This window comes from Gambusia affinis, linkage group LG23, assembly GCF_019740435.1.
Source record: "Gambusia affinis linkage group LG23, SWU_Gaff_1.0, whole genome shotgun sequence".
NCBI classification, from domain to species: Eukaryota; Metazoa; Chordata; class Actinopteri; order Cyprinodontiformes; family Poeciliidae; genus Gambusia; species Gambusia affinis.
This window is the reverse complement of record NC_057890.1, coordinates 7,426,504-7,487,451: the sequence shown is the minus strand read 5'-3', so window position 1 is coordinate 7,487,451 and position 60,948 is coordinate 7,426,504. Positions and strand designations below refer to the sequence as shown.

General features: G+C 39.0%; 1 long non-coding RNA gene across 1 annotated transcript; it reads left to right on the top strand.

Annotated features, from left to right (window-relative positions):
• Nucleotides 1-1,598: 1,598 nt before the first annotated feature.
• On the top strand, nucleotides 1,599-55,085 carry LOC122826552. Its single transcript, XR_006369814.1, has 4 exons — nucleotides 1,599-1,996; nucleotides 15,740-15,813; nucleotides 50,749-50,863; nucleotides 54,629-55,085. It is a non-coding gene; the product is annotated as an uncharacterized LOC122826552 (long non-coding RNA).
• Nucleotides 55,086-60,948: the final 5,863 nt, after the last annotated feature.

The following is a 60,948-nucleotide window of genomic DNA, read 5'->3' as shown; positions in this document are numbered from 1 at the left end:
GGGGTTGGAGTACAACATGCACCGGCATCAACTCTCTGCGCCTTGTCTTGATGCCCTTGAGCGGTAATTGGTCGAATCCCCACAGAATCTGACTTGAGGGCACAGAAATCCACAGCTTCCCAATCAGCCAGCTGTCAGTCATTCTGCCAACTAAACTAAAGCCGGGGATAACTAACGGGCTGAGATTGGAATTTAGAGTTAGTGAGACATAAATCTTCCCGACAAGTTTGTGCTCGGAGAGAAAATGCTCTTTTAGGCAGGGATATCACCAAGTTGGATGACAGGGATGCTGCCAACATGGTGGTTTCTGCGAAAGCCCAACATCTAATTTGCCTTTCACAGAATGAGAGAATGTGTTGTTGATTTTTTTTTTTTTTCCTTTTCTGTGCTGCATGTCTAAAAGTGACACAAGGAAGCGAATAAAAGCCCTGAGTAGCAAGATGTGAGCAAATAAACTTAAAAAAAACATCACATTAGGATGAAAATATATCTTATTAGCGCATTGGAGATACATACATCCTGAATAATTTCATTTCTTTTCTCTGTGTTCAAAGTTTTCCTTGAGCACAACAACACAAGAAGAGCCCTGTGGAAAAGAATTGGTCCCCTGCGACTCCACACTGGATCCCCATAACCCTCAGCCTCCTCCCTGAAGTTTCATTTTAATCATGGCTCTAAATCTGCGCCGGGTCCAGGGGCAGCCGACCCCGCTTCCTGACCTTCCTGCTGGGGGAAGGGCAGGCTGCATCCCAGCTGCCGGGGAAATCGATAGAGAATTAGATGATTCACACGTCATTCCGCCGCCGCTCGTTGATCACGCTGGAAGCAAGGCGGCTGACTGTAATCCCATTCAGTGGTGATTAATGCCGCAAAATGATGATCTGTAACAACCCAATTCGTCACCCTCCTCTGGGGTACATTCCCCGCTTCTTCAAAAATAATACAATTGTATCTGCAGAATATACTGGATGGTTTGTAGAGTTATGTCTCGGAAACAAGCAGAATCGGGGAGGAGAACACAAACACACAAAATCAGAAAATAACAGATTAAGCTTGAGGTTTTAATGGTCCTGTTTTGAGCACAAAATATTCACGGCCTGGTACACTGCCTTGGAAAAATATCCATTTCTTTATTGGTTAGGATTTCATGTTTTGTCTAAATAAGATCAAGTTTAACCAGTTGCTTCAGAAGCAGCCAGGAGGTCTGTGGATACTCTGGAGCAGCTGCAGAGATCAGAAACTCAGGTGAGAGAGTCTAGAGAAGCTACTGAAAGTAAACTTTTTGAACTATAAATGCAATTTGACTTACAGGTTGATGCCCAGGCTTGTCATTATCAGCATACTTGTTACAGTACCGCCATGAGGAAGTATATTGTGAAGAGAAAAAAAGAACAATGAAACATAAATAAATAAGAAAATTATTTTTTAAAATTTGTTGTACTTAGTAAGCTTATTTTTACTTTACTTTATTTGCTAGTGTTTATTATTTGTTGTTTCCTCTTTTCTATTCTCGGTATCATGTAGGTTTTTTTTCTTAAAAGGACTAATGACTACTGATTGGTATTGAGTTGTTTCTTCAGTCAGACGTTTTTGTTTATATTGTGCCTTTAAATGTTTTTATGATCACTTACTTGTTTTTTCTCTACTGACTGCCTGGAAGCAAGAAGCCTAGTGGATAAGAAGTCCGTATTGTTAAGTGCAAAGATAAAAAAATAAATCCTCAAGGCTGAGATACAACGTATGCTCTTACGGAGCTCGAATTTCCTGAAGCAGTAAATGCACCGCGTGAGAAGTGCGACGCCTTCAGCTTCACCTGTGGAGTTTGTTTGGCGCAGAAACACGGAATATGACTTCGGAAGGAATACAGGAAACTAAGATTTGAAGAATTTTGTTTTTTATTTATTTAAAAAATGTAACTAATTTCAAAATGGACACCAGCTGGAGCGGTTTGGGACAACAGATGATTCGCGCCGTTTCCAGGAGTTTTGAAGCTCAGGTAAGCCGTGTCATTGTTAGCTCTTGTTTGCTAAAACTGCTCGACTGTTTCCAAACAAAATTAACAAACTTTAAAGTTCACCTTTACTTTAAAGCCGATATATACTCCGTAAGAGGATGAATTAGTAATAGAAATAGGAGGTGTGTCAGTTCTTGACTTTTGCTTTCCTTTTGCTAGCTCTCAACTATATCTCTGAAGCAGCAAAAATGAACCATTGTGATGTAACAAGAACCTACAAAGTTCTCTCTTTTTTTTGTCTTTTTAGAGTCTTTTCTGTCTGTTTTCAAGCCAGAGTGGAGTGTTTCATGTCTTTGAATAGGCCATTCCTATCTCTACTGGCCTGTTTACAACTAATGGCCAGAGTCTCTTCAGGATTTTATGTTGGGCAGCAGAGTTTATGGTTACAACAATAGCAAGTCGTTGTGGTAGCAAAGCAGCCAGAAACCATTTTGGGCTTCATGTCTGTCTAGCTTTGTGATGATAACCCTAAATTGTGCTACACATTTTGGAAAAACATCTACTTCTGTCCACAGAATCCATTTTTTTCTTCTGTTTTGCAAGTTGTCTTGGGGGGGGAAAAAAACCAATAAATGATCTTCTATGGTCAGAGAATATGTAGCTAGACAATACAAACTCATTAAAATGCATTTGATCTTGAACACTCAAATACATTTGTAATGTTTCAAATACTTTTGGATGAACCTTTTCACCCTCTAAAAGAAGGGTTATTTTGCTGCTGCTGAATTGGCACTGTGGGCTCAAGGTTTAGTTAATTGATGGCTCTAAATGCTTGAGCCTCAGAGTGAAAGCGGTAAAATCTGAAGCAGTTGGACGTTTTGGAGATATAAACTGCATACTCCTGGGTGAAAGTTTGCTAACTTCTTTAGTGCTTCAGCTTGTTGATATGAACTCCCTGGTTGTAGTAATCAGTGATGATTATGAGCTAATAAGGTGGTTGAGAAGGACGCTGATTACATGTATCTACAGAGGCGATAACGGCTGATAACAGCCTTTTAATGAGATTATTTCAGTGTCAAGGTGACTTTTATGAAGTTACTATGAGGATGGACAAGACATACAAATATGACCACCACCTGCTAATTATAAGCAGCTACTTATACAGCAATAATTTCATATTTTAGACTTTAAGAAAAACAAAAAAAGTTGCCTTTGGAGTTGTGCGATGCTTTACAGCACCATTATTGTCTGTTTCGAAATATTTAAAGTGAACTGATGATTGTGAATAAGCTGTATGTGGTGTCTCATGCTTCTGTTTTGACCATAAATCAAATTAAAATGGTCTGATGCATACAAAGTTTATGCAACTTGCTTACAACTTGGAGTTTGTAAAATAAATTAAAATAACTTTTCTTTTCCATTGCTGTTCCAGTCACAACAAATCTGGATTAATTCTGCACTAAAGATGTTGAGAGTTATCCACTGCAGGTAAGATATTAACTGCTTAACGCCTTTTTACCAGAATCCCACCTCATAAAATGAGGATTATCTCTTTAAGCTTGACTTCTAGATTGCTTTCCAACAGAAGGCTGGTTTTACATTTTACATGAGATATTGGATGTCCAGCTGGCATAATATTTTTCCTCTTTGTGTTTGCTGACGAATTTGATATTTTATTAATTTGGGTTGTTGAATAGAATAGGCAGTGTTCCCATAGGATGGAGTGTATGAGAATAAAAGCATTTATGAGGACAGTATAAATAGTTTTTTAGAACTTGTACTGAAGACAGTCTCGTTACCTTATTGCCCAATCTGAACATTTTAAAGATATTAACTTTGTACTTTGATTCCCTTTTATACACTTTCATTAATAGTCTGTGTTCCAGTAGACCAGATGTGTCATACATTTCCTTTCAGTGACGTCGTAACAAGAAAAGTTAGTGATTCAAAGTTGTTTAGATTAATGATCGAGTGATAAATTTGGAAAACATTTATTAAACATCCATCAATAAGACTGATGGCCTAACCGACAGAAAGACCCACACTGCATAGTCTTACTGATGGGTTAGTTAAAACACTAAAGGAGAGTTGCTTATAATGCCCCCTGAATGTTGTGCATAATGTTATCGCGGCATTCAACGAGGTTTATCCCGTCTTCCCAGCTTCATGCAGCAAACCCATGCTGAGCACCGCTCGCATTAAAATTCAGCTTGATCAACTCTCCGATAATTCATTTCTGCTCTGGTGGGAGCATCGTCACAGAGCACAAGTGGCCGTCTAGTTATTTGATGAGCACCATAATTATTTTAGCCATATGCCAAGGCTTTCCACAGCACCTGATCCAGCGCAGACACCAGCCAGGGATGGACCTGAGCCCAGCGCGCTGTTTGCTGCTGACAAACCGTCCTTATTGACATTTTCTGTATTCGCTGTTTGCTTCTTTATCTCTCACTGTTTTCTTTAATCCTTCTCAACTTGGCTCTTCCATCCGCGCCCACCCCACAGACCCCCACCCTAACTTGCGATTTTTTTATTTTTTTTCTCACCCTCAACCCCCACCCCGCTCACTTGATTATGTCGAGCCAGACGGGGAAAGTGTCACTATGGAAACAGGGGCAGAGGCAGTGTCTGTGGAAGCAAAGGAGGGGGAGAAAGAAATGAAGGAGAAAGAATGGGAGCTGGCCGGTGCAGAGGAATCCAGGGGTGGTCATCTGCTGCAGAGCTGCTTTTCTCTATTATTTAAAGAAAATAATAGCAACAAATTTGTTATTCAGGAGGAAGTGGAAACTACAGGTGCCCCACTGGGTGGTGTGTTATTATGCACTGCGCCTTGCTGTGCTATAAGTGCTTCTTTTGTTTCTGTAGGTGAAGCTGCACCCTCTCCAGCAGTTGTTTGCACAATCGACACACTGTCTTCTAGATCTTTACAGACTCTGAAATTCCTTAAACCCTGGAAGTTTAGTTATTTAAATCTTGCTTTGTTTGAGATCCTTTAAAACAGAATTTCTACATAAACATTACAATGATATTTGCCTAACTTCATTTAGGCACAAAATCTCAGTTTTCTTACCTTGGAGGGGAAGAACTTGGATTTAAGAGAATCTGGTAACAATCAACACACTTTAAATCAGAGGTTGTGTTTGACTTTTACACAGTTTATCATTTTGACAGGCATGGGCAAAAATATCCCACAATTTTTAAAATGATGATAATGCATTCAATACTCAACAGAGAATCCTCTGTCCACAGATGAATACATGTAATATTTTTACACTGTGGTCAAAACCACTGACTGTGGTCACAATAACTAAATGTAAACAATAAAATTAAGCAGTTGAATAATTCACCTGCTGTGCACTGAGTGCAGAGTCTCACAACTTCCTCCTGGCCCACATGCTCCTGAATTTTGCACCTGGTTATGCATAATGAAATGTCTCAGGGAGGCTTGCTTCACAAGCTGGTGTCATGAGGTTTTGGACTTTCTTCAACATTTCTTCAAGTTGTCAGATGTCTGCAGGACTCTCTGAATGAGGGATTTCCTGATCTTCCAAACACCTGATTCAGTTGGAAGAAAATCCTTCAGCATGCGCTCCTGTACATCCATCTGTGACCCTTAAGGCCCAAAACACACCGGATCCAATTTTAGTGTGTTTTGAGCCTAACCCTTCGATGCTCTGTCAGCTCCCGGTTAGTGATATGTTTTGAGTTTTTGTTGTTGTTGATTGATTTTAGATACCTCCGCAATGTACTCTGTTCTTTAAAGATGAAAATCTGCATCAAGTGGTTAAGGGTTTACATTGTTATCTGCCAAAATTACGGATGGCCTTCATATTTTTCTGCCACAGTTTTTAAAAAACGGTCAAAGATGGAAATTATTTGGTGCTTTAGACTGCAGAGATGGCTTAGTGAAACTTTTTGGCGTTATCTCCATCCGTGGAATTTAATATTCATTCTTTGATTTTTCTGTGTTGACTTGTAAGATTTTGTGTTTTCTTCTTTAACTGAAGTTCATGATTCATTTTAGGTCGGTAACCTCTCATTGAATGTTTTTTTTTATTATTATTATTTACCAAAGATATTTCCAAAACTGCTAAAATCATCTTTGCTATAAGTGACAGAAACGTGCAATCTTCTTTCAACCAGCTGAATAGCAGTGTGCAGCAACAGGTTTGGGAAGCGTCTCTCAGAAAAAAGGACTTTAAACTGTAGGCGTGTCGTACCGACAAACGTTAGTGATTTTGAAACTGCAGTGTTGGACAACAAAGGAGAAAATTAAAATCACTAATTATATTCTTTAGAAATACCCAGAGTGAGGAAAATCATCAAAATCTCACATTTTGGTGAAGTATCTTTGATCAGTGTGCTTTGAAACCACTGAAATAAAAGATCAAATATACTTACATTAGCAGCAGTAGAAGAAGGAGCGGTAATTCCAGACTATTTTGTCACAATCAAGTTTGAGGAGAGAGAAAAGAGATTGGAGGGAGCAGGTTAGAAAAAAGGGGAGGAGTAGAAGAGGAGGGCAGACGAGGGGGAGGGAAGGAGTGAGGTATGATAGTGAGAGGGGCTGAGACAGTAGCAGAACGAGCCAGAGAAGAGAAGGAGCAACTCTCCTCCCAACTCTTCCTGCCGGGGAAGACGCAGAGAGAAGGTGGCAGTCCCGCTTCAGCTGTCCTGAAGTGAAACCCAGTCACTACGAGGTATGTTACCTCTTCAATTATGTTCTAGTGCCTCCTGTTACCTCCCCCTGCCCTCCTTTATGAAGGCTGTGGTGCTGAGTGTTAAACGGCGTGTTTGCAAAGATCCTGCCGAGTTTAAAGCTTTTCCAGTAGCAGGTGTCTCTCTCTTTCTCTCTTTCTGTGTGCATGAGTGAATAGATGGATAAAAATGGGTTCCCATTTGTTCTGCTGAGAAACTCTTTCCTTGACATTTACGGAAAGGTAACATTGCCTGCAGTCAAAGTCCTTGTCATCACACTGTGACTTGTTGTGACAAGAGTTGATCTGTTCACAAACTTGCGCTATAGGTTTTTGGGGGTTTTTTCATCATTTTTTTCCCCCCACATTTGTACTGTCAAATAACTAACATAGAACTCCAACTATACTAGAAAAGCACAATTAACGTTCACCTTTTTCTAAATTAATGTTTTCGATACGTCATTTTTATATTTTTGCTAAAGGAGAGTGTCCAGAAAAACCAGGCTTTGTCTAATGAACTCTTTGCTAACAGGCTGCTTCTCCGACCCTGGCGTCAGAGTATCTGTCAGCAGCTCTCTTCATTAGTGCCATTAAGGGCAGTTTAATGTTATAACACACACACTGGTCGTATTGATCGGGAAACCTGTTCCCAAGGGGGCCGTAGCCGAGACAAGCTCGCACTCCATTTCTAACTGTTTTACTCTCAGTAGATCCCAATTCAGAGAGAGAGTAGCGAGTGTTAAAGTGCAGGGATTGTCTTTGTGCACATGTCATGATGTCATACTAACTGGACTGTTTGCTTTCTAGCTGCACTGCAGACAATTATTTAACAATGCAGCGCGGACGAGTTTGGCAAAAACTAAGTTGAGACAAATTTGGTGCTTTGAGCTGCACCGTATGTTGAGCTGCAAAAGGCTACTTGGATGAAAATGTCAGTTGTTAAATATTTCCACATGCGGTCACATCCTACATCGCAGCAATGTGTTTGACCAGTTGCGTGGTATTTCCTTGCCATGGATTTCAGTGCCTGAGAAGTTCAGGGATGGTGGGGTTTGGTGTTGTTTGTTTTCCCCATTGATGATTAAAGAGAAATGTGTTGAGCCCAGACATGCTCATTGCAATATTCCTCAGATATTTCCTCGCATGTTTTCCTAATGTGATGCAGCCCTTTGTTTTTGCGATGCGACTGATTCTTTGAAAGGCAGCAGGTATTGTACCAAAACTGTTTGTTTTCTATGTTATTTCTGTAATGGTCGACGTGTTGAAGGACATTTTACAGACCAAATCAGGGTTAGTGCTTCAAAAAATCTCATTACTCAAATTTATTCCATTATTTCGACTAATGTGGGTTTGTTTGTAGTCTCGGCAAATAAGTATGTAAATTAGCAGAATTCTAAGTCCCACTACTGAAAACACCAGTTTCTTGTTTATGCTTTCTGCATAATGTAGTGACTTGGCATCGCCACCTGTTAGGGGGGAAAGGATTTCATTTGTAATTTCCATCCAGTAACATTTTCCTCACACTAATCGGTTTTGGGTTGCTTTGCACCTGGGCAGGATAATGCAGAGATCATTCTACTGCCAGTAGTAAATACATTATTGAAATTAACTGCACAAAAGTGACAAAAGATATTGTTTCTGGCACGGCGGGTTCTTGCATGAATGCTGCTCTGGTCAGCTCAACCATTTATGATACAAGAATCCAGATTTTGTGCCATCTCACAAAGCAAATCCATAATCTATCTAGAATCATTCATTCTGGGTTTTACTTGTCCATATGTTGAGATAAAGTTTGCCTTGCATTAAAGTTGTCCCAATTCCAGAAAAGTATTTTTTAAAAAGGCCCTTGGTTTGGATTTTTAAAGAACAAAAGTTTCATAAATCTCTCAAACTGTAAAAAAAAAAAAAAAAATGTTGTGTGAAATAATCCAGTTCAGATTTGGTCAGCCCACACTTTAAATTAGGGAGAATAAAATCTACAGGATTCTTGTAAGAACTTGTTAAATGGCTCTCAAGTTCAGATCAGACCTTGGCAGCATAATCAGTTGGCGGTGTTGTCGACTCATAAAAATTTATGAAAAACTTTCCTTCCTATTCATGATTTTGTGCTGCCCCCTGTAGAAAAGCATCCTGGACGCAGAGCCAATTTGCTCAAATCAAAAACAGCTTAATGATAAACCAAAGCCTAATAAAATTAAATGTAGTTCCCAGTTTGAGGCAAGCACCTAGCAGATTCATTGCACATTAACTACCCTCAGCTAAGCTAATGAATTCCCTCCCTGTAAACTGTTTATTGCATTACATGCCACAAACTGGCAGAGTGGGACGACCCAGGCTGAAGCGAAGTACAGTAGATGCATGTATTCATGTGCCTGCAGCTGTGTATGTGTGGATCTGCGTATGGAACGGCAGAGAAAGTATATGGAGATCAATGCAAGCAGATGTTCTCTCTGCACTTCAAACGCTCGCTCTGTTGTTGGCGCCGCAACGCTCCGACAGGCCTTGCGCAAGGGGGATCAAAGGCTAATGAGACAGCCATCGCACAAACGCACCCGGCAGACCCATGAATATTGATACGGCACTGGAGAAAGAGAGATGGAGGCGAGAGGATTTCTTCGCTCGCTGAGCTGCAGATTAAAGAAGGCAAGGGCAGGAGGGGGTGCAACTGCGTGTCAGAAGGACTTTGGGGTTGAAAGAGCAGCAGGGTATATGGTCAAATGGCGCACAGGTTCATGACAGGGCTCAGACTGGTAAAAGCTGAATTTAAAATGTCAGCTTGACTCCATTTTATCTTTAATTTATTAGTCAGTCGGAGATAGAACTGATCCCGACAACAAGAACTCACTATTTTTGAGTTAAAAAAATGTAGAAAGAAATCTCAATTTACTCAGAATTAATGCTCTATTAATAAACCTGCAACATGATTTTTCTCACATGAAAAGGAAAAAAACGGAATAGATGAGTGAAATGTAAGACATTTATTTTAAAAAATGTGGAAATTGGTATCTTTTGAATATGAAACTCTCTATGCTGTTAAGGCAAAAAGAAAATCACACATTAAAACAGAAATGTTAAACCAGGAAAATGTCATGGATCCAGCAGGGATGTTCTGATTCCTTAACCACCAGACTGCAGACATCCATTTTGTTTTTATACATTGTTCTGTATGATTGTCTTAAGTTGACATGTCCCTTCACAAAACACTGCATTATCTCATCCTGCAGGTTGTTATTTTGTCTGCTGTTGCAGTTAACCTCCTCGGTGTCCCTCACTGTTTGCCTCAGTGGGCCACAAGAACATGAAATGTTAAATTTAGCTCCATCCCCTGCATTAAATCTGTCAGACTCAGACAAGCTGCTTCCCCCTCTGGCTAAGTTTGTAAAAAAAAAAAAAAAAAGACTAAAATCAGCTAACGGTGACATCCAGGATTTCACCATCCACAAAACTAAAGGTAAAGATATGAAGGGATTGTGTGTGTGTGCATTTTTTTAAAGGGGAAGAGTGTCATTTCAGCCCTTTCCTGCTTGTCGGCATGCAAGCAAAGAGACATTGGAAGGAGGACAAGTAAGTGAGGCAGGCAGACAGATAGGGCGAGGGAGACTGATTTTGCTAGAGGGCCGTCTGAAGCTTGTGGGCGATGCTGCTTCCATTTCGACTTGGGGTTGTAAATCAAGCCTCCCCTCGGGGGCCTATCTTCCATTCTCAGACCTTCACAACAGCTTGTTCTCCAGCCTGTGACGAGAGGGACTGTTGTCACAGCAGCCATCGATCGTGCAGGATGAGTTTGTCGGACCGGGGGATTTTACCATCCGAGCGTGGTCACTGAAGTGTCCCATCTTGTCTCTGTCTGTCTGTGGGTTGCATACTCTGTCGAATGCCAAGTCACCACGAGCTATTGTCAGCTGTGTCTCGCATCGTTTCAGACTAGAAAAACATTCACTCGCCAAGAAGAAAACACAGATTACAGATTTTAGGTGAATAAATACTTGGTACAAGCCAGACGTAAATTGTTGGACATAAATTTGGTAAGACAGTTAATTTTAGAAAAATAGAAAATCATTTTGCCGTTTAAACCACATAGAAAGTAAAATCTGGTTTGAAAAATGCATTTTTTTATTTTTATTTTTTATTTCGTCCTCGTAAAAGTCAGTGCAACCTCTGGGCTGTTCAGTGCAATAAAAGCCTAAAATAAGAAAACCGCTGCATTCTGTAACTGCTCAAGTCAAGCCGGACAAGAAAAACAATTGAAGCAACTGTTGGTCACTGATTGGCACAGTTGTAAAGGGAAAAACTGTAAAGCAAAGGAGCAGAGTTTAACTTCTCTCTGGCTCTGGTGAAGTGGATGCAGAAAACCTAATCTTGTCTCAATAATTTAATCAGAAATCACCCAATTCAATCAGGATTTTATATCCATATTCTGATAGATTGGTCGTCTCGCTGGGGTTGATTGTCTACCACAAACAGCTTCCATGAGCTCAAGATTTTTCTCTGTTATTGGCAGTGAGCAGAAGTATTGCTGAACTTTTCTGCCTTTTTGTTTTGTTTTCATCGAGGCAACGTCTCAGAACTTGTTTTGACTTGCATTTAAACTGTAGCATCTACTTTCTCCCAGAAGGGTGATACAGATGCTGTGCAAATAAGACTATGTTGAAACACCAAACCTAAAGGCATACTAATCTGAACAGCAGAATGGTTTAATATTAAACGCAAGTCATTATGAGTTTTATGGTATTCTTGGAGGATGGGGACCACAGCTGCCTGTGAATAGCTAAAATCCACAAATACTTGAGATCTTCTCTAAAAACTGTGTTCAAACACCATATATACCCCAATGTGCATTAGTACGTTTAGCAGAAATATTCTTTGCATTACCGCAGAACCTGATTTCTACAGTCTTTCTTATTTTGAGTCTTGAGGGTAAAGCCAGTCAGTGCCAATGAAAATGAAGGCCACTCCCAGATTAGCTGTTTTGCTTTTGCGTTTCCTTTTTGGAGATGTCTGGTTACAAACTGAACCAGTATGATTCCCACCTGTTTTCAAAAGAAAGTTGATTGATTTACTGGTGCATCTCTGACTTGGACTGGCAATTTCATCTGAATTCAAACGTACAAACATGGATATTTAAGTTTTAGTGTTTTTACAGCATCTACATCAGACTAATCATGTATTTAATTAATGACGTCAAAGAACAACTTTCTTTTATTTTAATGTCTTTGACTACTTAAACGTTTCCAGGAAGTATTGGTTAAAACATTCCTACTTTGTAAATATCTAATGACAAGCACATTAGTTGTTAGTTATCTAAGAAGATAAACACAGCTGCTACTTCTTTTTTTACCCCCCCCCAAGTCTTTCTGTAGATCTAGATATTTTTGGGCACAGTACTGCTTGTTGTGAAAATGTTTCAGCTTGACATGATTTCTTACTAAAATGTCTGAGGATTTCACTGAAATGCAGCTTAGTTACAGCACCAAAGCTCTCTTATGTAACATCTCTTTTGAATCACTGTTGATGTTTACATGCTCTCTATGAAAAGAAAATTATTTTTCTTTTCTCATTGTCAGACATTGTATTAATTAAACCAGTAAGAATCACCTAAAATAATTAGATTGAACTACTTCTCATAGAAACTTGACTACTTTTATTTCGAATTCAGAATTCTTTGCAAAGCTCACATGATGTCAATTTTTTTTTAACGTTCTGATAAGATAGTTTATAATATTTTTAGGTTCAGTAGAACCACATCAAGCACACTGCATCCTTGTGTGATGACATGATATTCAACAAACAAAACATAGGCCCCCCACAAATGTTAAAGCTAGTTAAAGTGGCCACAGACGATGGCGAAACACTTAGAACACCAAGTTGTTTCTCCGCCATTAGCACATTGATCAGGATTGATTGACAGTGATAAGACGCTCCTCCTGGCTCTGACTGGTTGGTTTTGACTGGGAACGTTTCTTTAGATGGCAATGATGGAGCTCCATGTTTTCACAGACTATCTGTCCCATACTGTCACGACATGGTGGCAGTTCTAACAAAATGCTGTAAAAGTTACATGCTGCGGATTTGTAGTTTAATAAAAGTGAAATTAAGTTTGGCTCTTTATAGTACATTGTTACATTTGCAAACATGAGAGCGTTTTACAAACCGTAAAGTAACCAGATGCAAGCATCGTGTTGTGTGTGTGTGGCTGCAGAAAGGACTGATATGTTTGACAAAATTGATGCCATAATGAAGGAAGTGCACTGTGTGGAAACAATAAAGCAACACCTCAAGACATCAGCCAGGTTTAACTCAGTCATGTAGTTTGAAAATCAGTTTGACCAAATATTCAATACTAAAAAAAACTCAGCATTTTTTCATTATGTTGACATTTACCAAAAAAAACAAATGATTGTGATCCCAATCTAAAACAGTAACATTTTAATCTGTCTGGGAGGAATAAAAGATTATCTCTTAAACAATTTAGAGTTTTAGCTCTCCGTCTTTTTGATTTCCCTTCAATTTAGAATCTCAAGCGCATCTAACTTGGTGCACAAGTAAAAGTAAAACTTGGTCTTGTTGAGCAAATAGAGCTGCATCAAAGTAAAGCAGATTTCTAAAAATAAAAATGTTAACTTTAAGAAAATCTTAAAACCCAGACAGGTGATGCAAAATTCATATTGGGCCATTCCAGAGGCAGTGACAATGGGTTTTTAATGAGCACTGGGGCCTGAAAATATATTCAAATCAAATCAAAAGCAAATTAAATTTGAGTACTAGAGCAAAAAGTTTTCCCTCTTGCCATGATGGATTCTCTCCAAAATTGCGCTACTTTAAAACCAAAGGGATGAATTATTCCATTTTTAAAAAGCCAATTAGCTGATGCTTTCATGGAAATTAGAAAGTATTTGATTTTCTGATGTCAGTTTGAATTAAAACCAGAATAAATTACTCACATTTGACAGTATTAAGAAAAAAGACAGATTCCTTTGACATTTGTCAGGTGAATACTTAAAAAGGTAAAATCGACACATAAATTATATTCTTTCCTTATCCATTTGTATATTGCCAAAGGAAAAGAAGAGAAATTAGATTTGATCTAATATTTGGCCCAAAAAGCTGCCATGTAGATATGAAAGTTGAATTTCAAGCTTTCCAACGAAAACATCACAAGTATATTTAAACACAAAGAAGTTGAAGCTTGCTTTGAGTGGACATTATACAAAAATATACTTAATCTGATAAAAATGACTGATATTGCACCACAGTGTCGCCAGCACTTTTACGTTTAGTTTTTTTTTTTCCCTCCTCTGGCAATTTCAAAGCATTTCTTCATCTTGTTTCCTCACCCTGAAACCCACAAGAGCACACCCACTCAACCTCCCGGCCTGCTGAGAGCACTTGAAAGCAATTTTCTTTTAATCAAGTTTACTATAAAGGGCCCTCTGATGCCAGCCTCGGCAACACCTCCATTTGTTTTCTTTTGTTTTTTTCCCCCCCAACTCCATCGCTCTGAATTATATTGATTTCTTTATGAGAAGTCTAAAGTACTGTTTACTGGGAATTTGCTGTATTTATTCCTCACTCTCCCGTGAAGGTCTCGTTTTTCAAATGCGTATATTCAGGAATTTGAGTTCTCCTTTCTAGCATTAAATAATACAGTTTTCTGAATGATTAAATCTGTAAATGCTTTCCATGAACTTAAGAGGGCTGTACATTTTCTAATTTGCTTTAAGATATTTTGAAAACTTAAGATATTTCATTAACTGCATATGAAAGAAAAGCAGCAAGGTAAACGTTACCTTTTGCTGGATAAAGACTGGTAAGTTTTAATTATTTCCAGAGTGTCAATTATATTCCAATTTACCTTTCCTGACTGCAGTTGAGTCAATTCAGCCACTGGAAAGGAAATTGAATCGACATGCAAAGAAATAGTCCTGAAGAAAAGTTTCAGAAAGTAGAGATTACTACTCTTGGCACTTGAGACGTTCCATAGTGAGAAAATTGTGATTGCAAGTCTTAAGTATGTTAAGACTAGATTAAATGTGCTAACTAGTGGAGTTACATTGACGTTCATCCTAACTTTATGCAGCCTCTGATGGTTTAAGACTAACACATCTGAAATTTATTTCCAAAGACAAAATACTTATTTCTGTTTACACCCTTTTAAAAATCTAAAATCCACTTAGAAAATCCGTGATCTCACTGGTTTTTCGCAGCACCAGTAAACCAGTGTTAATCACTGGTACTGGGCCATTGATAACTCAGCATATCAAAACCAGTTTCCTGACTTTAAAGAGTATCTGCAAGTCTGAAATACATGATGACAAGCATTGACTAACTGAAGAGTAATAATCCTACATGAACCGAATCTCTTATTCTTAAGGGTATTACTTTTATTTTTGAAAGTCTAAAGTAATTTTTTTGTTGATCACAGGGAAGTTATGCAACCCAGAACCAGAACTGAACATGGAGAAGCAGCATTTAGCTTCTATTTATCACAAATCTGCAACAAACATCCAGATAACTGCAAAGCAACTGAATCACTGAGTGCCTTTAAATCTAGACTAAAAACTCGACTGTTTAGAGTTGCTTTTGAAACCTAATCATGAAAAATTAATCAATAATCTGATGTGCAAAATGTCATGTTGTTTGTGCGTTCTAGGACTTTGTAATTTTGTGTTTTTATGATGTGAAACACTTTGAAATGCCTTGTTGCTGATAGGTGCTAAAATTTGATTTGATGCAATCCAGCATATGAAGACTCTTATTTTAAAGCAAGTTTTGTTTTCAAAGTGTAAATTAATCTGCTAATTGCTAGCATGGGTCCATTTTTAAAACTAAAGTATTAATATTGCTAAATCTCTGGAAACTGCATCTGCTGAAAACACATCTGCAGGTCAATAATAAATTAAAAGGCCGCTTGACCTCAAAACTGATCGGCCTATTTCTGATTAAGCTTCTTTATTTGAAAAACAAACAATGCCTTGTTGTATCAAAAAAGAAAATTATAAGAAGTGATGCATGCTTAAGAACTGTAAGAAACCTGAAATGGATCAAGAAGAAGGAGAACTGAACCTTTTTTAAAATGTTCTTCTTGCAGATCACAAGAACAAGATGTACCGACAGAGCTTCCTGTGGCTGAACCTGAAGAGACTGGCTGTCCAGGACACACAGGTGAGTCTCATTGTTCTACGTTTTCTTTGAGACGTGATAACAACAATCCCAGAGATGAATCCTGTAACCAAAAATAGCCAGCTATAACGTGTCAAAATGACCAGTAATGTGATCCTGTAAATGGTTTTAACGCCGCCTGTACAGTTTATGTGCAAAACTATCAATGTTAAGATTTCACTCCCAAGTTTCTCACTTCTCAAAAGCTCTCAGTTCATTTTAATTTAGGTATCGACACAAATGAACTGAGCTACCAGGAATCTAGTTTGTGCATATTTCAATTTATTCAGTTTCTTCTTCTACTTTTGATTCCTTGAAGTGCAGCTGGCTCCACAGTTGACCTAAATGTTACACAAACAGTGACTCTTTTCTGCACCATGTTGAAATTACTGTGTAATTTTGTTGTTTCCCAATACACACACAGGAATAAGCAAACCTTTTCATATAAAGTCATTAAACAAAACTGCAGCTCTTATATTGAAAAATACTTTATTTAAATCTACAAAAACTGATTAGAGAAAAATAAATCCTTTTGTAGCAACAATGAGAAAACAGTCAGCCAAAGTTTTCTTCAGTATATGAAGCATTGAAATTGCAACCTACACAGCTGCTTGCCTAATGCGTTTTAATGAAACTCCCCCACAAAATAAAAAAACACTCGGCTGCTTTAAAGTACGTTAGCCAGGAAAAATGAAAAATGAGAACGGAATAAAACCCTTAAATATCTTTATGTGCATTATTAAGAGCACAGTGCCTGAGCAAAGCTTTTTCAGTAAGTGGAGAAAGAATAAAACCTTAGATTTTATTTATTTGTATGGCTTTTCTATTTACAGCTTCCATCCTGTGTTTGACTTTCCTTTTTCTCTGCATCCCAGTTTATTTTCAGGGGAAAATGGTTTTCAGAAAAAGGCCAGAGATATACTGATAAACTGAGCCTTCTTTATATGTTTTATGCAGACATGAACTGAAATGGTGAGTTGCATTGGAACTTGCAGCTTAAGGGAAAAGTAAACCATGACCTGATACCAAGAGAATAAAGTAGAAAGGGAATACGAGAAATACCCATGAAATCAGGGTATTGTTCACATTTCGGGAGCTTGATTTATTGTATTGAACTTTACCACATTTTGTCAATGTTTAACAGATAATTGTGGAGGTAAAATTTGCTTTATAACATGATATTCCAAACAAAATCCAGCACTGGGCGTCGTCTGATAACAGCTGATTTAAAAAAAAACAAACATACATTTTATTTAATTTCAAAATAATTTTAGTGTAAATACAGCAGATTTGAGAAGGAATATTTTTAGAGAACACTAGTGAACAAATGGCGCCATTCAATCCATCACCTGAAAATCGCAGCTGCTAACCTACCAAGACATAGCGGTCCACCTGAACATGTAGTCTGGTTAAGAAAAGCGATTCTCAGAGAAAGTCAAGCAAGCCATGATGACTCTGGAGGAGCTGCAGAGATTCACTGCTCATGTGGGAACATATTTCAGAAATACAACCATTGGACGGGCACTCCTCAAATACAAGCGTGGCCAGAAAAAGTCCTGCAGTTTGAAACATGTCCTATAGGAGATACTGGAAGACGGTGCTCTCAGAACTTCTTCCTGGCCTAAATTCAAAGTTATGTACACAACTGGATCCCTGTTATCAAGCATGGTATTGGCAGGATCATGCTGTAGAGTTGCTTTCTTCAGAGCTGACGGGTGAAGCAAAATACAGGACAAGGCTAGAAGCAAACCTGTTTGTAAGCAGCAGAGGACATCAAGATACAATGACAAGAACAGCAACCCTCTAGCTATACGTAAGAATGCCAAAATCAGCGAGGGCTCACTGATGCAGAAAGCAGCGACAGCAACACGCTCAAAGTGAACGTATTTTCTCCCGGAGATAGTTGAACAGGAGAGGATGATGTGAGCGGAGTGAAATATCAGCCTCTCAGAGCACACGCTTAAATCTGGTGTTTTGTCAGGGTTTTTAATGATGCTACGCTCGGTTAGCTCAGGACGCTTCGTGTCGGCACTGACCCTCATGGCCAAGCTCTGGTGACACCTTCCCATCTGTGTTAATGAGATGACTCCACTCCGTCTACGGGTCACGGCGATATTTACAGAATCCGTTGTTGCAGCAGAGATCCACGCCTCCCTGTGGCTCTCCCTTGTCTCATTTGCATTGCTTTCAGACTTCCCCTTCCTGGCTTTCCCTCCGTTTTATCCCTCTCGCTGAGCTCCTCCATGATCGACAGGCTCCTTCACACTTCTCTTCAGTTTGTATCGCACATGTTAATTAAAGCTTCTAATTAGCTTTCTCCACTAAAAGGCTGCATTAAATCAGAGTTGGAATGGCAAATGATTCCTGGCATTAGCATAATTGTGTTTTTGAAGTGGAAAGACTCAGGCATTAGGGATTTTTTGTTTCAGTGATTTGTTGTTTGTGGCTCGGCGCCTAAGGGGCTACTGGAGGTTGGTTGGGTGACTTGTGGGGCCGGGGGACACTACAGGGGCCCCACACACTAATGAGGCCTGCTACACTCTGATGGAGCAGAGATAGGGGAAAAAACAATGCTGCGACGCGTTGCCGTGAGGTTCTTCGAAAATTGCATCAGAGTGAAAAAGGACACCTGTGGTGTCTGTGTTTGACAGAGGAACAGAAAAGTAAAGCATCTGCAAATTTTACCCTCACCTGTGTTACCTGGTTTGCTTAGTTTTTAAGAAATTGCATCATGTAGCACTGATTCCAGCTGTCTTTTTTTCCTTGAGTACAGCACAAAACACAACTAGTCTAAAGAAGACGAGGACTCACCGTCTGAAAAATAAAATATCCAAATCTGACTTAGACTGGTGCCACAGATTCTTTTCAAGGAAAACTTTTCTCTCATTTGATGTACATCTCATTATATCCGTGACCAAGCAAGATAGTTCCCTGCAAGTAAGTGCAAAAAGCAGCAGGAGCAAAATATGTAGATTTTCTACTAAAATTTTACTGATGCTGGTGGTTGAATCATAGGTTATAAATAAAAAAAAAACAACTATCTAATTGAATCTTGTTCATGTTTAGCTACAAACTATTCACACGGTAACAAAACTAGGTGCTACAGGAATTAAGAAAAGTAGGATTTTGAAAACAATATTTGCATGTTTTCTGCCAACAGTGGGCAGATCTTTGTAAAACACATCTGCACCAGCAAATGTTTGTGGTGGACTGGTGCCCATTTTCCCTCAGACTCTGGGCGAGAGACAGGGTACACCCTGCAAAGGTCGCCCATCTGGACAATATAGAGGCGCACAGGACAGACAGCCATGCACACACATTCACACCTAAGGACTTATTCATGCACAGGGAGAATATGCAAACTACATGAAAAAGACCGCAGGCTAGGATTCGAACCCAAGTCCTTCTTGCACCAAGGCAACTGTGCAGCCAAACTCCATTCATACTAATTCAAATGTTCTTGGCTGCTTATAAACTGATTATAAGCAGCCAAGTTTGTTTGCTACCCTGTAGGAGTTTTGGATAATTATTTAGATGCTTTGAACTAAAGTTGTGACATCAGCAATATTGTCCGCAGTAAAACATGCTGCAGCGATAATTACTTTGGAGCCAGTTTGTGTGAAAAACTACAGCAATAGCGCTCTGCTGAAGGAAAATGCAGAGAAGGTAAATTATGTTTGCATTTACAGAGTACAGTGCTGTTGCTTGTTGTTTGTCCTTGTGCAGCACTTTGAACTGCTTTGTTGCTGAAATGTGCTTTTGCAAATAAAGTTGACTTTATTATATTAATAGTTCTACCCACAGGCCTTAATCATTGCCTGTCAGTGCATGTAAATAGTCCAACTCTCTCAAAATGGATCATGGTGCATTTTTGCTACCTTTTTGTGTTACATGTGGACCATATTTGTTGATTGCTGAACAATGACATGCCTATTTTGCAAATGCCAAGTCTTGACTTTTGTGCTCAGGACACCAAACAACAAAGCACTTTCAGTCAGGAACAAAGGCTAAAGAATTGGAAAAACTAAAACATGTAGAGTGTGCCAAAGAAAAAAAGGTCTGAAATTGTTCTGGAAGAATCTTTTGCTTAGCAATTCTCTGAATCTTTTTAAATTTGGCATGAATTTCTTCATCATTGCCAGCTACTGGTGAAGCATAAGTTTCACCAGAAGTTAGATTAGAAATTTAAATAATAGCCAAAAAAGTACAATCCATAGTAGTGCAGCTGGGACATAAAAAGCTTTATTTGGGAAACATAATTCTCACACGCATGCTAAAGAGCCACTGGCAACCAGCTAATTTATAAAGGATGAAATGGCAAGAAGATATGAAATTTAGTACAATAAGTATATTAACTTCAAAACTAAAGCTAAACTTATGTTTTTGCTTAACTCTATGTATGAACATAGAAATTAGAGATAAAAACATTGCAACTGTTTCAGTACTTTATTTTAAATAAGAGAAAGTTCAGCCATTTTTGCTCTATTTTCCAGCTAGAGAATCTCATAAATGGGCAACTCTTGTTGCAAACCTTTTGGGATGCTTAGTGGGCACTTTTCCCATCACATAGGGGTTTGGTAAGAGTCCTTTAAGTTTCAAGAACTCAGAAGGTCCACTATAATTGACTCCCAGTAGAAAACACAAATTTTTGTCTTATTGCTCCCCAAACATTTGACTGGGACTCCATGCACAGTGCTGCTGCAGACCAAATCAGATGGATGTGCTGTTTATTTTCCCTGAAGTCTGCATGAGGAAATGCCACGAAGTTTCTGCAAATTCCTTTTGACCTTAGTAATCTTTGCATCTGCACTGAACACTGCAAATCCTCCCTAATGCAAGAAGAAATGATCAAAAACAAGCCTCATGTGTCATTAAGCCGTAGTGAGACATCCCTGCCAAGTTGGTGAGACTTTCTGAATCCACTCACTTATTAGTGTGAAACTCTGAAAGTGGAACTCTTATATTCTTTTTTTTTTTTTTTTTTTGTAGTGTGGCACATATGGATTTACAGCTGATTGCCACTGTGCACATCCTCACCTATCAAACATGAGTGAAGCTGTCACCAACCCATGGATTGCGCCTCCAGGTAGACATAATGTACTTTTCAGAGTCTTCCTCTGGGCAAGACTAGCTCTGTGCTGCTGTGGTGAAATTATTCACGGTGAACTTGCCTTCCCAAAGGCGCGGCGGTGGAGCGGTGACAGTTTGGGGCTTGTGTGATAGCCAGGAGTGTTATATGAGTTATTATTGAGCCAGCCAGATATACGGAGCACGATGCGGCACATTTTCACTCCACGGCCTTAAATCTGCTTCAGGCATGAAAACCTATTAAGATGCATCGCAAGAAGCAGAGAAAGGGTTGAGGAAATGATGTAAGGAAGAGGAACCAGGGATGAATTCTTCTTCATAAGGATGCTTTTAATCTAAATGTTTATTATTCGATTCTCTTTCTCTGAACCAGTGCAGCCAGTTGAAGGACATTCTCCTTTGTTGCTCAGGAGACTGATGTAATTATCTGGAATATATTCTTAACAGCAAAAATGCCATGGTTAGTAATCTGTTTAGAAATGGAAATTCTTTGAGAAATTCGAAGAAAAGTGGGAGTTGGGGAGGAGGATGAAAAACCAGGAAAAACCAGCAATGTCAAACAAATATGGAGGTTTCAGTTACTGCCAGACTTATTTTGGAAACGTCTAACACTCATTATGTCCGTTTTGCTGGAGTCGATAGTCAGAACTCAGTAGGAGATCAAACCAAGGGCACCACTGGAGGCTTGAGTTATACAACAAGAAATTCACCTTCTGCGACCTGACAGCATTTTATTTGTAGTTTCTCTCGCTTTTTGTTGCCTCATTTAAGTTTAAAAAATCGAACTGAAAAAATGTGTCCACATTTATCTTTCTTCTCCATCTGCATGCATTGGATGTGCACAATCAGACCCGTGACAGTGACTTTCAAGTCCCATGTTTTAGTTGAATGCAGCTCAAGTTTGTTGGGCCAAAGTTTTGTTTTCTTTTGCTGTTTGGGTAAAGTAGGGGGGAAGATTGTGGCTGTGGGTGGAATGTTTTCTCATCTTGTTAGAAAACCTAGTTTTCTTTGTCTCCACTCTGAAAACACATTTTCCAGTTAGTGAAAGTCACAGCATTACGAGGGAAAAAAACCAGTGATATTGGTAAATCGTTTGCACAAGCATGTGTCAGTTCTACCAAGAAAACAATCACAAAACTGCATTTAAAGCACAGGCAGTGCTGTGTCTGTTTTTGAACCAATAATGGCTCATCATGACTAATTCACGATAAGTGTGGTATTTTCCTCTCAAAGTAAATTGACTAAGAGATCATTGATGAGAGACTGAAATGCCTAGTTACACACAAAATGAACTTGCAATAAAGCATGATTATTTTTGGGATCTTACTGATTAAGTTTACATGAATAAATGGTCTGAAGGCCGGAGTAAGTTCCCAGTGTCAAGACTCAATTAAATTTTACACCATTTGTCAATTTACTTTTCCTATTAACATTAAAAATCAAGTATTTAAGAATTTAAATAGTTTCATCTTTATGAGTTGCAGTTTTATGAACGTAATCTAGTCTTTCTCTATCACTTATGATTTAGTTACATCAAAACTAAGTGGATTTTTGGGGCTATTTGGTAGTAAAACATTTGATTTGGCATCGTTCAACCAACATCATTTTAATCTGAAAGACCTTAAATATTTACTTGATACCAAAGTTTCTTTAAAAGCTTCTCAAAGACCTCTGTGGCCCATTGAGATAAACCAATTCTTAGTACAAAAAAGTGAATTAAACATTACAGTCCAATTGCTACTGATCTCTGAAGTTAAGTCGCTTGTTGTAAGTGAAATGATCTGAAAGTGGAACTAATATTTTTTAATCAATATTAAGCAGTTATTGTCTTAAAAGAAGCTCTTGTATCTCATTGAAAAGTTTCTTGTAAGTTAGTTTTATCTTATTTCAAGTGTACTAATATATTTACTCTCAAAATTAGACCAAAAATACTTGGTAAGAATTTGTACTTTTGCTGTATTCGGGAGTTTAGGAATCATTAAATAAATATTGAGCATTTTATTCTTGCAAGTTAATGTCTTAACACTATAATTTAAATAAACCATGATGTTCTTACAGGTGTGTGTATGAGCACTTTTACAGCAACAAAAGTAATTTATGTGAAGTCTATTTTGTTTAAAAGGATTATATCGAATTTATCAACAAATCAAAACCTAAAATAAAAATAAAAAACACATGGAAAATTTTATCTGCCAATTTTTCTTGCAGAGAACAAGAGTTTTCTTTTCTTAACATTAAATTAAGATTAAACACCTGTCTAATATGGAGGAATATTGTGAACACATAAAAAATGAATCCATCCCCCTTTTGAGCAAAAGCATATCAACTAAATTAAACGAAGCCAGCTGAAAACCGTGAGGCATGAGAATAAACTGATATTTTCGCTTCAAAAGTCCCAGCGCCTCAGTGAATAAAGGCAGCGATCCGAATATCAAGATAGAAATACGGCAGATAAACACACTCACCAATGGCAGCCATGATTGAGTGCAAGTGTCTGTGTTGGCGGTCAAGGTCAGCTGATAATGGGAGAGATTGAGGACGGGATGATGCGGCGGGGGGTCGGCAGCAGTCTCAGGTAATGAGATTTACAACCCTGAGCTCTTGCTGCACCCCTTTCCCTCCCCCTCATCCCTCACCTAACATGATTTATAGATCTAATAGACGTCACCGCTCTCACCTAAGATAGAGGCCTCACATTATCGCTAAGGGAAAATAATCTGTTCAACAGGGCAAGATTATAGAGACAGTTTTACCATGATGTTCCTGATCATACCTGGTAAACTGATATTCCTGGGGGTTCGAGGAAGAAGTTAGTTTGGCTACTGGCTGCAGTAAAGATGAATTAATGCAAACCATCAGTTTTAATAAAACTATAAAACTGCATTGATCTTTATCACAGGGAAACCAATAAGACAGCATTTTGACCAGCACAGGTACTCTCAGAGGTTATGACTATACAGCAACATTCAACAACATCAACTTCTAGGACAAAATTGAATATATCCCATCCACCAAATGGTGTGATGACGATATTTGGTGTTGTTTACTTCACCTGTCAGAGGTCATAATGTGGTGCATTGCTGCTCTATGGTTATGTGAAAAGAGTGAACTGAAGAAAACCCAGACTTTTCTCTTACTGGTTTATTTACATTTCCTAAATGTAACCAAGCGTGTCCCTGGACCACCTTGTCATTTTAACTTAATACAGGTAGTGGTTAAATGTTCCAGGTCATCGCTTTAGAAAACTGGTGTAAAAACAACTAGCCTGAGTCCTTTAAAGGAAACGATCCAACATCAATATTCCCAAATAAGACTTTTGATATTTGTAAGTCTTTAACAGACCGTCATGGTTTAGCTTTGGTCCCTAAAACTTTACTAGAAGATCCAGGTGTATCTGCACTATTCACTCATTTAGCAAAAACATGGATACCCAAACAATTAGTCGAGTAAAACGAAACCAAATTGACTTGGAAATCTGTGTATCTCAGCCAACAGATCCAATATGTAAAACTGATGCAACACAAATAATACATTTTTTAAAAAGTAGCAGGACGTATTGTAAATTAAAATTTATCCAATAACAGAAATCTACATAATTTAGCTTCAGCCTGATATGGACGTCGTCCTTCAATCCTTTATGCAAATCAGGTGGTTGGTTCCTTCACAGATCCAGAACCGACGGTTCTGTTAACCATGTTTTTGCTGACTTTATTCTGAAGGTTTAAACTTGGATAAAGAAATGTAATGAACTCTTAAAACACTCTGAGTCACTTTATTTTGAGCTTAGGAAAACCACAGAGATGTAGTTGCAATGACAATCTTACAATTCGTTTCTCTCTTATCCTGAAGAGAGAGGATTTCTCAGGTGTCTCCTCAGCATGTAAATTATTCAAATAGATAAAGTTCTAGTTTTCAAAGCTTTATTTCTGAAAACAAGAATTTTAGTTTTTCTTCTTCTGATTGTGATCCGACTCCTGTTGTTCTCCTGTTGTGTATTTGCTGTCAACCTTTGAAAGGGACTATTACATTCAGTGGTGGTATCCACCGTCAGCACGGTCATAAATCTGGGCTGCATGTTTTGAGCAGGCAGACCTCCATGATATTTATGTCCACAGATTCAAATTTGTCATATTTTCTTCACCACTTTATCCTTAAATGTACGGATGGAGGTTGACACTCCAGGGATGGGGGCGTCCCATCAGCAACGTAGTGGGCCCCTTTTTGGAAATACTTACAGTTGAGATGAAGAAAATACCAAGATGGTCATTTTTGCATCATTACAATAAAAGAAATTTGAGGAGAGAAACGAATTCTGAGCTTTATAGAGAAGAAACAGGCTACAAGAAGCTGCTTAAATGTATTATTTTGAACTTACCAACTCCATCCTCCACTAAATATGTAGCATTTGTAATGTTGGCAGCCTGTTGACTTCCAACACTGTGGCAACATGTTTTTTCAACATTCAGAGCTAGAAATTTCAGACTGCTGTTCCTGTTGGCAGTGCTGACTGCTCTCCCAGCAGTAAATGTTAGAAACTTTGAACAATTTTAAAATGTCACCAACCAATGTTCTTGACTTAATTTCTTCCAAATGGCATGCTCCTGTTTTGTTGAGCCTCTTGTCTCTTATACACACACAGTAATTCGTCAAAGTTTTATACCTCAACAAATCCGGAGTTTACAGTAGCAGGTTTTTTTTTTTTAATTAGTTTTCAGAAACATTCTTTGTACCTGCCTTTTTATTGCCTGCAGTCTGTAGTTAAGATGAAGCAGCTCTGCAGAACACAAGAACGTGACTAAAGATACAAATTAATCATTTTACTCTGAATATGTAATGATCAAGTCTATAAAACGGTGTAACGAATCGGTATAACCAAAAATTATGTAAAAGTTGAGTAAAGGCATTCTGAATTTAAAAACGCTCGTACTGAAGGATAATTACGTTCAATTTTGTGATTGCAACAAAACAAGTGGATCAGAGCATGCCTAAATTAAGCTGCTTTTCTCCTAATATTTGATTTAACAGATATTTAGTGAAGTACTGCTGAATAACATTCCCTCATTATATATATATATATATATATATATATATATATATATATATATATATATATATATATATATATATATATATATATATATATATATATATATATATATATATATATATATATATATATATATATATATATATATATATATATATATATATATAAGGTTATGAATTTGTGAAAAATCAGGACCTGGAAACCATTAAGAAATAATGAATTATTTAGCCGTGCGATGCTCTGTGCTGCTCTGTTCTTGCTAACATGACACTCAACTGAAACAAAATACGGGTTGCACCATTGTTCCAGTACACTGCACAGACCAGCTGAGGCACAGCAGCAGCGAGGGTGGAAGCCACTGAACTGGCTGCTCATTACCAGAACAACCTCTCCTGCAGCAGCACAACCGCCGTCTGCTCAGTTCTGTTTATTGGCTCTTGTGTGCAAAAACACAACAATATGACGGCCAGATTGCCCTCCAGTAGACGCAGTGTTAATATTTGCACCAAGTCCGCAGTACGTGTTGAAAATTGTGCTAGATTGGATTTCGGTTGCACAAACATCCCCCTTCAGTTGTTTGTTTTCTAATGCAGTCTCCCATCTTTGTGTACTTTGAGAATTAAACCAATAAGCCCCCCCTGCTAAGCTGAGGCGAGCCGTTATTGATGTGCTGCCTTTTTATTGTCTGGAGTTTATTCAGTTCATATTTATTGTGTCTGCCTTTGTGCCAAGAAGCATTTACTCTGAGCAGAGAGACTCAGAGGGGCTCAAAGATCCACAAACAGCTGTGGAGTTTCAGGCAGCAATATGTTCTGTTAACTGTTTCAGACGAGTGTTTTATTAAATTTTCAGTTTTTCATTAAAATCGTACATTTAGTGGAACAGTATGATTAAAACAGCAGCTTAAGAGACATTTTGACATTGAAAAACATTCATTTTAGACAGGAGGAACTCCAGAGCATTTAAGGGCTGTTTACACTTTACCAACATGGCTCATTTTCTCCCATAATGTGTGCAGAGACATATCTGCAGTCTATTTGAGTAAGAGATGCCAGATTGCACAAAGAAATAATTAATAGTGCAGAAAATGCTATTTTGGTCCCAGCCTTCCTTCATTTAATTTTTGTTTCATCTTTTTTTTTTTTTTTTGCTGTGGAAAACGACTTTTTGTTGTGGGCATAAGTCATGTTCTGAGAAACACAACCAGCTCTGCTTCTGATTAGAGTTAGATTTTATTAACCATAGACCAAAAAACTGCACATGAAAAATACAACCATTAATTTTATAATTATTTCAAACTCTCCGACTGTAAAAAAAAAAAAAAATTATACGTACCCATCTATACATTGGATGTGGAATACAATCGGATAAAAACTGACCTGGATCTTTGGGATGGTGGTGATGAATATGGTTCAATTATTATTATAGTCAAAGAGTTGATGGTGTAGCAATTTATCGAGAATGTATAACAGTTTTTGTTTAACCGTTGTGTATCTTGATTAGGGCTTTACAACTTTTGCAGATTATTTAATTGAGACTCTGCTTTTAAATGGTGCATGTAAGTATATTTCCCCAAATCAATTCACAGATTTAACTCAGTTGTAAACAATACCTCAGAAGTGTTAAGACGTTTCAAACATCTCCATAGCAAATTAACAAGGTGAAATATTATATACAACAAAAAAAAACTGCACTGAACTTTTAAAGTAATTTAATTTTTTCTCCGTGCATTTTATTGTATCTCCCCAAATCAATTGCTTTACCTAGGAAAATTATGAACGGTACCTCAGGATCTATATGTCCTTGGAGATATCCGCCAAAATATTCTCTGAGAGAGGCCAGCTCCTAAAGGGTTTAGGAGCTGGTATTAATTTTGCTCATTTGTCAGCCACTTAGCTCTTTCACCTGAGGAAACACTCTCAGCTGTGAGGACAATAAATAGTGCTGTCAAGGGTCTCAACAGTTTTAAGCTTGGTGGTTGAAAATGCACCGTTGATTTCTCAGCGGTGTAATGCTGCTTTATTAGTGCAAAACTAAAGGCGCACATTTTTCCTCCTGTTTATCCCTCTGCCGGCAGAGTAACGAGTCTTCTGAGCGCCAAGTAAACCATGAATATCGGGGAATTGCAGCGATAATCCACATGCGGAGAAAGAAACTAAAGGTGATGCAGAGGACAGCTAAGGAAACTGTAATGTCTTTTTGCATCCCGAGGAATTTTGTGAGCGTACATCTTGTGCAGATGAGTTGAAGCTTCTCTGTTCTGTTCATTAATTACCACACGTATTATAATATCTACCAGCTGGTATAGAACATAAAATGTAACAGGACAAGTGTTGTCAGTGAGAGCTTAAAATGGCTGCTGAAAGTCAGAGAACTGGAGCTGCACCAAGCTCAGCAGACGGTGGACAGGCTTGTGGTTGGATGGCTGAGTTCGAAGGCAGCAGCTTGTTAGGATGGAAATGGATTAGCAAGAGGCACAATGGGAGTCTTAGGCATGTCTGTGGTGTTGTGTTAAAGCTCTGCCTATGTTGCCCGGGCTGCTAGACTCATTTATGCCCAGCGGTGCATGCGGCAGCCAACTCTCTCACACACGGCGCTTTTCTAATTGCCACGGTTTCTTCTGCGCCCGCAGCCCAGCCTCCATTCGGCATCCATCAAAGCCACGAATTAACCTGCAGCGCGGCACAAATGTTCTGTTTGTCACACGCAGCTGCAAGTGGAATTATTTCTACCAACGCCGCTGTGATACAATGTTGAGGATACTGACGGGATTTTACACACAAATGAACAATTTATTTAGGATTTAATTTTCCTTTACCATCAAATCCAAGCTGCATAGAAACAGATTTTTTTTGCGTGTATGAATCTAAGCTAGTAGAAACTCATTTCTGATCTGACCTCACAACTTTGTAAACAAATAGAGCAACACATTTAAATAGTCATTTAAATGCTACTAAAATGAAAGAAACACTGGGTTGATTGGCATGAGGTTTCCTCTGTTTTTCAAAGATTATCCATCTTGTTGATGACTGAAATATTGCAAATACTTTTTAAAGTGTCTCAGACATCTACAATTAAGATAATAAAGTGACAGATTTTCATTTAGGTCACCTTGCACTCATTCGCGTAAGAGAACATATGGAAACCCTCTGCAGACGCCAGGAAAGCTAAAGAATCCACACGAAAACTTATTCAAAGGAAGGATCCAAAGAAAACAACCTAGTAGTGGGGGCAGTGTCTGACTGACAGGTGATGCCTTAGAAGTGAGGTAAAAACAACATCACTGCACCACTTTGAACTTAAGATGTTACTACAAAGGAAAAACTCTGGGTGTTGCCAAGCTCTTGGTTTAGAAAAAGAGAGAAATTTATTTACTCTTTCTAAAAAATCCCAACAGCAACTCGCATATCTTTGTTTACATGTTATTGATCCTGTATAATCTACAGAAACCAGTCCAGAATTGATCCACCTTGCTTGTATCGCCTGCCTCAAGGTTTGCACTAACTAATAAAATCCTATCAATAAGTCCTGTTGTGACATTTAGGGATGTGTTGCTTTGACATAATGAAATTGCTGTATTTTTATTCAATACTTAAGCTCCAAATGTAGGGATCTACAAACCTGTTTTTTGTAATGGGTTGCCTGTGGTACAGCAACGTGAAAACCATTTAGGTTTATTAATGTAGGAGGAGGCAGGTCTGGGAGCGATATCCAAACATTCACAAGAACTTTGAATAAGAAAGGTTACACTTGTATAATACGTTGACATTCATTAAAAATGCTTGTAAAACTGCCTGGACTAGTAATATATTTTTGTGGAGTAGAAACTGCACCTCTACCTTTTCTCCAACTGTCCCACCATGATTGTGGACTGCTACGGTTTTTTGAAATCTCCAACTGGGGTTCTTTCAAGATCACCCATCTTCCCTTGCCTTGCTGAAAAAGCATGCCCACAGCACAACACTGCCGCCACCCTGTTTTACCATCATAATGCAGTTTGAGCACGTTTTCATGCTCGCGCGAGGATATTACTTCTCTGCTTTGACGATTCCTGTAGCAATATTTTGGAAAAAGTCATTTTCCGCTTCATTTTTTGCCGTACAGATGACACAAGTTGCCACATTTTAAGAAGCGGTTTGTATGAATGTTTCACAGGTAGAAGAGCACCAAATGTGTTTATGGTCACGGCTCAAGTCCTGAGTATGTGCAGGCTGGGTAAATGAGGACTGACAGGCCCCTAATGCCCTCTGCAGCGAATAAATGGATAATCTGAAATCCTGTTGTGATGCCCCCCCACCCTCTTTCGTCCTGTGTCTGAGATGAGACACAAAGCCATCTGAGCACTCCAATGACACAGCCAAAGATTGATTTTCTGTGTGCGTGTGTTTGTGAGAGACAGAATGTCAGAAAGATGAATTTATTCACTGGGTTTCACAGTATCAGGCAGACCATTTACATATTTATTTGTCATATTAGAATGCGGTGACAGTGATGTTATTCCATTGCTCCCTCCGTGGTGTCACTTTGGCAGGTTTTGCATTTTCCTCAGACCCAGAAAAAAAGTAATAATAATAAAAAGGCAGGGGCACACATCATGGAATCTGAATGCATCTTTAACCCTTCACATTTTTATCTCTGTTTAGAAATAAATTGACATGGTGAGATGCACATGGAGAAACCTGCTGTCATGATAAGATCTGTCCACCTTTATTATTGTTGTCATGGATCTCAAAGGCAAGTAAAAGTTAAACTTGTGAATTGTTAATTGCTACTAAATCAGCCTCTGGCACTGTCTTCAAATTGCATCTGTTAATTTGCAATACAATAAAGTAAAGCCATGTCAAAAATAGTAAATGTAAATTTAAGAGATTAAGTTGCATTTCGTTGTGGCTCTTGCTGAACTCTTCAACCCACATTGATTGCGGGTTTCTCAGTTTGTATCTTGGTTGTAGCCTTCACATGTGAACCGATCAGCTAATTGTTGCATTAGGTGGGGGGGATTGATGGTTTCCAGTGTTTTCGAAACAAACTAAAGTGTGGCATGCACTTTTGATCAAGAAAGATAGAGAAGTGTAATGAAATAAAAATCCCCACAGGGGGGATAGACTAGTGGGTAAGTCATGTCCAGCTGCAATGCTCTTATAAGGTGGGGATTTTCTGGAAGTGTCAGTCGGTATAGGAAGCCTTCAAGGCTCTCAGGGAAAAGGGGATGCGGCGGTAGTGACAGGGCTATCTTCCTCTGACAGCCCAAAGACCTAAAACCGGATGGCTGGGACAGATAAGGCTCTGTAGGCAGAGAACATGCACAACACACAAGCACATGAGCGCACAAATACACACCCACAGCGCTGGCATTCACTTTGCATGAACAAATTCCCTATTGCCTGACCACTCGCTCATTCATTCACTTATATGCACTGACACACACACACACACACACACACACTGGTTCCCTGTCTGCCAGCCAGCGAGCCTTCCCATTAGCTCTGCTGCAGTGTGCTGGGTGAGGAGCGCTGGGGCGAGAGACATCAATTTGCTTCCTCTAATGCGCTCGCTGCCCCCACAAGACATATTGATTATTTCTTCCCCGCAAAGCGACAAATAGCAATTTCGGGGGCATAATGGAGATAGATGGTTGGTTTATAAGAAGCCCCCAAAGAAAAGTTGTAAAGGAGGGGCGGGGTTGTTGGAAGGCGGACGGCGGGAGTGGGCCGCGGATGGGAACGCTCACGCTTTTTCCACGCGTCATCCGCCTGCCAGTCTCCCGTCTTTTAACTTGACACCACTTTTTCACGACTCTGCCCCTTTCACCTGAGGATAAACAATTAAACAGAAAACTCCACGAGAAATAAAGCGGGGAAGGATTGAAACAAATAAAAATGCATGGCAGCAATATCTTGTTGAGCCACCAATAGGTATTCATTACGGTCCACAGGATCATCACCTCCTCTCGTTTTTAATGGGTGGACTGCAGAGAGCAGCTGCTGCCGCAGTGTTTGCTCTGCCTCGCCCCCTGCCTTTATGCCGTCTACCACGTATCTCCTTTATCATCACTGTGACTAAATCCATATGTTGCTCTTATGAGATGAGAAATATTTGATCTTGCCTTGTCTTCTTATGCAAAAGGATCCATTCTCGGATTGGAATAAGAGCATCTTTACATCAGTTTGCAGATCTTTTCAGCTTCTCAACTGGATTTAGTTGGTTTTGAAAAGTTTGACACAAGAATATACATACCGTATATAATATATTCTGTTGGAGTTTTTCTGTATGTTTAGGGGTTTTGTCCCCTTTCCTCCACACTCAGATCTTTTTTTTAAAACAGATTTAGTTCTTCTCATCACTTTGAACGACTCCACATGTTTCATTGTGGAGAACATGATCGGTCTAGTTTGAATCATGTTTTAAACATGTTTTGCATGTGTGAACATTTATCTATCCAAAACATCCTCAACATTTTTGCTATGGCCATTTTTTATAGCTTATAACTATTTATTTATTTATTTTTTTAATCTTCTGCCTTCGTTGCTTTGTAGCTGTTCTATCGATGGATTTCCACACCTTAACCTGTTTTCTGTGCTGCTTTGACGTGACTGAATTATAATGTTTGCCACACAAACAGCTTTTTATTTCTAATAATTCTCAAAACCTTGCATTTTCTGCTTCTTACTTTTTGTTGATATCACATAAAACCCTAATAAAACACATTATTTGCAGCTACAAAGTGACAAAATGTTAGTTCGAGAGATACAAATGCTTTTCCTTGGTTCTGTATAAGTATAATTTATCCCCATATCTGGATGCCTTCTTTATCAGAAATATTCTCCAAAGTTGCGTCTGCTATTTTTACACATATCTGCCGTGACCTCAAATAGCTCTCCTCCATCAGAGCTAAGTTTATTATATAACATCCTTCCTGTTTTGAGGAAGCTGATAACCGCCAGCTGAGGAAATCATTGTTGCTGCAATCTCCAGGTAACAAATAAAGTCTGCTGCTCGTCCAACGCTCGCAAATGTAGCTTGATAGCTTAGCTGCAGAAAACAGTTTCTATTCAAAATTATCTGTTCACTGCTGATAAGTACCAACAATAATCCAAGATCTTGTAGATCTAAGACACATGCACTGCTTTGTCACATAAAGTCTGCTAAGGCCCAGTGAGTGTGAAGTCCTGAGCCGCTTGCCGTGTGAACAGATGGTTTAAGTTCAGGCAGACTCGCCCTGAGGAACTCTAAGTAAATATTTGACTGCTGGTGCTTAAATTAAATTCAGTCTATATTCACTTTACTCTGCCAAATCCTTATGTGAGTGAAATGTGGTGCAAGCATGATTTTCTAAGATAAGAGCAAAAATCCAATTAGTCAAACACGGGGAGGTCTGGTTTTAGTGAAAAAGTGGGGTTTAAAAACAAGGCAGCAACTCTGTCTGGTGGCCACTTTCTACAATTCTGGAAGCGATTAGTCTTCTTTAATGATATCTGCTTTTATCTCCAGTAAATACATTATTCTACCAAATCTACACACTCATTTGCCAGCTTCATCTCTTCTAAAAAGGCTTCCCGCCAGGTTTAAGATTTTGTTTATGGAAACGTTTTGAACATTTGTTCAGAAGCAGTCTGTGAGGCCAGGCAATGACGTTTGATGAGAAAGCCTGTCTCTGCTCCAATTCATCCCAAAGACGCCGTCAGGTTGAGGTCAGGACAAGTCAAGTTATTCCACTCCAACCTCACTCAACCTTGTTTTCTGCACTGGTGTGCAGGCGCTGATGTCGGAACAGGATGGGGTCGTTTGTAAATTGCTCCCTCAAAGTTGGTAGCAGGAAATTATTATTTTCTTGGTCTTGAAATAGTCCTCTGCCAGGTGACATTTTGCACTTCTTATGAGTAAATTCACACACCGCTTAGGGACATTTTGTAATACATTTGCCAAGTGAGGGCTTAAAATAGCATTTTATATTCTATGCAAAGTGTAATGTACATGAATGTAGTTATTTAACTCCATTAAATATTTACAGGAAGGTGCTGTAGTTGGTTTGGTTTAATAAAGTCAACTGGCCTAATTACAGTTGTGCATTTTAATATTTTGTATGACAAAGCATTCTTTTGGAAACTACAGAAACAATTAGCCGAACTAAATCTCAAAAAGAATAATACTTTAATGTTAAAATAATTACACTAATGTACAATAAGTAGGTACACAGATACAAAACGGTTTCTTTACATGTGCTAAATGGAAGTAATTAGGATTTAAATGGGAGCAAATGGGTCCAAATTGGCGATACGGATTGGCTCAGGGGTGCAGTAAGATGGTGTTTTTATTTTTTAGTTTGTGGCGAGACCTTTAAAGAATAACACTTGGATCCCATCAGATGACATGGTAAATAATGACAGTGATCCAGCTTTGTAGATTTTCCTTTCCTCCTTCAATGCATTAAAATGTCTTCTGTGACATTTATAAAGTAATAAAGTAGGACACCATAACTGAGAGAATCTATTTTTAATATCAGGAAGTACCAAACTTTTCCTTGATGTCTTCAAACATAACCTGTTTGTGGAGAGTTGTTCAATCTTTCGGAGCTCATTTGCTTTGTGTCCCAAACGTTAGACCACTGAAATGTCCTCAACTGTTTGCCTAACATTCGAGTTTAAAATGTCATTTTCCTCCTAACAAAACAATCTAAATTATTGATCCAATCTCCTCACATTGTTTAAACACTAAATGAAAAGTGGAACAGAAACTTGAGTAAACATTCCTTCTCTCAGTCTTCCCTACTTTAATAATCTAGACTCCAACAATATAAAGTTAATACTAAGCAAGGAAAGCATTAATAATTCAAGATTAACATTTACTTTGTTTCCCAGCCATCGTACCACAGTTTTTATTTTATTTTATTATTTTTTAGTGCGAGTCGGCTGATGGATCTGTTTGGTACACCAACTCCACCAAACCCGTTGTACTTTCTCCACATGGGTTTCGATGTGGACCACAGGAATGCTCTGCAACCTGAACATGTGAAATATTGCAGGGGAGTCTTTGATCTCTGATTTTTCTCACCGAGCCGTCTTCCTCCTCATGCTCCTGCCTCGCTTTATCACAGCTCCCTTGAATATTTCAGGCACTTTTATTCCCTTCTTTTTAAACCACTGTCATTGTTTAGTCACTAGAATATCCTGAAACTCAAAACTCATGTCCTTGTTCAAAGATGGATTATAAATTATTCACTATTTCTGAGGATGTAGAGAGAAAGGAAAGAGAAGTTACTACTTTTTTACTTTCACTTGCTGTAGATGGGTATTATGTGGTATTTTTCCATTTATTTTACACCATACATAACACAGCTATCACTTTAAAAGTATACTTCTTTTTTTTGTTAGTTTTTAGCTTGACGTTTGCTCTGTTTAATGCTAGATGCAAGCATGGTCCCGTTATATCTATTAAGTTCTGACAAGTTGTATATTCAGAATGTTCCAAACATTATGATAAGACTGTTTTTCACCCATATGAAAGCAGACAAATCCTTGACTTTTGACGTTATGACGTTCCTGCTGATGATTATCCTCCTCTATAGCCTTAAACTATTGGTAGGTCTGGGAGAGTGGGGTTTTGATGGTTACATCAATTAAGGCAAGTACACCAGGCCCAGAATATCACAAGTCATGTTTGACTGTGGGCATGATTTTATTTTATTTTTTTTAGGATGGTGTTGGTTTTACTCCAAATGTAAAGGCATGCACATCTTTTGAAATGTTCCATTTTTATCTAACTGGTCCACAAAAGATTTTTCCATTTATTTTCATTTTGGTCTCTAGTTGTTCTAGTCTTGAAGCTCTCCTATGGAGTTTCAGTCCCTTTATTTTTCTTGAATAATGATCTGAGGAAGTTGAGGCCTGAGTGATTTAAAGGTTGTTTGTTCTTCCACGTTCTCGTCGCGTCCTGGGAGAACTCCTTGGAAGATTCACCAAAAGTGTTTTTTTTGGTTTGTAGATAATGTATTTGACATTGTTTCAGTGGAGTCCCATAGTCTTAAAAATGGTTTGTAACCATTTCAAGGCTGATAATGTTAGTGACTTTATTTCTATTGTGTACTTGAATTATTGTAGATTAGGACATATGTTCCTTTGTTAAGATCGTTTTGCCTCCTTCATGCTGTTTGCATGTGTCTGATGGGTGTAACATTTGAAATTAAACTAAACTCTACAAAATGTGACTGATCAGTTGACAATTTATCAAAATCATCATTTGGAAACTATTGTGTTTAGTCAGGTTGTTTTTAGTTTGATCTTAAACATTCAAGCATGACGAAGAAAAAATAGATGTCGACAGGGCAAATACTTTTTCATACAACTGAAGCAATATTGACAGAAGTTGGAAGAATTGTTGCTTTTATTTAAAAGTGAAAACACTGAAAGCTTTAAAATTTTTCAGATTTTTTTTTGTTTAAACTCCATGAAATAGATCTTTGCTCAAGTAATTGTGAGAAATCTCACGGTGGTTGTAAGAATCAAATAATCCGTTGTGTTTATTTGCAGCAGAGCTCGTCGTTAATTGTACACAAGAAGACTCCGACGGGTCGTTAACCACAATTAATTATTTCATGAGTTAGTTTGAAGTCTTGGAGAAACTTTGACCTTTCTCGTCACTTTTTATTTCCCATCAGTTCGGCCCGTTAAATGAAGGTAATGTAGCCATTACAAAGTGTAACAGCGGCGAATTATCTACTCACATATAAACTGACATCCCTAACGAAATGGAATTTTAAACACCAGCAGACAATCCTCGCCGGACTAATAACGATGTCTTCCCCAGAGATGCTGCACACTCAAATTATAGGAAGCGGCCGCGGAGGGCACCAGCAACACCGAAACCCCGAATGGAAAATGAGCTTATTATCCTCGTTATCGTGGATGCGGGCGCGGCCAATCTGTCAGTGATCACAACAGACATGTTATATACGATGGCAGCATTACAGGCACCTCGAGCAATGACCCGCAGCGGTGATGAAAACAGACAGATTAGATGGAGAGGAAAAAGGGGGATGGATGGATGGTCGGATGAAGAGAAAAGAAGGGTAGTTAGGGGGAAGACTGGTGCTGGTGCACATTAATGTTCTGAGCATACAAGGCGAGAGTGAATGTGAAAACAGCTAGATGAATGGTAGGAAAGGACGGATGGAGGGATGCTGGGGGAGAAGGAGGGATGAGTGTGCTGGCTATTATTCTGCATCGATTTACTCCAGTCAGGGATGGCAGAGCGGGTAATGAAGTGTGGGATCTAGGGGTTGCCGCATGCGCTTGTCTGTGCCTTATAGCGTTTTGGACGTGGGCTGATGTGTCACCTGTGTGTGTTACGCACAGATGGTGAAGTCAAATTTGCTGTGGTTCGGCACAAAATTACATCGGTAAAACTTTGAAAATAAAAACAGAAGCATACTCAAGTTAATTGCCAACATTTTCCAATAATTAGCGGCCAAAGTCATGTTTGAAGCTTGAATGCCTGAAATTCAGTGGATGGGCATCGTGAGGAATGCCTGCTTCTATGTCACGTAGATTAAACTCACAGTTCGCTGCTGTGAGTTTAATCTAAAAGATATCTGATTTTGGAAAATCTGAGCAGAAGGGAGAAGACGTAAATGCTTTTTTCTTCTTTATTCTGTTATTTTCACCCCACTCCTCTGCATCTATCAACTTTATGTATTTACTGCATCCCTTTTCCCTTGATTCGCAATTCCCACCTCCCTGCACCCCCGGTTTCTCCGCCTGGTCTAATCCGCTGCTCGACATGCTCTTTCTTTTGTTCTGCAACCCTGACAAGATGTCTCGTTCCCCGTTGCTCCAAGGACAGGCCTGGTATGCTCCGGATAATGGAATGAAATGTAGGAGTGATAAACCCCCAAGGATGCAGGGCGAAAACACAGGAGTGTGTCAACGAGCGTGATAAAACTCCATTCTCCCGTGTGTCCCGTCGGAGGACCGAGGATTACGCTTTTACGGGGAGAGGCTTTGGTGATTTGCAGCCCCGAGATGTTTCACGGATGTCACGTGGCTTCGCAGTCGAGTTCCCACATCTGGCTTTGCACAAAGGTCTTCATTAGTTCTGAGCATTGCTTCACATTGTGCAATCGTGAACAGGTGATTTCAAGTCATCCTAACCAAGTTTGGTGCTCTCTGAGGAAATTACAATTCCAGAACAAATGCTGCCTTCGAAAATAGTTTGTTGAAGACAATTCCAGACTAAAGTTGAAATCACCATTTTCATTAGTGCAGCATCTTTGCTGGAACTGTCTAAAGTAATGCAGGTGCAAAGTTTAGGTTTTTCATTTTCTTGTTATTAAGCAAGACAAAGTACTGAATAATCTAAAGAAATTTAGCTAAGCAAATAATTGATAATGCTACTGTGTAGCTGTGACAAAAGAACAGATTATTGGGTAAGGTATTATACTCAAAGCAATATGAAAGTGAAGAGCAAAACCATTTGATACAACTAGAATCTGATTCTCACAGTATGACCATGAGTAAAAATGGTTGTCGTGGTAATACACAAAAAATATATACAAAATTATTTGTGACAAACCCTTCTTTTAAAAGGTTAGCTAAACAAAATAGTCTTTTTTTTTTATTTTGGTTTTGTAACACTGCAATGTTTGTGCTCACAATACCTGCATTGCAGGCCCTATGATGTAGAAGGAAACTGAATGTTGACATCTTAACATTTAATTTCAAGTATACCTGCATTCACAATCATTCTTAATAATTCTGTTGATTAAGAACAGTTCCTGGTAACACAAAAAATTTAACAAGAAAGAGGAAATTCCTGAAAACAGAGACTTGGAGCCAAAAGGAAAAGCTACATTGGTCATCTGGAAGGATTTTGGCTACCAGGGAGATGATGTAGGTCAAACACTTGTTCTCTGTTTGACCGTTGATGTTGACATTAAATAGCTCGGTACAGCAAATGCATAAAGTCAGATCTGAGTTTCTTCCAAAACAAAAATTGTTTTGTAAAATGGCTGCAATATGCACAATATGAGCAGTTCCCAAATCATTGTTTTTGACAAGAACGAGATACTTCTGCCAGTTTTGGTGAGAGTGTTGTGTGTTCATCTGTGTTTGCATCAGTAGGTTAATCCTCAGTTCTTGTGCTGTTTAAAGGTACTGAGGGGAGGCACTCATATTTTCCTCACTTCAATGGCTTGTTTTTTCACTTCTGGAAATATTTCAAAATGTTGTTTTTGTATGTTAGGTGTATGATTTTTTTTATTTTTTAGACCGATTACATTTCAACCTGTAACTGGCACACACTGGGGAGCATGAGAGGTCTTTAGGACGGTGCAATGGGCAGCACAGAGAAAAATACCAGCCATCCAAGCTTTTTCATCAGTTTCCAGCAATGTCAGAGTAAGATTCAAGTCTTGTTGCTAATTGCTTTTTTGACAGGGAGTCACTGGAGGGGTCTAAGTACTTACATCATACATTTGCAGCCATGACAGCTCTTAGAAATCAAATAAAAGGGGCATAATACCTGACCTATCAACTGAAAGTTCTTTGACAGACAGAAAATGTCTTTCAAATTGTGACATCTTTGAAATTGGAACAAGCTGTGTCTCTATCACTGTCTGTTGTCACTAAGGTGCCAATAGACCTGTAAAAAGTGACTGGGAAGGCAGGTAATTTTCCAGAAGACAATTACCAGAGTTCAAAGCTCTTGGTTGAGTTCAAAAGATGAAACTTTTTAAGCAAACCTTCAACAATATCTTGCGCTATTACACAGCACTCCACCTACTCTTGACCTCAATCTCCCACATATCCTCACAGCCTGGGGGAGTGCTTTCACCCTAACCTGCCACATAATACTTTGACGTAGCAGACAATCGAACATCCTCTAATCTGACCTTGACCACACATTCATAAAAGGTGAGGAAAAGTGTGGGTGAAAGCCTTGTGAGAAAACCTCCCACCCTAAAAATAGAAAAGGTGGCAATTAAGTGCCGCTCCAATCATCCCTCTGGTAAACGAGCCCTACAGATTTCCGCCCTCGTATCCCTGGGCTTCTTTTTTCCCCCACTATTTCCTCATCATCGCCGGCTATCGGCTTAATTACGCCCCCACCATCCCCCAGATAAGAGAGTGATAGCCTTATCACCACGGCTCATTTCCAAACCCATGAAATTAATAAAGTCTACCTCACGTCTCCGTTCTGGAGACAAACTTTTTATTAGCAGTCACGTGCCAGAACTCGCTGAAGAAGTACTTTTTGTGTTCTTACTATTGGGAAGTAACAGATTTGGGAAATTACTCACTACAGGAGGTTAAAGACTGTTTTTGAGTTACATGGCAAAATGATCTCCAAGTTGCAGTTTTTCACTCTGACGGGGGTTATGTCTGCATGTTAGTTTTACGATTCTTGCAGTATCATTCATCATTCTGAGTAGCTGAATTATCCATTTACTTTGGGTAATTTTCCCTAATCTCTGCCTTGGGGAAGCTGCTTAATTGCACATTTTTTGTTGTGGACTTTGCAAACATTAGTGTTGACAGGTCTTTTCTCTATGTGAAATATAAATTAGAATATAAATAAAAGGGAATAGACAGCCCATAATACCCTCTGGTTTCTGCAGCTGATAGTTCACATTAATAAAGCTCTAATAATATAAACGGGAGCTTAAAAGGCTCTGCAGTAGGATCTGCCTCGAGTCCTCCAGCGCTTCACGTCAGCTGCTGTAATCAGTGGGGAGGCAGCTGGCTTCCCCATGCTGTTCCACCTGCCTGCTCCCTTGAGTAAAGGGGCTGTGCTTCAGACCAAATCCACTCTTTCTGAAGCAGACACCGGCGTGACTGGCAGGGGTCCCTCACATCGATTTCAGGGAGAAGGGAAGGGGAGGTTGGGCGGCCCCATCACTGCCGCAGCGAAGCTGGCAGTGGAAGGAGACGGGCTCCCACCAGGTTTGGGCCTGTCATTTATTTCTAAACGACGGCAGATGGTGGGTTTGGCACTCGCGCCGTCGTCTCCGTCTCCCAAGGTGCGCTTCTGTGATGGATGTGGCGAATGGGAGCGCTGCAGAGACGGCTCAGGCACATCTGCGCAGGCCGATAACAGGGGGCAAAGTATGCCTGAGCTTTCTAGCCTGCGACTACCTTTCACATATTGCTCATTCCCGTGCAGACCTCTTGAGGACACGCATCTCTCTGCACTTATTTGCTGCTCACTTTCATAAGGGCTTTTTGTCCCTGTTATCTGCAGGGCACCTTTTGCTTTACTATTCATGCAGACTCTAAAGTTTGACTTTGATACCAGCATTCTCCTTCCATAATTAAACTTTACAGTTGAAAAAACACAGCGGGAAGAGCAGTTAATCCTTGAATAAAGCCTCTATTTCAAAGCATAATCGACAGCAAGTCAATAAATCTCTCTGAACAAATTTTTCAGCTCTGCATTAGACGATAGTTCTTTGAAACTTGGAGGTTACTGTTTCAGTTGTTTTACAACTGGCCAGATGTTCCTCTAACTTACAAGGTATTTTTATATTTCTTCTTCTGGCAGGTTCTGGAAAGCATTTCTAAAATCCAAAGTTCTGGGAAAGTTATTGAGGAAATTTTGGAAAATAACCTTCAACTACATTCAACAACTGGGTCATGTTCCTCTGCAAACCTTCACCTTTACTGTCACACAAAAGCAAATTCAACTACATAAATATAGGCCAAAAATTCAAAATACAGGTTGTTGGCTCTTGCCTGGACTTGATTCCGATGGCGAATCTGTGAAAGAGACAACAAATTACAGTGATGAGAGCAAGCTTTCCAACCTCAAAGACTAGAAGCTCACCGTAAAAGGTGAATTGCCAAAAATACATGTCAGCATTACAAATATCCTCTCACTTTACATCAGTTTTTTTTTTTTTTTTTAAAGAAGTCATGTGAAATCCTGTTTTTAATTGAGGAAGCCTTATAAATTCCTGAACCCCGTCTAAAAATACTTTCATTGGTTATAAATTTACGGGCTCTTGCAGCTAAATTTCATCATTTTGGTAATTCTTTCTAAACCACGCGAATGATTAAAGCAGAATTTATGGAAGAGCTGTTGTGCTGGATTGCATTGGATTTCATCTGAACTAACAAAGTGGCTGCTGAGCTGCCACACTGAAAACCTTTGAGACCAACTATGTATCTGCGGTGCAAACACCTGTTGGTGAAACTAAGCTGCTAAATGTTATCCTGCAGCAGCGTAGGTTTGCCTACTTAAAAAGAAATTGATGGAGCAATAAATAGAGCAGTGAAATACAATATGGAGTTTGAGTTTTCTAAAAAAAATAATAATAATAAAAAAAAGCTTTACAGGAACAACCCCACATGGGAAAGGATGTGGCTAAATTGCATCAGAGAATATTTTTTAGCATCACATCAAATCCCATTGGTCAAGATTATTGGCTTTTTATTCAGGATTAGCTTGACATTTATATCTCCATCACAGAGCTGCTTTGAAACAAGCTATATTAAACATTTAATGATAGTCTAACAAATTGACCTTAGTGTTTCTAGAAGACGCATTTGATCTACATCCGAATAGGAAGTCTGCCCACACACAGAGGATCCACAGACACATTAAAGTGAGCAATCCCTGCCTTATGATGCTGTTGCAAAGGTCACATCATCCTCATCACAATCACAGAAAGCCATTTCCTTCCATAATTTAGTTTTTGCAGTGAAAGCATCATAAGGCGGCCAGCTGAATCCCCGCTTGTATCCACGGGAACGCAGAAGGCCTCTCAGGACCCGGGACGCTGCATCTTTGGGATTCTCCACGCGTCGCTGCGGGGTGACAAGTCAGGCGTAAAGAGTCGATTTAGCCGCAGCACCAGGGAGGCCCGCACATTAGCAGGAAGGAAATGGGAGCCAGCAAATACTTAGTGGGTGATTGGCTCCGCAATAACAGAACACCCCCTTTGGCAGCTCGTCAAGCGGTGCTATACGGATGCCATTACAAATAGGAGGCCATTAGAAGGCAGCAAGGCTTTGTGAGGCTTGTCACTGCACCACGCTTTTAACCCAAGTTGTTTATGGATAGATACTTACTGAATGTTTCTACATTTTGCAACGTTACAACAACAAACTTGAATGCATGTTAAGAGGATTTTGTTTGTTGGAGCGTGTCATTTTGACATGGAAGGAAATAGTTTTCACAAAGAACATGATCGACACATTTTTCAAAGTTTCTATTCAAATCTCCTTGCTTTGGGAATTATTGTTGCAAGTCTCAGTCTTCACCACTTTTGCACATCTACATACTATTTATTTTTTTGTCTTTTTTCTTTTCTTTGCAAAACAACTCGCGCTCATTTAGCTTGACTGGAAAATGACTTTGAACATAAAGTTTATGCTTTCCACTGACTCTTAATTGGATTTAGGTCTGGACATGAAGTAGATTATTCTAACGTTTGAACATATTTGGATATCCATCCATCCATGTTTAGAGTCATTGTCCTGCTGTTGAATCTCCTGCAGTTTTGTCTCTTTTGGAACCTGCAGCAGATTTTCATCCAGGACAGCCCTGTTTTTACCTCCACCCATCTTCCAATCCACTGTTCCTACTTTCCTGCTGAAGAACAGCTAAGATTAACATACACTCTGGTAGACGTAGTCAGGTGACCGTAAAGGGCAGTTGCACTGTATGTGTTGTATCAGAATGAAGGAGACAAAATAAAATCCTAGCTCTACTTTTTACATTTACCTGTAGAAAAAGAAGAAATGCATTATACATTGATTTAAAAAAATCTGTGTAGTTTTCACCTAAATCTTTGTTTTAAAGCGATGAACCCACATTCTCTGAATTTCTATTGATTCTTTGCAGCTTTGTACAGCAGAGGAACAAAGCAACAACTACCTCCCTGTAGGGAAAAGCTCTTTGTGCTTTTTTTATACTTCCTGCAAGGTCGAGGAACAGTACATGCTGCATTTAAGTAACTCCATCTGCACAGAGACTCTGGAGGTGTGCTCTTAAAAGCCAACTAAAGCACTGATACGGCGGAAATATTTTATCCCCGATGGACATGATGGTGTTTGCTCTGGATGTCTTCGTTCTGTGGGACGAAAGGACTTGTCAAATGTTGCTTTATGTCCAAATGTTAAGACTCCCCAAAGTTACAAGTCTGTGCAGCTCATAACATTTTATAACGTGACAAAAGAAACCAAATCTTATGCAGACCTGGACCAAATATTTATAGATATGCAAATCTGGAGCCAAGCGAGAAAATGAAACGAATGACATAATGATAAGAGAGCAGGAATGCTAAAACAAATTTCTTTTCTGCTGCTTGGCTCTGATTGGTTCACGCTTCACAGCATTACCAAGATGAGGGAGCAAAAATGGCTTTTCGGCTTCCATTTGTATCTGCGTGCAGATTATATTTTACACGCTAAACTCATATGTTGTTGGAACAAATCTCTGCTTATAAATTTTTCTTTTGAAAGCGCACGGTGCATTTGTGCAGAAAATGGGACTCTGAGCTGAGTCACGTGCTTTCATAGACTCTGCCACCCTGCTCAGCCAAATTCAGACACACTCCATACATTAGATTGCTGAGTGGGACAAGCTTTGACATTTTCTACCTGGATATTTGTCTCAATTATCTCATGAAGTCTTGTAGCTCAAAGTCCTGATTAAATTAGAAGTGGAAATTCTAATTTTAGAGATGTAGTTCTACTTGAACGGACGCTGAACCTGGTTTTGAGTTTGTGGTGTGAGGGAGTGAAACTATTTTTTATTATGTTTCAGTCAAAGCCCAGGTTAAACTCTTCCACAGCTTTTATCTTTGGCTAAAAATAGATAATAAAAAATATAGTGCCTGCAAAAATAGCATTTAAGCTCACGGCTGCATAAATATCAGTATTGTACAGTTTTTACGTGAGTTAAATGATGTGCAGACTTCCAGTTTAAGACAGCAGTGGAAGCAGAAGGAATTGTTTCAAAGTAAAAATTAAAAACATAACTACCAAGGAATGTGTATCTAAAAGTAGATAATGGAAGTAAACACTGAAAACAGCATTGAAAGATCTAGCTGCAACTTTTCTAAAGACCTGGGGTAACTTTACATAAGTTATAACGTGAAACCAATGTTATAGATGTTAGAATTTTATTACTAAAAATGATCAAAGTTTTCACACTTATTAGGATCTGTGCAATTTTACAAAGTTTGGGGTGACAGCACTTGATTTTTACTCATATTTACTAGTATGTTAATGACATACTAGTCTAATTTCAAAGTTTTTAATCAAATTTACAATTGTCACAGTTGCAGTATAATATCAGCTCGTGTAATTTGTATTAACAACCCGGGTTTTCGACCGCACAGGCCAAACGCACACAACTGAAGGCCGGAGTATAATGGAAAGTTCTGATGTAAAAATATTTCAGGTTGCATAATTCAAGCGTGTTTTCAGCCTGTTAACGATGTAGCATTTCTCCTATGTTGAATAAGCGCCATGACTTGTCTGTGTTTCATACTGAATTGAGAAAGGTCATCATCAAGAGACAAAGCTGATTGAACAGAGAGAAAAAACACAATGTCACTTCAGGTGACAAAGCCGTCCAGTTCAGTCTTTTCCTTCTAGGTGCAGCTTTTGTATCAAAATCTCTAGCACAGAAAGGCTTTTACAGATTCACTGTAGTAAGAATCTTACTACAGTAGACTACTGATTTGAAAGCCTACCGTCAATTGTGTGAATCATGAACATTTTAGCTGTCCAGAAAAACTGTGCACACTTTAGTCTTCTCATCAACCACCCCTGTAAAAGGGTGCATATATACCTAAAACCCAAGGTTTTACATTTCCTTTTATTTATTTATTTTTGTTAATTTTAATGCCCTACAGGGCCACTCTGACTGACTGGCATCTCATTAGGAGAGCAGAGAGCCATCGCTTGCTCACGTGTTCTTCTCCAGACAGACCACGCCACAGGCTGCATGCTAATTGCAGAGGCGTTGCCGGCTTGAGACGACCTTGCCTGTTAACAGAGGAAGGAGGCAGAGAAGTGGTTTTGTGCAGCTTCTGTTGGGGGGCGGGAGGGGCTCTGGTGGGGGCTCTTCTCTCTTCCCGACCTTGTTCAGTGGAGACGCCAGAGTCGGACCACTCACTTGTAGAATATCACAGCGAAAGCCTTGAAGTTGTCTTGTGCTTATCAGACATAATGTGGGAAGGACGGCAGCTCAGAGTGACATTTTTCAGACACTAATTTGCTGCTTATCATAATGTTACCATATTAAAAAACACTCACTTGAATGACAACTCGTGAGGGTGGGAGTTTGAAGCAGACATCAAATGTTCACATTTTGTCTCTAATATGGATATTTTCAACTTTCGAGACATTAACTCTCAACATGTCTCAGCTTTATTACAGTTTCTTGATTAAGGTCATCTTCTCAAAGGGTGTGTCATTGCTTTTGAACATAAAAAAACACTTTATAGTCTCTAAATATTAATACATGTAATTTTTTTTTTTTAACTAAATAGACACTTCAGGCAATTTGAGTTAAGTATTTGATCACAACTTCTTTAGACCTTTTTTTATGTGCAATTAGGCTCAGAGCTTCTATCCGGCTGCTGTTCTGCTTTTACACAGCAGAACAGCAAAGCGAGCCGGGACTCAGATGTAAACATGACACAAGAAAAAAAAGATTGTGTGCAAGTAAAAAACAAGATGCACCAAAAAGAGAAGTCAAAAGGTTAATTTCTACTTTCTTCCCCTAATGTAGAAAACATGGATGAGTAGCTAAGGAATGTCAAATTATTCATTCCTTAACAGAAATACATTCTCAGTGCCGTCGTTTGGACAAAAATGTTGCAGAAGATGGGCGGGGGAAGAACCTTGGTCATGAGCCCTTCAACTGAAAATAAAGGGGAAGACAAAAACAGGGAAAAACTTTATGTAGAAAATAAAAACTTGACATGAAAGTTACTCAAATGCAATGCAAACGCAACAGCAACGATTGGATAAACGCATCACTAAACCTCATGTTTTGATATGTAGACGTTTGTTCTGCATTGATGCAAATCACTTTCCTTCACATGTCAAATCATTTAATGTCTTTTTTATGTCTCAGCCAGATCTAGAGAAACTCATCCATGCGTTTATCTTCAGTCGTATTGATTATTGCAACAGCGTCTTCACAGGTCTGTCCAACAAATCAATCAAACAGCTACAGCTGATCCAGAATGCTGCTGCTCGTGTTCTCACTAAAACCAGGAAGATAGAGCACATAACACCAGTTTTAAAGTCTCTCCATTGGCTACCTGTCGCTCAAAGAATAGACTTTAAAATACTGTTGTTAGTTTATAAATCACTGAATGGTTTAGCACCACAATACATTAAAGATTTGCTGCTGTTGTATCAACCTTCCAGAACTCTCAGGTTCTGGTTCTGGTTCTGCTCTGCATCCCCAGAACCAGAACCAAACGAGGAGAAGCAGTATTTAGCATCTATGCACCAAAAATCTGGAACAAACTTCCAGAAAACTGTAAAACAGCTGAAACACTGACTTCCGTTAAATCTCAACTAAAAAGAGTTTAGAGTTGTATTTGAAACGTAATCAATTGCAGATTTATTGATGGAATCTGACTTGATGTTGTTTTTATTGTTGATTCTGTGTTGCATTGTGTTTTTGTGTTTGATTTGATGTAAAGCACTTTGAAATGCCTTGCTGCTGAAATGTGCTATACAAATAAAATTTGATTTGATTTTGATTTAAATATTTAAAATATGTGGATTAGCTCATACACACTGAAAAAACACTTATACCTATCAGAAATAAAAGCCTCTAGCACATATGTTTTGACACCATAAATGCCAAAACGTATGTAAAATGTCCATTAATCCTAGGTAACTGAATAGTCTTCCCATTTAACACAATTTATTTCTAATAAATAAACCTTCCCAGATCCACTCAAAATCCCCTGGGAGAACAATTAAGTGTTTTTTCATGTCTTAAACAGAATTTTAACTAAACTGAATATATAAAGAGAACAGTGTTTGCTGTCATCTGCCTCAACTGGTGCAAATTTTAGAGTTAAACGAAGACATAAACTAAGAGATGACGCTGTTCTATTAGAGGCTTTTATTAGTCCTTCCATGTCAGTCACTGATAAAGAGGTGCTGCCTTGAGCCAAACCAGCCCAGTCCTTCAGTCCTCATTAAAATGTCATCATATTAAAAAATCATTTCAGGCCCTCGCTTATGAGCGTCTCATTGCCTTCATGGAAATGTTCTCCTTCTGGCTGCAGCTGGAGAGAGAAAGCCCTGAGAGAATAATGACAATACAGAAAAGGAATATGGCTGACGTAGATAATGGTGGCTTGTGTGCGTGAGGGGATGGTTTTAATGTTTTCGATCATTATTAAGTTATTTAGTTGCCTATTCTGCAAAGACTGACCGCGCCAATGTAAACAGGTCTAGAATCAAAGTGAAACTTTCTGTGGAACCGATCAGCCTAGTTCAGTTATTCCAACTGTATTCTGTGGTAATGAGGTTTTCATCACCACGTCTGCTCAACTCAAGCAGTCTGTATTTTCTTTGTGTCCTTTAAAGACGCAGCTTTGCATTAAATGCTTCAGTAACATTAGAAATTTGGTCTGAAAACTCCTTTTTCTGTCTGAAAACGTTTAGGGGAAAAAGAAGGCACCTTTTGGATTTGTTTATATTTAGCCAAGTCTCTGACATTTTGTTGCTCAGTGGAACAAATATACTAGATTTAACAAAAAAGAAAAAGTAATGCCTTAATACGAGTCACAATTGGTGCTCACTTGTCATTTTTGAAACATAAATATTTTTAAGGACCCATATCTACTTCTTGTAAGCAAGGGATATGCTTATCAGCTTTCTTTCAGCCAGCTGACATACAGTACAGAGCAACAAGTAGAGAAAAAACAGCAATGCATTAAAAAATAAACAAACATTTGTTATTCTGGCAATTCCTTTGGCTTCTCAATAAAAGCACTTTAAGCACTTTAGATAAACAAATTTAAACCAGAAACTCCATCAGAGCTACAAAAACACAGGAAATTTTGTCTTGGAGCAAAAACAAAAGCAAAAACAGCTGAGAAGTCATTTGAAATAGAATTACGGGAGAATAAAAAGCCAAATGAGGAACTTGGAAATATCTCAACGAATACACAAGGCGAAAAAAAATATGGCCGCAGCTGTGGCAGAAAGCTACAAGACAGAAAACTCATTTTGTAGATTTACTACTCGGCAAAAACCTGTAGAAAACCAGAAAGATAAGAGGCGAAAGATTTATAAAGTCTATCCACACTACTGTTCAACCAGGTTGCGTTAGTCAACAACATTAAGGTGCATGTTTTGATTAAAACGGGACCAATTCTATTAACCTCAAACATAGAGGTGAGATTATGTGAACCCAATGCAACAAAACATCTTACAGTCTTAACATCTTCCAACTTCTCCTGTGTTCAACACTGCAGGAAGATGAAACCTAATCTTTTTATCAGTTAGACAAAAACAGTTTTGCAAGCATTTGTTGTAGATAGTTCTAACAAAAAAAAGGTACAGAAATGCCTCCAGTGGAGACTTGGAACTACGGTTTTATTTGGAGTGTAAAGGTCGTTAACAAAGGAGTTTAACACACACACCGTAACCATAGGCTAATGAAACCCCTGCTTTTATGTCATCAGGACTTGCGATTACTGAAAGTTGAAGCTCAATGAGGCTTGCCTTTTGTAATACCTGGTCCTTGAATGAAAGTTCTTGGGACTTAAATTAGAGATTGTTTTTAAATGGATACCATCATGCAGCTATTCATCTTCGTGAGCTCATTTCACAAGCCAGATTCTGCTTTGCTGCAGTTTTATACCAGTAATTTCCATTTTGTCGCTTTGTCACGTAGATAATGAAAACCCACTCGGAAATTGTGGTGTATTCTGTGAAAAGAGAGAAATCTGACTAGTAAGAGTAAAGACAGCCGTGCCGCACATCACTACAAGAACCAGAATGAATACCACCATATGTTGTTTTCTAGCGCTAGAGTTAATTAAACAATTTGCTCTCGTCTGATGAATAAGTTGACGATTTCGCACCATTTGTTATGTTGCAGCATGCAATCTGTCTCTTCCCGATAATCAAATTTCCATTCAGTCTGGAGTCGAATAACAACATTAGCAGAGTGGAGAGAGAGAGAGAAAAAAAAAAAGAGTCTTCCTTGAGCAGTGTGTTTTGTATATTCGATATTTTAATTGTAAATAAAAGTAAGCGCTCACCGCAATTTATTAATGTGGGAAGCTATGAATTATGAAGGCAAATTAAACTAAATTCATGCACAGAGAAACAACACAGTTCATAGTATATTAGAATCCCAGCAGAATACGCACATAACTCCTTGATTGGCCCTGAGGGATGTAATATCTACGCTTTAATTTCACATGGCGAGTAAGCATATCCTGTTACAAACCATTACAAGCTTTTAATGCCTCACACTGTGCCTGCTACTTTATGCCCTTTAAAACTAGAGATTTAACTATAATGGGACAATTTCTTGTGTTTATTTCACAGGCAAAGTTGGTTTTGCGAAATTTACCTGTTCAATTAGAACCATTTATAGGAAAAAAATAACATCTATAAAAGCTTATTCCACAACAAGCATTGCAGAGATGGGAGGTGAATAAATTCCTTCTCTCTCTGGGGTGTGTCATGTAATTAGCTATTTTTTTATTTTATTTGTACTTCTTAAGCATCCTTTCTCCACCGTAGCTGCTGGGCAGCCATGTTAATTTTTCCTGCTGGCTCTGTGTCTTTTTGTGTTGGTGCCAGGCAGAGTTGCAGAGCAGCAAGTAACTGATGCCAAAGAAGCGCTGGTTCGTTAATAAACCCACATTCATACCGAGTCCTGGACATGAACGGCTACTTCAAATGTGCGAGTCCTTAGGTAAGAATATATTGGAGAAAAATGGAGGGGATTTAGAAAATTATCTGATCTATGCTTATTTAAAATGAACATACAGATGATCTGCAAAGAAGAGCTTTTTCTAAATAGTTGGGATATCCATCATTTCCTGTTCAGCAGCTGAAAAGAATCATTTGTAAAACGACTATAATCGTTCCTAAAATATTTCAAGAAGCCACAGAAAAGGAATAGTCACAAGGATCTTTTTTGGCATTGATGCCTTTCAGCTTCTCCAGACTTGAAATTGGATTAGAGTTCAAACTCCACACTACAGAATCTGTCAGTTGTTTCTTTTTCTTCCATCAGAAGACTTGTTTTCTAACTCTGGGTGACTCATTTTGCTCAGAAAAGCTCTGGCAGTCATCAAGTTTGATATTTATTTTCGAAATTCAGTTCCTCTAATACATGGCACTGTGAAGCAACAAAGCAGCATGGAGCTTATTATGAATCTTCCCTGCCTGCATTTTGTTTTGCTGCTTATACAAAATCTAATGCAGAGCACTGCTTTGGTTTTCTCTGTATAGCGCATAATCCTTGAGAAAATCATTCTTGAAAGCCTTTGCAAGCATCCATCCTTTTTCTAATAAGAGTCTCTTTGGCTCATTGAGTTTTTCTAGGTTCATTAGATGTTTGTGTGTTTTTACAGAATCTGCACAAACCTTAATAGGCTTCAGTTTTGTCAGAGCAGCATTTTCTGGTGGTGTTCTCCACATTTTGTGCATTAAGTCTCCTCCAAATAGAAAAATTGTACACAAGTGTTGTTAGTTGGTTAAAATGCTGACTTATTAGAACATGTATTCTCACTTGTTATATCTGCTAAGCACTGTGTAGGCATTTTAAACACTAATAATCTTAATTACATGTTGCATACATACACATACTGCTACACTAGAACACTCTACTTAATCTGAGATTAATTTAACTGTCTATGGCTGAAGATTTGCTCTAATTGATGTAATCCGTTTTCAGAATATGGACATGAAAGTTTGATTTAAAATCTATTTTTAACCACTAGAGGCACCATGGGACCTCAGGTGATGAAATCGTATTACATGGCATAGAAACGTCTCAGGTGCTAACCAGTTGCTCTCAGTATGTGACTATCTGAAGTGTAGCTTCGGAAAGTGTAAGTGTTGACTTTTCATCGACTTTATTTGATATCCTATTCATTTATTTCTCCATGTGCTTTGTGACCAGTCTCTATTCTCTTGTGGTTTTTATCCCAATCTTGGGTTTGTGTCAAAGGTTATGTGGCCGTAGTTTAGGATATTCACCAAATCTGGTGAAATGTATTTTCCAGGACCAGAGAGCTAATGTGGACCCGTCTGCACTTGGCAGCGAGTGTGTGTAGATGGCATATGTCATTCTGCTTCATGAATGCATATTGGTTAGACATAATATTGACAACGCTGCCAAGATCCCACTTGATGATCCACTAATGGAGGGGGAGAGCTGGCAGGATGATAGTTGAGTCACTAAGGTTACTATTCAAGTCTGGAGTATCCAGCCAGACGTTAGGCAGAATATCTTCAACTATTCAGTTAAGAAACATACCTTCAATGGTTACTTTTTCCAAATATAGGCTGGGATATCATTATGGTCCACTTGTCTTTCAGTTTTTTCAACTTCCTGATTGCCTGTCAGACTTCTGCTCAACATAATTGAAAGTTTAAGTCCAAGGGCAGTCAGATTTTGTTTTTTTAATTTATTTATTTTTATGTTCATGTCATGTTAAATCCTGCTAACATTTAGCATCTTGTTAACCGACTAAGGTCTGTCCAGATATTTTATGTCCCATTCGTCACTTAAATCTTAAAACTTTGGACTTGTTTGTTGATGCTCATCGTAGTCTGTGGCAAACGCATCAAGTGCAATGTCTGTTTTTTTTTCTTGTCTTCATGGAGAATCCACCACTTTGTGCCAGATGGTGTAGTGATTCATACCATCAAATGGCTGAATCACTATATAATGGACTATAAAGTGACGGAGTGAACAACTTAAACGCAACTCATTTCTTTCTCCGGAAGCAAGAAAGTTATTTTATTTAGGCCCCTTAAACTGTTTAAAACCATAAAAATAAAGTGAAATTAGTTTCCAAGTGGAAGCATGTTTTCGGGTTTATCACCGTCTAATAAATGCAGCTATCAGTAGGGAGGGATGATGCTCATTTGTGACAACCTCATTTCATATTCTCGCCAGTTGGGCATGCCTCAGATTTTGAGGTGTAATATAGCCCTGCCAAATCAGCAGTAGCCCATTACTCATCCCCCTCTGTGCTGTCTCCTGGCTGGTGCTCCGGCACTAATGCAGATTACAGGGATATATGAGGGCTATTTTGTTCGCTGCAGGGTGGAAACGATCACCGGCAACCCCATCCCTCTCTGATGCACGACTCTACATCTGTTCCCCCCGCAAGAGCCTATCTGGATATCCATCAGAGCCAAGCCCCTTATCAGATCTAAGGCGGCTGCATCTATTGCACATCAATTATAGATGCTGCGTGTGAAAAATTGGGTCACTCTATCAACACTTTCCCTCGATCCATGGAGACATTGTTTAGTTAAGTGATTAGTGGCTTATCTTTACATACAGTTGCAGTTGTAAGTGTTAAATGGTCCGTTTATGATGCACGGTTACAGCAGCACAATTGCCTCAGGCGAGGAAAAACGATTTCCCACAGTAATTTTGGTATGATTTAATGTGGCTCCTTTTTCCACAATTTAGATCAATTAATCAGATATTTACACAATGTTTGCTTTCATGCTCTTAAGTGGCCTTTCTTTGACTCATCTGGACGGGAAGCTCACACAAGAGTGCTTACGTCACAATCCATTAGAACCGCTTTGCTCTCCTCTTGCAGACACAGGTGGTGACAAATGAGCCACGTTGCTTTCCTGGAACCCAAATTTGTTTCCAACTTGCTCCCTGACAGAGAACACAGACGTATTATTCAAATCTCCAACACATTCACTCTGAGTGGTACACGTCAAAAAAAACCTAAACGTTTTAATCTTCATGCAAGTCTCCCCTCATCTGTTACATAAATAGACCATTCATCATATTATTAGGCCTTTACAGCTCGACTGTTTGAGTGATCCGTTTCTCAAACAGCCCCCTCTCCCTGCAGCCCAATCAATCATTTTTCAATGAAGATGTCACAGCTCATTGTGTGGAGGGTTACCCCGAATGATTCCCAGAAGGTTTTGAGATGACAAAGTGAAAGCCGGAGCCATTTTGATCCAGCGGATGGCTTGAATAATTTGGCCAAAACACTGCTCCATTTTACTGCTGGCTTATCAACACTTTTCATCTAAGCGGAGGTGGTAGCAGGTGCGGAAATCTCTAAGCATGCTTGCTATTAACTTTTCATTAGGCGCATTAAACTGCACGAGTCATCAACAAGTAGTTGCTGCTCGACATAATTGGTTTGTGGTTAATGTCTGTTTTGAAGCTGTAAGTGTCAGCGAGCTGCGAAAGTCCCAGCGGGAGCTCTTTAAGGCTGGAGATTTTCTCAGGAAGAAGCACTTTTTAAAGACTGGCAGCCTAAACTGCACGCAACAATTTCTTCCAGGCTGTGCATTGTTATCCCAGCCACTCATAATGATCCTTAATTCAATAACCAACCCGCAGGATTGTCTCATTAAGTAACCAGCTGCAATGCAGCAATAAAGATTTCATTTCTCATCTTGAGTTCTTGCGCGTGCACGTCTCACCTCTCCACTCTTCTTTCTCTTTCGTCTGCTGCAGCCTCCACCAAGGAGTTGATGCGGAGACCTGTGACAGATGGAGCCGGCGACGTAGCCTTCGAACACAAGTGTTTTCACCAAACACTTCAGGGAAAGTACAGTGCTGTGCAGAAAGGTGGTAGCTTATTTCTTTATGTTTTGTTTCTAAGGAGCGAGGCTTTTTGGGGTGTTTTAAGTTGGCTTCTTACTTTACTTTGGTTGTTTTTCACCAATCTGCAGCCCGATTCCTGACGACTTTCAGTAGAATCCCTTGTTGTTTAAGCCACACATCTCATTGGCTTGTGAAAACATGCATATTTTACCAACCTCTAAATCTAAACCGTTTTTAAAAAATGCACAAAGTTGCGTTCATCTCTTGGAAGCGCAGTATAAACCAACTATTGTCTGGTTTACAGCTGTATAGTCTTCTAATGATATGCAAATATCTAAATTTGTGACGCATATCATTTATTTATCAGTTACTGGTAACTGATAAATAAATCAGTTATTTATTTATCAGTTACAGTAACAGTTATCAGTAACTGTTACTGTAACCCAGTAACAGTTACTGTTACTGGGTTACAGTAACTGGGTTGATGTAACCCAGTTACTGTAACCCAGTAACTGGGTTACATCATTATTAACCCAGTTACTGGGTTAATAATGATGTACTTCTGACCTTTTAAAAGAAGCATAGTTTGCTTGAGGTTAATTTAGTATGACTGATGGATTTATGCAACAAGTGGCATTTATTGTCAGTCTGATCTGCTTTATTAACATATGCAGCTGATTTATCCATCAAATTGACCAAAATCTAAAATATGGGCTTATGAGTTGACTTTTTAAGCCTTTGAATATACTTTGCATTCTTCTGATTGTTTCTTTTTTTCTTTTTATTGATTTTCCTGTTCCATTTCCTCCCAAATTTCCATTGAACTTGATAAAATATGATGAACATCACACACATTTATCTAAAATCTTGTATATTTCATGGCCTGTGTCATCATCTGCAGTCTTTGTGGTCCGCGTCGAAAGCTCATCGAAAGATTAATGAGATTTAATCTTTTACCTCATTGCCATTGCTTTATCTCATGAGGTCATTCGTTGGTGCGTCAGCCCTCCTCCACCTCCCTACCCTCACCGAACCTATGTTGCAAAATTAAACTTGAATTAGATCATTAGCATACAAAGCAGGAAACCTGCTGCCGTGGAGCCATACATATTTATCTGGATGTGCCTGACTTGTGCATGCACACCATCGTACTGTAACCCCTTTTTGCATGCAAACTCCCCTGTTTCTCTTGTGCAGGAGACAAGCGAGCACAGACTATAAAATGGAAATTAATTAGAGTAGGTTGGTTTTAAGAAGCACAAATGTAACCGCAAACCATCTGAGTAAATACAAGGTTTTCATCCAAACATGGCAGGTTGACTGGAAACTGTGTGCGTTTGGAACCCGAGCAGATGGATTTTGATTAGGATCGTTTGGGCGGGTTGCTTTCAACGCATCTAATATTGCTCGCACACAGCGGAAACGCAAAATGCCTGCAGTCCAAACTCATCTGCTGCACATTAACGAACAGCAAAAGACAAACAGGGAACACTGCCTTCTGAATAATCATGCGTTGCCTCATGAATGACTCCTTTTCTCTCTCCTTTCCCCTCTGTCCTCTCCTCTAGAAATTAACTTTCTCCTTAACCACTCTCCCTGCTTCCTGGGGATCACTTTCCAGCCTTCTTCTTCCTTCCAGCTGGGAGAACAACTCCCTCCTTTTGCAGCTATGTGGACTCCTCCATTAGTATTCCTTCCTCCTTCCCACTTCTCCCTCCCTCCTGTGAGATTGCTGTTGTGTCTTATGGCTTTTTATTCCTACGTGATGGTAGATGGGTTCATGTAGGAGTAGAAGCCACTAAACACACGGTGAGTGCTCGACACGCTGGCCGACACATGCAGAGAGCTTCCTGTGGATATGACAGCTGCCATGTTCACATCAATGTCCTGCCCATTATCCCGAATGCACGCAGGGTTTGAATATAGTTCAGTTCACTGAAGAGCAGGGCTGTTTTTAGACGGGAGTCACATTTTGGTCCAAATTGGAGTGAAAACTATAGATTTGAATTATTTTCAGAAAAATCCAGAAAAATCAATCCTCAGTGCAGAATTGTCTCAACCGACCTACTTTCTCCAGCTGCATGCTGGCTGCTTGTGTCTCCAATTCGATATTAATTTCTTCACTTCCCTGCCCTGCGGTCCTTGATCAGAACTGCAGCTTTCGAAATAAAATGACTCTCTCAGGTAGGTCACTCAATAACGTCTGAATATATTTGCCATTTCCTTGTTAAGTTGTGCCGAAAAGGTTCATATCCCTCTTTACCAGCTCTGTAGCGAGTCCATACTTTAAGTTCTGGAACGTTCCATCAGACACTTTTCCATTATTTACCAGGTATTTATTGGTGTCTAAGGTCCTTCTGAGTAGTAACTTATCAAGTACTTTTCTTGAACTTAGAAGTTAATTTACCGGGTATAGACATATAACTTTGATTGAACCTAATAATAGTTTCAAAAATGTTCTCCAAAGATACTTGGTAGGTTCCAGAAAGTTATCTCTACGTTCTGGGAAGGTAACAGATAACTTTTATTGACGTTGCAGGAACGTACCATGAGGTTTGTGGAAAGTAACGACTTCTGCAAAAGTACATCTTGTTATATAGACCCACCAAAATTGCGAAAGTATTATTTCAAACTGTTTTGCTCATCTATAAAGTACAGATTCCATACCTGTGTAGTTTTAGAGACGTTCAAGAGAACATTGTAATTTTTTCCCATTGCGTCACTTTTGCATCGTTGACTGTGGACTCTATAACGTATTTTTAATATGTCTATAATGCTATTTATACGTTCTACCCAGAATATGTTGAAAGAGACTGTAGATAGTGTCTCTCTTTAAAAAAGGATCATGCATGCCACGCAGAGTTTGATTAGTTTTAAATCACTCAGATGCACTAAAATTGAATTGAATGGTAATCTTCCTTTTTCTCTAAAAATCGGAGCTCTTACATCCGTTACTGAATGTGCCTTTTAACCAAATCTGTTTTTCTAACTGTCTCAAACCTGAGTGATTGAAAGTTTGCAAAAATCACCGTTTAAACTGTAATGTAGAAACGTGGTTTCATTGACCCTGCCTCAAACACGTCAGGCCTCATTAAAGTGTTGTGGCTAAAATCCATTTGCGTCCGAGTGGACAACAGGAAAACTGCATTGTTTTTCTTCACAAACCAAAGATGAGGACTGGAAAAGCTCTTGTGACTGAAGTGCTTGTACCTTTGATGACAACACAGATGCAACAAACGATCTTTTTTAAAATGCGCTGGCTGACTCATTGTGAATGACCTTGGTGCAGAAGTTGAACAGGGAGTTCCTTGGAAAGGCTCGAGTCTGAAGAGACCAGCAGGAGACCGGCTCAGTCTGTTTTGTTAGATCTGAAGGGGTCGCAGTCTAAAGTGCCAGATTTTATTGGACTTCACAGTAAATTTCTACGCGTTTTAGACATTTAACTCAAAATAGTGGGAGTTGAACCTTGAAGCACCAGATTTTGAATGTTTTTCCAACCAGCTTTCCTGATAAGTTTCTCAATCCCTTTAAAACTTCAAGGCAGGAAACTTTAAATCAACTCGGAGCAACCCCCTTCATTTCCCTCCTAAATTATGTACAAATTCTGGCACCCTAATAATGGCGCAGCAGTAACTTTCGCCTGGGCTGAACTTGGTGTCAACTAATTAAGCAAGAAACTCAAATTATCCTGCTGTTGGGTTCATCCGTGTGCTGCAGGGTTTGGGTTTAAATGTCAACTCCCCGGTTTGTGTTCGCTGCGAAACACGCTGCCAGCCCGCGCTCCTTACACACAAGCTGAATAAAGTCTAAACAGGCAGAAGCCAAGAGCTGAATTATTAATCCCTAGATATTACAAGAAGCTGACACATGTTTGCAGTTGTGGGACATTACTTCTTTGCTCATTTGAGATGCATAATAATTTGAGATGAAAACGAGATAAGTTCTGCCGAAGTTTAATGATTTCTTTTCAAGCTAAAAGATTTTGTGATCTAAAATTCAGAGGGGAGGCTTGACAGGTTTCTGTTGCCTGCGTTATCTGTTTAATTTATTTTTCAGGTTCCCACTCCCACATAGGTTTTAAAAAAAAAAAAATTTTCCCCCTCCCCGCTTTATTGAGTCGTGAGGTGGTCTGAGAGAATATTTGAACAGAAGGAAGACATTAAAGAAGGCAGAGGAAGCCTTCGATTTTTAACCCTGTGGGGGTTCATGGGAATCTAAAGGTGGGAATCAACAGTGATGAAGTCTACGGGAAAGAGCCTGCATTATTTACAGCAGCACAGGCTCATAACGGGGAAGCAGTGTTTGAATAGATCACTCCTGTCTTTTCGTCTTGCCCCAGGGTTCACTTCACAGTTACGATCCAACCAGACTGCAAACCTCGCATTCAAATGTCAAAATGATAAGACAGGCAGCACTCGGGCTCATTTTAATATTGACAGCTGTTCATTTTTTACAAATTACGGCTTTCATGACTCCACGACTCATGGTCGGATTCTGCAAGGTCGCCGATTCCTCAAGTTCAGGTGGAAATCATCAACTCTGGTGTAATGGGATTTTCCTCTGACAGATGCAATAATGCGGTGCGTTTGTGGACAGTAGTTTTAATGTACGAGTGTTGTTCTACTTTATCTCCATCCTGCTTCAGGCTCTGCTTTGATTTTTCTGTAATAAATAATGCTCTTTTGTCTTCTGTGCTGCATTTGTTCCCAGTTGTAATCTCTCTACTGCTCAATAAATTATGAATAATGCCAGTTCATCCTGCTGTATATCTCTTTTTTTCCATTTGTCAGATGGTATACTTTTCTCCTTTTTTTTTTTTTTCTAAGAAACGTGCACAGGCATCACAAACTCTTTCGGTGAACAGTTTAACTCAAATCTCATTGGGCTGGGAGAAAAAGAAATACCAGAAACAATCTGCTTTATGTGCACAGAATGTGAGCAACAACACAAAGAATATTAATAGTCTTCTTGCACATTTAGCGATGTTTCAGTATTACATGTAGGTACCAATAAAAATAATCTTTTACCATCTTCCCGATTATTTGGATACAAAAATTCACTCAGTGAGTACTTTTTGCTGCAAATCTTTTGGGACAACCAGGCTTCTATATTCAGAGACTAATGTTCTTGTTTGTCTTTGCTAAAGGACTCGATCTCTATCAAATTGGAAAGAATGCATCTGTATAAGGAGTTTAGGTTTGAATTTGCATCGTTATAGGAAGCATTGGTTTTGATCTGAACCTTTCCAGCGGGTCTTTGTCCTGCTGGAAGGTGACACACCAACCAACTCTCAAGCCTCTGCAGCCACTAATGGGTCTTCTTCCAGGATTCCTCTGTATTTATATCTATTCCTTCTGAAACAAATAATCTCCACGGCATAAGGAGAAACGCCATATTTTGAAATATGGCAGAGGACAGAACTGTGAGCTCAGATTTTCTGCCAAAATGACTAAAATATTCATTTTAAGTATCTGACTACATTAAATTGCTAGCTGGTAGACGCTGTCTTACGTAACACACTTGAAGCACTTTCCTGTTCACCTTCTAATTTATTGGACTCAAACACTGAAATACAAATTAGGAGGCGACTTGTGGTCGAGTGCCTTGCCAAAGGGCATGGGTCAACCCTCAGGACTTCTCTTCCCATCCTGTGTGGCATGTGGCAAACCTTGAACTACACCTATGATTTTTAATGATGCTTTCTTCTTGCCACTCGTCTGTTAAAGCCAGGATTGGGACGATTTTAACTGCAGTCTGGTGAATACTGAGAGTTCAGCAATAGTATAGAGCCTGAACCTCCATATGATACAATCTTGATGGTAACTTTTGTCACACTGTACAATAAGACTCAGTTTGTCATTGCTGCTGAATTGTATCAGAAAGGCCCGACAGACATCGGTCCAATGATCGAAGGACAGCCAGTTAAAGGAGTGATCACACTGAAACGGAAAAAAAGAGAGGAGGGAGAAGAGACGTCTGTGGAAGCGCTAATAACTTTGAAATGGAAGATATTTATCAGAAGTCTGTCTCAGCAGCAGTCACCCTACATGACTTTTCATTAAAATTTCACTCTCCGCTTGATATTTGTTCTAGACTGATTTGGTGAGAAGAATCCGCTCGTAAGAAAGATCTAACGATTCATTTACAAATGATTTTGACAAGGAAAGCCAATTATCGCAGCTTTGTGGAACTGTTATCCTGGTGTAAAAGTTGTCCTCTCATCAGGATCT